Source organism: Vicia villosa, unplaced genomic scaffold (assembly GCF_029867415.1).
Source record: "Vicia villosa cultivar HV-30 ecotype Madison, WI unplaced genomic scaffold, Vvil1.0 ctg.004269F_1_1, whole genome shotgun sequence".
In the NCBI taxonomy this organism is placed as follows: Eukaryota; Viridiplantae; Streptophyta; class Magnoliopsida; order Fabales; family Fabaceae; genus Vicia; species Vicia villosa.
The window spans coordinates 40,320-107,387 of record NW_026706402.1 but is presented as its reverse complement, the minus strand read 5'-3'; the positions used below and the strand labels follow the sequence as shown (position 1 = coordinate 107,387).

The 67,068-nt window shown below is 35.8% G+C and overlaps 1 protein-coding gene across 2 annotated transcripts; it reads left to right on the top strand.

The window, feature by feature from the left end:
- The first annotated feature begins 6,405 nt into the window (after window positions 1-6,405).
- Window positions 6,406-24,235, top strand: LOC131641923 (probable 2-isopropylmalate synthase). Of its 2 annotated transcripts, XM_058912223.1 has the most exons (9): window positions 6,406-6,959; window positions 7,036-7,249; window positions 9,817-9,897; window positions 14,251-14,343; window positions 14,430-14,516; window positions 14,627-14,727; window positions 23,187-23,220; window positions 23,305-23,378; window positions 24,023-24,235. In XM_058912223.1, the coding sequence occupies exons 1-8, from the start codon at window positions 6,454-6,456 to the stop codon at window positions 23,317-23,319; spliced, it is 1,131 nt and encodes a 376-aa protein (XP_058768206.1). In that variant the 5' UTR covers window positions 6,406-6,453; the 3' UTR covers window positions 23,320-23,378; window positions 24,023-24,235. The 2 variants fall into 2 exon arrangements, with proteins under 2 accessions (XP_058768206.1, XP_058768207.1); XM_058912224.1 differs by lacking the exons at window positions 23,187-23,220; window positions 23,305-23,378; window positions 24,023-24,235 and adding an exon at window positions 17,379-17,622.
- The last annotated feature ends 42,833 nt before the right edge of the window (window positions 24,236-67,068 follow it).

Genomic DNA, 67,068 nt, shown 5'->3' with positions numbered 1-67,068 from the left:
CCAAAATTGGGAGGCTTTGACTATGCTCTGATTATGGTTGACTTTTAGGTCAAACCAGTTGATTGTGGATCTTGGGGATTGTTTGAGCAAAGCTTTGGCATTGAATCTTGAACCTTGAATCATTGTGAATGGAACATGAAGGGCAAATTTTGGGGTATGACAAGAAGTTAGAGGATTGAATCCTAACTAAGCCAAAAACTCATCATTGCAAAAATAGAATATTCTCCATAACTTACTCACTAAGTTATTCAATCTACAAATTCATTTGCATTCAAGAATATCTCATGAGCTTGGCCTATAAATAGAGAGCTCTCCATTATTCAGAATCACACCAAAACAACTTCAATACTTGTTTTCTCAAAATTCTCTCTTTTCTCAAAGTTTCAAAAGCTTCATGGAGTGAAGAAGTGAATTTTTCAAACATGAGCTTCTTCTTCCAAACCAGGCATCCAAACACTTCACATACAACATGTAGAAGTGGTCCAAGTCCTCTTTGTAGCTTTGTAACATCAAAATCATCATTTCCACATTTAACTTGGAGCTTATACAGTTGGGATCAGACAGAGGAATCCAGGAGGTTTCAATCCAAATTGAGCATTCAAACACCTTCTAATATCACCATAGGAGATTCCCAGATCATCATCTTGCAATTGGAACATCCATATCAAGATTTCGATTTTCAACTTTGAAGGTTAGTGTCCCTTTTTGAACTCTATGATTCATGCCCCATAACTGTTCAAACAAGTTTCCATCATCTTTCTGCATGTATATAGATCATTAATCCTTAATCAATTGAACAAAATCATGCATATCTAGAATTTCATGTTGAATTTTTGTTTTAGGGTTCTTGATAGTTCATACGATAAATTTTGAATTACACTTAAAATAAATGAAATTAAAGATCACCATCAGATTCTTTGTTGAAAAACGAGCAAGATTCATGTTTGGATCACCTCATTTGGTTGAGAAACGAAGAAGTTGGAAATTCAAATTTGGGAAAGCTTGAGGTTGAAGATGGACATGGTGGCGGAGACATTTTTAAAACTTAAAACGTGTTTTAATATATTATGATTTGTTTGCGTGTTATTACTTGAAATCATCATTTGCCCTAGTGGCCAAAGCGAGCGTCCAAACTCCCCTCTTGCCCCCAAGGTCTGGGGTTCGATTCCCCCCTCAAACCTTTTGTTCATTTTATTTTTTTAAAACACACATAACACTTGTTTTAAAATATATTGAATTGAAGTCATTTGTTTAACAAGACTGGCGCGTTGGCCCAATGATAAGAGTTTTGAGTGGTGACCATAAGGGCGTGGGTTCAACTCCTTTGAGGGCCAAATCTATTTTTTTAGCACTATTTTCTTCTTTTTTCTTTTACAACTTCACTCAATTAATTAACATAGCAAAATTAATTATTTTCAAATGATTTTTCGCACACTCTTCATTTATCACACATATCTCATGATTATACAAAAAATCACAAAAAATAATATTTATTTGATATATTTTTATTAGGTTTAAAGTAATGTTTTTTATAGTATTTTTAATACTTTAAAAATGAATTTTACTTTTGATTTTCTTAACCTAATCAACTTCAAATATTCATGTGAATAAAACACCATCTTTTAAGTCTTTATTAATGTACATAACATGTTTTATATTGACTTAATTGTTTTTGTTAATTAATTTGGTTTTGTCAAACTATCAATTAACCAAACGATTAGGGTTTTATTTCTTTAAAAACCTTCCCAAACTCAATAAAATCAAACCTTTTTAAAAACACGTTTTGGGCCTGTGTTAGAGTGTAAGTCCCAACCCCTTTTGTACATAAATAAAATCATCTTCAATCTTTTGTTCAAATAAATTTCATGGGTTTCTCCTTGAGTTGTAAGTCCCAACATTTTCATTTGTTATTCATAAATAAATACCTTTTGGGTCTCTCCTTGAGTTATAAGACCCATCCCTTTCTTGTCTCTTTCAATTCAATTCATTGGGCCTATATCAGAGTGTAAGTCCCAACACCTTTTCTTTTTAAATACCTTTTGAACTTCTCCCTGAGTTGTAAGTCCCAACATTTTCATCAGTTTTAAATAAATTTCATGGGCCTCTATCAGAGTGTAAGACCCAACACATTTTCTTTTCAAATACCTTTTGGACTTTTTTGTGAATGCAAGGTGTGTTTTAAGTGATGACAAAACTTTCTATTAAAGGTTGGATGAGTCTCAAGTCAACCATGCAAGATGGGAAACTTCAAATAGACTCAAAGCAAGCAAATTTGAAATTTCCAGGTTCACAGGTCGACCTAAACAAGGTGTGAGTCGACTCACACAGTGAAAGAGTCAGTTTCCTAACATTTTGAGGTCCTCAGGTCGACCTCCAAAATTCACAGGTCGACGCATGAAGTTTTGGGTGAACCTCAGATTTGATCAGGTCGACCCTCAGGTCGACGCATTCTGGGTTGCATGTTGGGACAACATACTTCGACGCATAGCCCTGTTTGGGTCGACGCATGGAGAATTGAGGAAACCTCGGGTTTGAATAGGTCGACCCTTAGGTCGACGCATGCAAGTAATAGGTCGATGCATCACAAGCACAGGTCGACGCATGCATACGTTTTTGACAAACTGAAGGAACCACGTGTTTGAACAGGTCGAGTCCCCCCATTCCTCAGGTCGACCTGTCGCCCCAAAACTCAGAATTTTTGCTGTCTGTTTTGTTGTTGCTTCTCTTTGTATAAAACAAAATCATTTTGGTTTGGTAAGATTTCAAGAAAAGTGAAAGATAGACACAAGGCTCTTATCATCTTCAACCTCTCTCTCATCAAATTGACAACTACACATAACAATTTTTATGAATCATGGTGAGGAGTGTGGGTTGATAACGTTCGACGGTAGATTTAGTTCTTGTTCGAGTTAAGAGATTATGGGTTTTTCTTGAATAAAACCTTAGGGTTTTGTCCTCCAAGATCAAGTGCGATTTGGGGTTTTTTGACGATCGCTTTGCTTCACAAGTATCTGATTGTGCTTAAGGGTTTGAGGGATTCGCAATTTGCTCTAAAAGCTAGCATCAACTGGAGAATAAAGAAGAAAGGATCGGGGTCGAGATTCATCAGGATCGTCGATAATCACTTGGTTCTACTTGAATCAAGGGAAGAGAAATGTTTAGATTCAATTTTACTGTTCTATTAAAATTGGTAATCGGTAAACCTTCTCTTGTTAAGACCATTTGCATTTAATACATACTATCCTAATTCCAATTGGAGTTAGGGGCAGACGTACCCTACGCGAGGACGACAAAGGGAACTGCCTAAACAAATATCGTGTTCTCTATTGTCTTTTGCTTTATCTTTTCGTATTTGTCTGCGGTAAAATCCATATTTGATCAATAGTTGAAACTTGGTGAAAAGCGCTCACCAAGTGTTTGATAAAATTTCACATTCAACTTTTGCTTAATTTTTTGTGAAACAGTTCATTGTGAGAAATCTCTTATAGTTTGTAGATTAACAAATTGGTAATCCAGTTGAAATACGTAATTTCATTTCATTATTTTCATCCGGTTTTGTTCACACATATCTGGCATTCAATAACTAGATCGTTCTAGACGATAAGTTTGATTCTGAGGCATTACGTTTTTCAAACACTAATATTTCATAAAAATTGAAAAAAGTGGTCTATTCACCCCCCTCTAGACCATTCATATCGTCTAACATTTTCCTTGAGTTGTAAGTCCCAACATTTTCATCTATTTTAAATAAATTTCTTGGGCCTCTATCAGAGTGTAAGGTCCAACACCTTTTCATCGTCAATATTCTTGAGTTTCTCCCTGAGTTATAAATCTCAACATCTTTTCTCCTTTCACTCACAGACTTATTCAAAATCACAATTAAACATCAAAACTCATTTCTTTTCACTTATTCATATTTAAATTACTGTTCACCTGAGTTTACTGTATACTTGTTATAATCATCATATGCATGTTATATCTTTTATACTTGTTATACACCTGTCAAATATAAACTATATATATATATATATATATATATATATATATATATATATATATATATATATATATATATATATATATATATATATATACACACTGATTAGATCTTCTCCCTGAGATAATCCTAAGACAAACACACACACACACACACACACACACACATATATATTATAGGAATATAACCAAATTACATTCCCGTGAAGTCTCTCCTACTTAGACAATCATAGCATTTCTTCTCTAAAAGATGAATTATTCTCGATGAAACCTCTTAAACCCCTTAGATCAACCAATGGGGCATATCCACTTAAAGATGATTATTTTCCGGTGAAACCTCTTACCATTTTGCTTAGAGCCAAATAAAAAAAAATCACATAGCTTTCTCTTGTGGTAAGAAAAGACCCTCATTGATCATCGATTAACCTTCTCTTAAACTCAGAATGTAAAGACACACTGGCTTCTAATACTGAATCAATTCCCAAAAAATCAGAGACATGAAAATTCTCAAACAATCTATAATTGATTGAAATAATATATTATAACTATTATTATTTTAGTTTGAAAAACAAGTGGTGAAAGAAACTTAAAGTTTCATTGTTAGTAGGTTTATGAAAAATATTGAAGATAAAATTTTTCAAACATTACTTCTATATTTTAATATGTATTTGATATTTAAAAATTCAATGATATACATATTTTTTAAAATTTTTTAAAATATCAAATGTTTATTAAAATATAAACATAATCCCTCAAAATCTTTCCCTTTGGAGTGGTGGGTAATTGGGCATGCAATGCATGTGGTTTTTGTTGGAAGAAATAATTGAATGCATGTGGTTTTTGTTGGAAGAAATAATTGAATTTGATAAAGTATAGTTAGTACGAAGGAGTAAAGATCCACTTCATTTTTTATACTTTATTTTTTTTCATTACTATAATTTTTGTGTATATTACACGTATTTCTAAGACATGTGACACATATTTATTATTTATTTAACTTTATACACATAAAACTATAGTAATGAAAAAGAAATAGAATGTAAGAAATGAAGTGGATCCTTATTCGAAAAGATGTGAGTCATTGAGATGAAAAGATGTGATTGGTGTAAGGCAATGGATGAATCGAGCACAGTAATAGTTCTTATAATAATTGTCTAGTGGTCTGGCAAAACCGTGGGTGGGTTTTGTGTTAGTAAGTGGTTTTAAGGGAACTTATGTGGTTTGCATAGATCTAGAATTGTACAGTTTACTACTGTCTTTCAAAATAGAATTCTTATCTCTTTCAAAATAACATTTTTAGTTGAAAGAGGCTCGTACACTGTGATTTCTGTCCAAACTAGATGCTAGAATACACGAAAATTTTGTCCCCAAAAAGTAAACATGTGAGTTATCTCTTCTTATAGACTTGACATAATCAATCGCTATCAAAATTACTATTTCATCCTTTTTCTTTTCCCACTTGATATGACACATATTATCTATGAAGGTTAATTTTGAATTGTCTCACTATTACATTATATTATATTAAATTATCAATAGAATATATTTCACTATGTCAAATTAATTAAATATATTATGGATCTTGTTAATCAATGTCCTCGGGGCAATAAGTTAAGCATTCAAAAAATAATAATTTTATAAAAAAAATTAATATTTCAATTTTCGATATATTAAATACGTAGATTATCGAGATTATTTACTATTTTTAAAATCTTAACCATTATCATGAGAACACTGGTTAATATTTCATATATATATATATATATATGACATAATGTTTTTTTTATATAAGAATATGAGAATGAATTTGAACTATTGAATTTTAAAATAAATGGTGAAGATTATGTGTGATTCTTTTTTTCTCTCTCCTTCATTATTAAAATAAATGAGGTAGGAGAGGAAAAAAAATCCCACATAATCTCCACCATTTATTTTAAAATCTAATGATTTAGATTCGTTTTCACATTCTCATATAAATATAGCATTCTCATATGATATATGATATATATATATATATATATATATATATATATATATATATATATATATATATATATATATATATATATATATATATATATATATATATATATATATATATATATATATATATATATATATATATATATATATATATATGAACATGTGTGGGAATAGGAAGAATACTTATTCTGTGTATATTTTAAATATTTTATCTAAAAATTATTAAAACTAATAATAATAATAAAAAAAATGTACTGACAGTATAAAGTATTTTTACATTGTCAACTAATGAGAGACATGTATCAGAATAAATCTTATTTTTAATTTTAAAAACTGAAATTACATGATAAATTAAAGTATTTTGATTGGTCGTATGTATAAATCATTTCTATTTGCAAGTAGAAATGATTTGATTCATTCATTTAAACTTATCCATTTCATTGAGTATACTTTTTGATAACTCAAAAATCTCCTATGGCAACAATCGGTAATCTTTTATACATTCCAAACCAAATTCCCAGACCAACCTATGTTCGCATATTGGACACCACCCTCCGCGACGGTGAACAATCCCCTGGTGCCGCAATGTCTTGTAAGGAGAAACTAGATATCGCGCGCCTACTAGTAAAGTTACGGGTTGACATCATTGAAGCAGGGTTTCCTTCTGCTTCCAATGATGACTTCACCGCGGTTAAAATGATAGCGGAAGATGTTGGCAATGATGTTGATAGTGATGGTTATGTTCCGGTTATAGGTGGTGTGTGTAGATGCAATGAGAAGGAAGTTGCCATTACATGGGAGGCTGTAAAACATGCTAAAAGACCAAGAATTTGTACTTTTCTAGTAACTAGTCCCATTCACATGGAATACAAACTTAGAAAGACCAAAGATCAGGTACTCAAGATTGCTCGTGATACGGTGAAGTTTGCACGGAGTTTAGGTTGTTGTGATATCTCATTTGCCGCTGAAGATGCTGCCAGGTTACAACTTACACGACATAACTTAATTATTTTCTTATGAATTTTGTGTTTAAGCTTATATGCAATGTGAAACTAGATCGGAGAAGGAATTCCTTTATCAAATATTGGGAGAAGTTATCAAAGCTGGGGCAACAACAGTAGTCATACCTGACACTGTGGGCATAGCAATGCCATTTGAATATGGAAATCTCATAGCTGATATAAAAAAGAATACTCCTGGAATTGAGAATGTTATCATTGCAACTCATTGCCATAATGATCTTGGACTTGCTACTGCCAACACCATTGAGGTAATTACCATAAAACCATAATTCTACCATTCAATTTGTTCTTAATAAACATAAAATATCAGACATTAAAATAGAGACTTTATCTATTCTATTTTTTTTCTCCGTCCTCCCCCACTCTACACTCCGAAGCCTTTGAGTTTTTATTACAAGATAACAGAAACAAATTGTGGTGGATGTTATTATGTTGTATAGGGAGCTTGCTAGTATTGGTATTTTAAGTTTTTTAAGTTGCTTTGGGGCTGCTTTGTTAGAAGGTGAGTTCTGTAAGTTTTGTTTAGGTGACTTTTTTCAATAAGTGCCTCTAGTTTGGGTGAATGAGTAGCAGTTTTTTTTTTTCTGCTATGTACTTTCTATTTAGCTAGCATTTCCTGTTTTAGTTTTTTTTTCAATTTAATGCATTGTGCTTTGCTTTGTCAAAAACAAAAAAAAAAAACCATAAATCATCAAAAAAATTAAAAAAACAACGAAAAGTTGAATTGCTTTTAATGTCTTTGGATCTTCATGAAAACCACTCAAATTGGATCGGATTTAGAAGTGATTTTTCAAAACCAATATAAAATTAAAGAACCGCATTTATATATTTTAACATTTATCTATTAATTATTTGTTATATTTAATTTATTTTAGTATTATTTATTTATTTTAATATTTTATTTATTTAAATATTACTGATAGTTTTTAATTTGTAATTTTATTTGTTTAAATATAATTGGTAGTTTTTATTTTTTAATTTAAGTTTTCAATCTATTATTTCATTTATAATATTAATATTAATAAAAAATTATAATTTATATTTTGAATATTCAAAATTTTATCAAAATTAAATTGTGTGAAATTGGATCGAAATAGAATAAATTTTTCTATCTAATTATCCAAAACTAACTAATAATTTAATTTTTATATCACATAAATTTTTCAGTCAAAACCAACCTAATCTGTCCAACAAATTATGGGTGGAAGTGGATAAAAAAAAAAGAACAAATTAAAGAGATAATTAAAACCAAACCAAATTGAAAAAAAAATTGATTGTTTTTTATTTGGTTCCAAAACTGAACCCAACAAATGAAAATTGAAGTAGTTTCGTTCGGTAATCGGTTTAAGTGTTAGAATCACCAACTGATGAATTATATTTTAAATTTTTTTATTTTATTATATCATTAAGTCTATATTGGTCCAACTATTTTCCACTTTTGTTTATGCTTCTTTTATTTTAGCTAAACACATAGTTAAAATCAAACTCCAAACATTGAAAGTAGAAATAATAAGTCAAAAAAACTTGCTCTTGCTGAACTACTGTTCTCTTTGCTTGTCACTGTTGTTGATCGCTTTACCGTTATTCTAATATGTTATGGTTGTTTTCTTCGTTCTCAAGTTCTCTTAGTTAATTTTCATCTTCTTCTTCAACAAAATTCCTTATAGTCTTGTTACAAAACATTCTTGACATGTGTTTGATAGGGTTATTAAAAAAAATCCAAGAACTGAATCGAACCGCCAAACTGAACCGAACTGAAGTTAAAATAACTGAATTGTTATGTTTGGATTGTGAACCAAACCATTATGCTCAAACAGTTCGAGAACTGAACCGTAACTGAAATCGAACCGGACTGAAACTAAATTCGAACCAAATCTAAACTGAAAAATGCTTAAAACAAGTTAAAAAAAATTTTAAAAAATTGAAAAATAGGTACACTTCGGAAAAAAAATTGTCCCTAATGATTCGGTTTGAAATTTCAAAACGGTATACTAAACCAATAATTTTGGTTCCGTTCGGTTCTTAGTAAATTGAAATGGTTAGGTTCAGTTTGAGTGAATTTTTACTATAGTTTGATTCGGTTCGATTCAAATTTTCTCACGAATTGTACCATGAACATCCCTAATGTTTGAGATGTGAAACATGTTAATTTATGGAGATTAAAACATTTTGTTTTTATAGTTGTGTTTTATTTGTTATGCTTTCAAATTCCTTCTCAACCTTGTAATGTCAACTGTCAACTTTTATATTTGATAATAAGCTTTATTTTAGGATGCGAATAAAAATCATGTAACTATTTTGTATGAATTAAGAACAACTTGTAACTTGTTTGAAAAAATAAAACATTAAATATAACATATAAAATAAATTATTTGAGAAAACAATAGTATAAAATACACCAAACACACAATAGTATATAAATATAAATTATATAATTTTTAAATAAAAGCATTACAAAACATTCAACCAAATCAAACCAAATCGAATCAACTAAACTAAATTAAACCGAATCAAACGATTTAGTTTGATTCAGTTTCATTTTTAAAAAATATTAAAAATCAAACCAAATCAAATCGATAGAAATATCATCGATTTGAAATTTTTTTAACCAAAAATTAATTCAAAACAATCCGACTACACCCCTATCTCAAACAGTTCTACTCCTTCTATTAGATGCTAATAATTAATTGTGCTAGATAATCACTTTGCTAAATAATTACTATATAACCATAACTCTGCCTTCAATTTGTTCTTAGTAAACATAAAATATCAGAAACTATAATACATATTTTCTCTATTCATTTTCTTCTTTCAGGGTGCACGTGCAGGTGCTCGACAATTAGAAGTAACAATCAACGGGATTGGTGAAAGGGCCGGTAACGCTTCATTAGAAGAGGTGAGTTACGACCTTAGGTTTTGGGTTATTTTTCTTTTAAAAATTATTTTTAGACTGTTATCGATTTTTAAAATAAAACATTAATTTAAATAGTTATTCTTAAAATTGTATTTTAAATGAGCAATTCTTGCATGGACACGACCCTAAATCCACATTTTTAAGCACAGCCAATAAGAAAGAGTTTTTTTTTTAATTTATGTTAATTTTAATTTTGTTTTTAATTGGATTCATGGGATGGTTGAGATTATGAAGGACAGAGAAAAATCAGTATTTATTTTTTAGTTAATTAAAATTATGTGATTGGTTGTGTGTAAAACAATTTCTTAGGTATGTGTCCACCTAAGAATTTTCCATTTTAAATATGTTATCCTTTGACAATAACTTTTCATAAATTATTTTGAGATAAGTTTAAGGAAATAATTGTGATTTTGATTGTAATTTAATTTTAATAATATATATTTAAATTATAAAATGTTAAAATTAGTCTTTTAATTGTTATAAAATTAAATTAAAATTTTTTAATGTTTCAAAAACTATTTTTATAAAATTCATTTTTGTTAATATAAAAAAATTTATTTTTTTAAATATAAAACATACCGACCCTCTTCTTCTTTGATGATGATGATGATCATCATCATTATCATCTCGACAGAAGTTATAACAAATTTATTTTTATTTTTAAAAAATTAATTTAAAAAGACAGTATTTTGATTAACATACTATAAAAATTTGTATCATGTGTTTAATACAATTTATTATAAGAGATGTTTTTGGATATTTGTTTGGCCATATTAATTTATATAAAAAGGTAACAATTCTTAAATATATTTATTTTTAGAACACCTTTTTACTCTTATTTAAAACATTTTAATTTTTAATATTAGTGCTTCTATTTAATGTCTCACAATTTTATGTGAGTAAGAGCCTAATAACAGAGTCCAATATCAGAATTTTTTTTGCCACCCGTTGCATCTTGTGTGATTGGATAATTCAATCCAAACATCCCTACTTTGAAAATAAGAATAAGAGTAAAATGTTATTGGTGTTTATCTAGTAAGGATAAAATGAGGGAACAAAGTTGAAGTATTTTATAAAAATTGAGAGCTAGAGTATTAATTTATAGAGAGTTATAATTAATTTTATAAAAATAAAGAAATAAGTTAAATAAGTAACTAAATAAAATAGATTTGTTATTCATTGAATATCTTTAAATTGACATTCTACTAATATAGTAATATTAAAAGCCTAACCAAATAATAATAAAAAATGTCAACTAATAATATTATTTAAAATTAAACTTGAATATTTGAATAGTTTTTTTTATTTCTTTATCATAAATATGCATTGTGTACACACCAAAAATACTTAGGGTGATATAGGAGCTCAGAAGACTGAGATAAGTGGTTGTAACAAGGAAGTAGGCTTGTAGTATTCATCCGAGTAAGTCTGAGCATCTTCCTTACTCGGTGCATTAACCAAGTCGGAGGGAGCATCAAATCACCACCTCGGTCGTCAACTATCCCTAATCGAATGCGACAGTTACGAATACGAAGGGATGTCTGAACCGTTACACAGAGCGTTATGCTTCTTAAAGAGGACGTCATAAGTTACAATTGTTGCCATTGTTGAGGGACTTCAAGAGTCGCTTCATGAAGGCTTCAATTCAATAGTACAGAGGTATAAATAAGGGCTCCCACTTGAGGGATAAGAAAAACATTCATTCTTGAGTTCACACATATCATTCTCGTGCAACTCAAATCCCTTAATTCATTCAATCATCCTCTCAGTTTTACTCAATACAGTTGCAACCTCATTGGATTAGCTTCTGAGAGGTGATCCATATGTGTTTTAGAGGAATACATTGTTATGAAAAGTTCAATTAAGTTCTCCATTTAAGTGTAACTAAAATAGTTATAACACCTCGGGTAAATTATTATAAAATTCTATTACAAAGAAAAATGGAGGCCTGGGGCTTTAAAACCTCATCAAAATGAATGAGACGTGTATTGCGAAGATGGCTTGGAAGATAGAAAGAGGTGTTACGGTTTTGTCGTGCGAGGTGTTAAGGAAGAAGTATAGCAGACTAACTAGACGCATGAATAGTATGGAAGCCAAAAAAACTGACTTTAGCTTATGGAAACAAATAGTTAAAACTTGGCCTATGCTGGATATTTTTTCCAGATGGGAGATTGGTGATGGCAGAAGAATTGACTTTTGGGAAGATTGTTGAATGGAAAATGGCTTAAAGCTCATAAAGGTTTATTAATTTACTTCTAGAAATTCAGAGCACTCACTTAATTAACCTTGTTGAAACTAATGAAGATTGGAAGTGGAGCTTCATCTAGGAGATGTGCCAGCAGAAGTAGTGGATCGTATTTGAGCTTTAGATCCGCATGTGAAGGATTGCACAAGGGAATATATGTGTATTTGGAGAGGAAGCACAACAGGGGAATTCACCATTGCTAGTACTTATAGCAACATTACAGAAGAAAGAAATGAGTTGATGGAGAAAGAATGGAGAATGATTTTGAAGATTAGAAGTCCATAAAGGATTTGTGTCCTGGTGTGGATGATGCATCAAAACGACATTAAAAAAAATCACTAATTAAGCAAGCTTAAGCTTAGGAATCCTTTTTGTGAAGATTGTACAAGTAAGGAGGAAACTATTCTCCATGTTATGTGAGATTGCAAGACTGCAAATCAAACTTGGATTGGGGTGTTGCATCAAGAAAAGAGAGCCCTCTTTTTTAATGCTACTTTTAAAGACTGGCTGGATATTAAATGAACAAGAACTTGGGGTAGGATAACACTAACTAGAAGGTAGTATGGGCAACAGGGTGCTATCTCCTTTGGCAATGGCGTAATTTAAGAAATCACAACCAAGAGTTCGTGATACGTGATCACTTGGCTCGGGAAGTTCATACAAAAGCTAAGAGTTATAATCATGCCATGTTACTGCGAAATCCTGTGGTGCATCAACCTATACGCAAAGTAAGAATATGATGGAAACCCAATTAAGAAGGATGAATTACGTTAAATACAAATGGAGCCGTGCAAAAGAATGAGACAACTGGGTGTGAAGGAATTGTTCATAATGAGAAAGGTGGTTGGCTAGAAGAGTATGCCAATAATATAGGCATCTGTAATGTTTACAATGCTGAGATGTGGGGTGTTTTGGAAGGTGTCTGTATGGTCCAACAGTGTAGATATGATAAAGTAGAGATCAGAATAAGAACAATAGAAAATGGAAAGGCATAAGCATGTCGAATAAAGTGAAAGAGTGCTTGAGGAACATCTCTGAATGGCGCGTTAAATTCAACGCGAAGCTAACATGTGTGCAGACCATGTTAGGTACTTGGTTTGTGCCTAAGCCCAAAAAATGTGTCAAATAAAGGAATGAATTATATTTTTTGATGTGACAAGTTGGTTAGAGGGGAATGATAGTTATATAAAGGATAGGGATAGTAAGGAAGAGGACATTGAGAGTTATCCAGTTAGGAACCGTAATGGTGTGGGAAGGGAGATAATTGTCTCTTCTTTGAGGAGCTTTGCTCTGAGATTGCAGGAGTCTATCTTCTGTAATAGTTACTGTTTTTCCATTAATAATATAATTTATTTTCCTCTCCCTTTCTATCTCTATCCTTTATATAACTATCATTCTCCTTTAACCAACTAGCCACATCAACAAATATAATTCATTTATCTCTTTGACACGTTTGTTAGGCTGAGGCCCAAACCAAGTACCTAACAGACCGTCTGGAAAAATTCGATGCAACCATGTCAAGTAACATAAGTTTGTTTGTAGAATGCCCAGATTTCATGAATGATGTTATTAGGAGTGACTGTAATGTTGATCAATTGCCTCCTGTAGGCTAGTTTGTTACTTATAATATAAGATCATCATAAGTCTTACTAATGACATAAGTAAGCTATACTTTTATTTTTTTTAGTTAAGTAGTCTAGTGACTAGAATTCACCTTTTAAAGGTGAAAAAGTGGAATGTCATGGATTTAAATGTGCGCCCCTGTATCTGATATTTCTGTACAACTAACAACTAAGCTGACTTAAAAAGACATTCGACTATAATTACTATCAGATGATCTATTAGTGTATTATAGCTTTATGATTAATAAATTTATAAATTATAGACCACTCTTTATTTTTTGTTGTGGTATCCTCTATAAATTATAGTTTATAGATCACAAATAATAAATGTCTCACAAATAAAAGTTGATTAGCCCAACACCACATTAAAATAAATGAATATCAATATTTAATTACCTATCATTTTTAAGTTATTAATCAATTTACTACTTTATCACAATTTTCTTTGTTTTTCTTTGTACATTCAAGGTTGTTATGGCCCTAAAGTGCAGAGGTAATGATATCTTATATGGTCTACATACAGGAATTAATACAAGACAAATATTAAGCGCAAGCAAAAAGGTTACATATTTAAAATTCTTGCGGTTTTTTTATTTTAAATTTTCTCTCATTGAATTTCATTTAAATTTCATAATAAATGTAATTAGGTGGAAGAGTACTCCGGAATGTTTTTACAGCCCCACAAGGCTCTTGTTGGTGCTAATGCTTTTCTTCATGAGAGTGGCATTCATCAGGTTTGTGATATCAATACTTATAATACTTGTGAAAAAGAACACAAAGTTACTTTTCATATTATGTTTTCAATTAACACCTAAAGACACATATGAAATTTTATGATTTATAGGATGGGATGTTAAAACATAAAGGCACATATCAAATAATATCTCCTGAAGATATTGGTCTTGAAAGATCAACTGAAACTAGTATTGTACTAGGGAAACTTAGGTATGTCATTTGCTTTTATTTTAATTAAACATTATTTATGTTTATGTGAACTTTGTAAGAATTTAAAATAGTTTAATAGGTTTTAATCTCACAAAAATCAAGACAAAAATGTGATTAATAAAATCCAACAAAATATATATCTGAAAAATCAAACAAAATACACGAGCTTATAATATATTATTTTTTTCAAGTCTAAATGTAAAATCTATTATCTAACAGAATACTTGAGCTTTATATATATATATATATATATATATATATATATATATATATATATATATATATATATATATATATATATATATATATATATATATATATATATATATATATATATATATATATATATATGGACACACACGTGTGTGTGAGAGAGAGAGATAGAGATGAAGATTTTGCTCAAGTGTGTTATCGCGAGAGGGTATTTAAGCTAATTATACGAAAATAGTGAATTTTCTCTCCAAATCTAGGTTGGATATATTTATAGGTGCTTCGGGCCGTTTCGAGAGTAAAGGAAGGAGTTTGTTCCTATTCTAAGGATTCAGCCATAATTTAAGGATTTTGACCGGATTATGTGAGTGAGTCGAACTGGCCTCCCTTCATTACAAGAGAAGTTGGTGGCGACCTCATATAAAGGTTGACTTGTTCTACATAATCAATATAAAAAGTATTGTACCTCGCAGTCATAAAGCACTACGTCAGTCAGTTTGGATATGTTGAGCAAGTGACTCTAAGCACAAGAAGGGAGGGATGTTGAACTGTGATATTGAAACTTTGTGATTAATTTACAAGTTTTTACTTAAAACAACATCTTGTGTCAGTAGAGTTAAAAAAATGAGATAAAAGCAGCAAAAATGGAAGGATAAAATTTAAAGGAAAGTAAATAAAATAAAGTAGAGAGACAAAGAGAGAGTTTATAGAGATTGCACTAGGATTTATAGATGTTTATATAATCTCTTGGCACACTCCTTGATGGGCTAATTTATATACGTGCAAGTTTACACGATCAAATTAGTAGCAAGTGATAAGAAAGAGTATCGATCCCATCGAGATTGTATTAAACATAATGATTTTCATACAAGAAGTTGTAAAGTAATTATGAGCAATAAGATAAATAATAATGGTGTTGTCAAAGTCAGTGTTCAAGTAAAACAGATCTTAGAATAACGCAAAATTGAGAGTGGAAATATATCAAGAGTGATTGAGTTGAACTATGATCCATTATTATTTTAGAAGTGAATATGTGTGATGATGAGCAGTGTCGTGACATGTGAGGTGAGAGTGATCAAGTGGTGTATCTCTACAACATCAAAAAATGCATATAGAGGGAAAGGGAACAAATCTCGAAGCCTCGCTTGTAACGCTAGTATGCGTCTATTTGTATTATAAAATCCTCAATGGTAGCAGCTCCTTATATCTAAGCAAGCTAGGCAAGTGAATATCTCTATCCTAATCATTCAACCATTTTTATTAAGGAAACCGCTTGTTGTAGGACCTCTATTCAAAAACAAGCTGTAATCTACTCCTAAGTTGGCCAGACAAAGAAATAGACTTATAAAAGGTTAACATATAATAAAACAAGTTACTTAACGACACACCATATCACTTAAAACAAATTAAAATTAATTTCACATTGCTCAACTATAAAAGTTTTAGCTTATAATGAGCAAAATAAGAACAATACAGAGAGATCTTAAGCTAAACATTCCTAAGCAAGAAGATAGAAATGATAAACCTAAGTGTGACACTTTAATCACTTGCATTTTGTTAATCAGCAAGTGACGTCTTCCATCACGTCTCTCCTCGACTGGAACGTTGGCTCCTCCTTAATTTCAGTTATGCAAAACTTTCTAAGTTTCAGAACCTCCTTCTTCATTGCATTGCAACTCTAATTATAAAGGATTTCCATCTGCATAATGTCTCTCTTTTTTCTTGGGTATTTACAATGATTCATTAACTTAAGCCCAAAGAATAAAGCATATTCCTTTGTGTTATTGATTTTCCCATTTCTCTAAGTCCTTCTTTTTCCTTCAGCTTGTGCTCCTCGTTACAAACGACAGCAGTCTTGTGTCAGCTCACCCGAGTTAACCTTAAAACCAGCAAAAACACATTAAAATACCAAAAGGGAGTACCTATTGTGCTCCAACCTAATTGATATAAAAACATCTTAAATGCAATAAAACAATAAATAAAAAGGCTATTACTACTAAATACTTCAAATGTAAAAGCATGTATTAACTCATAAAATGTAGGTTAACGCACCCCCAAACTTGAATCATTATGTGTCCTCAGGTGATGCGACAGGAAATGACATAGAGAACTTCTTTTTTACAACAACCCTTTTTCTTCAGAACCAACCTTTTCAAATTCAAAAATCTTCTCAAAGGAATTGTTTAAAAAATAGGCATAACTCAGTCCTGAGGCTCAATCTTAATTGTGTGTGCTCTTTGGATCACCAACACGCCCTGTCATGAAAGTTATCCAGCCTAAATTCAACTTTGATTATCTCATCCTATGTTCTAAGAGTTCGATTTTCCTGTTTCAGCAAGGGGTGTTTGACTATATGTTTTTGTTACTTTATACTTAGGAGTCACACATGCATTTATTGATAATTAGATTAATTGTAGTTGTTCCACCTTTTCACGTGACAGGATCTCACTTGTAATGAGTCCAATCTGTTACTAATGGTGAAGACAACTATTGTTCCTCCAGTTTCAGGCACAGGAAATGTTCCTCAAGACATGGGCACAAGAACTTATTATTTATTGATGAAGTGAACTTTAGCTTTATTTTATTTACACGCATTGGTGTGTTTATTAATTAGGCATATACAATGTGTCCATTGTACTAAGTCTTAAAACATCAGCGCTAACCTCCCCTCATTAAACCTTTCAATTTGATCTCTTTTTTCATACTAAAAAATAATTCAAACTTGTTAAGAGGCTGCCTACTTTCCAGACTACTAGAGCTATGACAGGGGTTAACAGTAACAAAAGATTAGTGCAATAGATCCTCCTCAAGACTTTGTTTCCAGAAACTGTTAAAGTCCCAACATAATTTCTTCTAAATCTTCTAAGGTTGTTTGTCCTAAGGGGATGTTAAATCAAGTTATTCATATATTTTATTCTTTTTTTCCCATAAAAACAACTACCAAAACATAATTAAATTTAAAAGAAACATGCATGAATTTCATTTATCCAGGGCTCTAGGAAGCCAACAAAAACAAAAGCAAACAAGTTGTAAACAACCAACAGAACAACAAACAATAAACTAACAACTAAAAGCAAACTAGAAACAAGACAGTTAACCTGACGAGTTATGGCACGACAGAACAAGATAATAACTATGAATATAAAATTAAAATTAATCATGAAATGGTTTGTAGGTCAAGTGTGAAATACCTGTCAGGCTACAAGCTGCTGGTTTTCCTCATTACATATTTTTTGGACTTTTTTCTATTCTTCAACACTTTCTCTACTTTCTTCATCCAACTTTGTTCAACCTCAGGAGGCATGAAAAAGGTCACCTCATGGACACCAGCATCCTTTGATTTCAATTTCTTTTTCTTTAGTTTTGGGGAAGACACAAAGGCCTTTCCATAATTATTCCTCAAAACACAGTATACTGAAATCTTTAGAAGTGACAAAAGTGGAATCTTTTGTGTAGGTGTCATGTCAGGGGTTATCTCCAGTGTTTCATACTTTTTCAACCAAATTTCATCAGGTGGTTTTTGGTGGAGGCCTTCTTATGTCACCATCCTCCTTGAGTTCTTCTTTTTTTATGAACATAATCTTCCCAAACAGTTGACCTTCCTTGGTTTTCCTTATCCTTTGAGAGAATGGTGTAGATGGTATTTCTCGAACAAAAATTCTTGATGCCCCATATTCTGGAACGTTAGATGTTGTCTGTACAGCTGCAGGTGATGTGACAAAATACTTCACCTTCTGCATATTTGGATTTGACAAATCAGCAATTTGTGTGACAATATGGGTTGACTATTTTAGCTTCTAGAGTGTCCTCATCTGATATATCAGAGGGCTTTGGATCTTCATACTCCCATGAGCTTAGATTAGTAGAAATTCGAACAATTTGAATCTCTAAATTTTTTATACTCTCACTTTGAGCTTGAAATTGTAACTTTGTTTCTTGCATGAAAGTTATTAAAATAGATTCTAGCTGGTAGGTTCCATTAATTACCACAATTGCATTATGAGCAGAACTAGGGTGATTTATCCATCCTCCACAAGCAAAATCAGAGCCATATGTCATGACATTCAGTGGTGCAAGAACTGTCACGACAGGCGGCATCATAAAGGACTTTAACATGTTGTGTATTTCATCCAGTTGAACAGCCAGAACAGTGGTTTGACTGACCTTCATTATGGAGAAATTAACCTGTATATAGCACTGTTGCACACTTGTCGTGTCACTAAAAGACATAAAATGTCAAATACTCAAACGTAAATTTAACAAACTTCAATGAAAAATCAAAATCTTAATGAAACAATCCCTGGCAACTCTAATAAAATTTAAGGGGTTAGTTTATGTACGTGCAAGTATACACGGTCAAATTAGTAGCAAGTGATAAGAAAGAGTATTGATCCCACAGAGATTGTATTAAGCATGATGATTTTCATACAAGAAGTTGTAAATTAAACATGAGCAAAGAGATAAATACTAATGTTGTTGTCAAGCTCAGTGTTCAAGTAATCTACTCCTACGTAGGACCTCTCTTCAACAACAAGATGTAATCTACTCCTACGTTGGCCAAAAAAAAAATAGACTTATAACAGGTTAACATATAATAAAACAAGTCACTTAACGACACACCATATCACTTAAAATAACTTAATATTAATTTCACGTTCCTCAACTATAAAAGGTTTAGCTCATAATGAGCAAAATAAGAACAACACAGAGAGATCTTAAGCTAAACATTGCTAAGCAAACAGATAGAAATGATAAATCAAAGTGTGATGCTTTAATCCCTTGCAAGTTGTTAATCATCAAGTGACGTCTTCCATCACGCCTCTCCTCGACTGGAACGCTGGCTTCTCATTAATTACAATTCTGCAGAAATTTCCTAGTTTCAGAACCTCCTTCTTTATTGCATTGTAGCTTTATTTATAAAGGATTTCCAGTTGCATAATGTCTCTCTTTTTTATTAGGCATTTACAATAATCCATTAACTTAAGCCTAGAGAATAAAGCATATTCCTTTGTGTTGTACTATGATAGTACAATGCACATAGGATACATCATGACACCGTGGCATAATTGCAGCAGCAATAGCAGTGTGTTAGCAACAACAATAGTGTGACAACTTCTCATAATTTTGTCTTGTAGTGCTTCCTTCTTATGCTTTGAATATGAATGGTTTTCTCCCTCTTTTTCAGCACAACAAAATTTCTCCTTTTCTCTAAGTCTTTCCTTTTCCTTTAGCTTGTGCTCCTCGTTACAGAAGACAAAAGTCTTGTCTCAGCTCGACCGAATTAACCTTGAAACAAGCAAAAACACATTAAAACACCAAAAGTGAGCACCTATTGTGCTCCAACCTAACTCATCTAAAAACATTTAAAATTCAATAAAAAATACATAAAAAGGCTATTCCTACTAAATACTACAAATGTAAAAGCATGTATTAACTCTCAAAATGTGGGTTAACACTCCTCTCCTCAAGAAATTCTTCTTGAGAATTCTTATAAAAATAATATATTTGATCTTTTACCAGGTTATGTCTAAAAACCTTTGTACAATCAGGTGTTACATTTTAACATGGTGATCCCTTAAACCATGAGTATCACACTCTTGATAAAATAGTTGAACACCAGTACAACAAAAACCTCATAAGTATATTTCACTCACACACGCATTAAGGAAACTTTTAGTGAAAGAGAATAAAATAGAGATAGGTAAGAATAAGAAATTGATGATTAGAATCCGATATCCGGTGTTACTTGAAATGATGGGAAACCCCCTATTTGTTAAAGAAAGTGTGGCTCAAAAATGGAAACAATTCATGGGCTTTAAAATGTTCATAATCGATAATACATATCATATAACCGATTATGCAATTCAAATATGGAAGGTTTTTAAATAGCGCCATAATTAATCAATTATAAGCCATAATAATCGATTATGAGTCATTAAAAAAGAAATTATCGACTAACCTAAATATGATAATCAATAATCTAGTGTAAACTACACTCATAAAGGATTCTTTAAGCTAGTAACCAACTAGATAATTGCGTAAAACATTATCTGGTGATTTTAACAAAATAAGAGGGTACTCAAAAACATTTGGTAAATGTGTGACATTTGTCTTAGTATCTTATGAGTTACTCTAACACATTTATAATACTCTGGTCACTTAGACAATTTGCTAAGTGCACAATCGAACATGCAGGCTTTCACACTTCCACTCTTTCTCAACTTTGAAGCTTCAAGTTTCTTGGTACATTATGTTTGACTTCAGCACTTCCGTGGGACCCTAAATCTTCTCTCTAATGAGGTTTGATATAACTTCAGGATGGGCGTTATCATCAGAGATAGTTGGAAAAGCAACATGATTCCACCAAACATGAGAGCCATCATATAAACCACCATGACCAAAATATAAGATTTTCATTTGGTATTCGTGAAGGGACCACATTCATCAAGCAACATGATTCCACTAAACATCAAGGTCATCATCAAAACCACCATGATCAAAACATCATATGCAGTCTATTGAAGATGCAAACACATATTTTAGTGAAGGTATAACAATAATATGCCTGATAAGGGCAAGAATCCTTGAATGAAGGTCTAACCATAATATACCTTATAAGGTGGCAAGGATCCTTCTGTAAAGGTTTACCAGTAATATGTCTGATAAGGAGGCAATGTTACTTTTGTGAAGGTCCAACAATAATATGCTTGATGAGGCGAAAAGGATCATTTAGTGAAGGTCCAACAATAATATGTTTGATAAGGGAACAAGGATCCTTCAATGAAGGTCCAACAATAATATGCTTGATAATATGACAAGGATCCTTTAGTGAAGATTCAACAATAATATTTCTATAAGGTATTAAAGATCTTTCAGTGAAGGTCCAACATTAATATTCAAATAAGATGGCAAGGTTTCCTTTGTAAGGGTCCAACAATGTTACCCCCTAGGAAATGATGATGTTTCCAAATATTTAGGCTTGATTCTTAATGAGTTAATTTGACATCTTTCGTTCTTTGTTGGTGATCCGACAAAGCTACATATAATTTTAATAATAACTCCTCACTAATATCTTTGATGAGACATATGGTGCTACAATTTGAATGTGGTTCACATAGAATCTAGATTTCCAATGGTAAAAAATTATTATACAGTTGGATTCAAAACTTTTCTATCAAAATCATCAGCTATAAAATCTATTATGGTGTGAAATACAATATTTATTTGCAAAGTGACGAGTGACGAGCATGCATTAGCTATTCTTCTTTATAAAATAAAAAACATACACATGAAAAAGACTTTTTTTAATCCTTTAATATGAGAAAGAAGCAACAATAACAATAATAAAGTGGGTCATGCAGACAGCCAACCCCCAAAATATTATTATGGTGAGGCGGTGGTAGCTTAGCTGCTTTGTTGAATTTTAGTGAAACAATATAGGAATTTATTGCCCTACACTTATTAGAGGATAAAAACATAAGAATACAAAAGATAAAACACATTTTCATACAATCGATCAAAGTTTATTGTTAGATAGTAATATTTATTTTTAGAAAAACCCTTGTTAACTTTAAATATCAATAAAACATTGCTAAAATAAGTTGCACAATAATTCTCTTCCAATAAAAGTAGAAATGCATTGAAGTGTGACAAATTAGAAACATAAAGTACAACCGAACATGTGTAATTAACTAATAGTTATTATGAAATAAAATATAGAAACATTAAAAAAAAAAAAATCACTTCCAATAAGGGTGAAATTTTGAGAGGAGCAACAATCTTTTCCTGGGGGGTTCCTCCTCATCATCTTCTTCAACCTCATTGCCAATCACAATTAGGAGTAGAAATATTGTTGTAGTAATCAGTAATCGAGTCTAATTAATTGAAATTAAAGTTAGGTCAGTTTTACCAGATCCTAGAGTGAATGCCAATTGTATTTGCAAAGTTTATAATAGAGATGATGACACTACTCACATGTTTGATTGCGAGAGAATTCCCTCTCCAACCCTACAGGTAGAGTTATTTATAGGCGCATTGGATCGTTGCTAGTGTTAAGCAAGAGTGAGTTCCTATATTATGAGGCTTTGGGTTGGATGAGTTAGAGCATGTACTCTTATAGTCCGATATTATTTTTTATATTTTGCTTATAGTTAAAAAATTAAAAAATAGTTTATTTAATTAGTAATTTCTCGCTTAATTTATGACTTATTTTCTCTATTTCATTAACTATTTTACCCTAATTATAACAGTGGACGCCAAGCTTTTAAAAAAAGACTTGAAGAGGTAATCATCATTTCATTGATAAGAAATAAAGACATATTACATGTTTGTTGTCTATGTTTCATGACTTATTATGTGTTATTTCAGCAAGTTATATACTAAAGGATGATGAATCTGAGATCATGTTCGCGAAATTCAAATTATTTGCTGGGACAAAAAAGGTAAAGAACTAATTATGTTTTTATTATAAATATAATATAAATATAGTTATAAGAATAAATAGTTTTGTAGGAGTTTAGAAATAATAAATAATAATTCATTTTAATGAGTTATTTTTTACATTGAAAGATTCTTCCAATGTATAAATATCTAGTTAATTAAATTTCAATGTAACTTACATATAACATACAAGAGTTTAATTAAACTTACCTAAATAATTAATTTGGAAACAAACTTAATATGATGCTAGTTGTGTTTATATATGAGTGTAATAAAAATATGGGTCATGCTAACGAGTGCCCCAGGGGCACTCTTTAAGCATTCTAAATAAAGAAAATATTCTTTCAAAAGTTCACCATTTCAATTTTCGATGCATTAGTTACGCATATTTTCAAGAAAAACTTACTTTTTAAAGCTATTAAAGAGTACCCCTGGGGCACTTGTTAGCATTTCCCTAAAAATATATTGCATTCACTGTGATTAGAGTTTAATTAAACTTACCTAAATAATTGATTCGGCAACAAATTTAATATAATGCTAGTTGTGTTTATATATGAGTGTAACAAAAATATATTGCATTCACTATGATTATTCAAGATGGCTTTGTCTCCACTATCTGACTTTATTATTTTATGTTCTTATATAGAGAGTAACAAATGCAGACCTCAAGGTCTTGATGTCAAATGAAGTATACCAAGATGAACTTGTCGACAAAGTTGTGTGATTTCTAGGTAAATTATAATATTATTTAATTAAAACTAAATGTTTGGTGCAATAACTCAAGTAAAAATTCAAAACCAATTGTTCACTATATCTAAATGTAGGTTACTTGGTACTTTTGAATCCTTCAATGTAAAAATGGAGCAAATATTACTTCGAAAAGAAATAATTCATATTAGTAAATACTACATAAAAAAACTAATGTGTTGTACGAGTTTGATTAGAATGTATTTGATTAATTTTTCTGAGAGATGAATAATTAATTTTTGTTTGTTTAGTTTTACTCAATTTATTTATTTTTAAATAATTTTATATTGTTTGAATATGATTTTTTTTTGAGTTAAATAAGAGTTTCGACATATCTTATCTTAAAAGTTTATTCTATTATTTATTTGAGAAGTGGAAAAATAAATATTGTCTTTTAAGCAAAATGTACATAATTTTTTAAAGATTAAATATTCTTTTGGTTTCTATAAAAGAAATTGTTGCATACGATATCAAAAGAGAAAGTACATATGGTGCCAAAAGTGATCTAAAACGCATGCAAACTAAAATATTTTGAAAATTGATTGAATTTTTTGTGGAAAAACAATAATGATTAAAATATTCCTTGTCGTTGAAATTAAATAAACCAAACATTTAAAATGAACTTTCTGTTAAAAACAATATAGAGATGAAGGAGAGATAAACGAGAGAAGAGAAGAGAGAAAATAATCTTGTATTATCATATTCAAGTTCACTTAGCATTGCAACATTGACCATATTTATAATACATGACCAATAAATAACCATTAACTTAAGGAATACATAAAGGTTCGAAAATTAACTTATATGAGTTAAAGAATATAGAAAGTTGGATAAATAAACATCTACATATATTTATTATTATTCATAACACTCGCCCTTGGATGTTCATTGAGGATATGCCTCATTAAAACCTTACTAGAAAAAATCCAATGGGAAAAATTCTAGTGAAGAGAAAAAAGTACAATATCCTTTGAATGTGAGTTGCCTTGTCAAAAATCTTGAAAATTTCTTTGCCAACCTCCCAACTCTCTAGCCCACCTCTGGTGAAAAACCCAAACTACCCCTGACTTCGGAAATGCATTTCCGAAATGTAAGAAAAAGGTGTTTTCGGAGATGCATCTCCGAAAGTGCCGTTTTTTTTGAAAAATTTAACTTATTTCGGAAATGCATTTCCGAAAACACATTTTCGGAAGTTCATTTCTGAAATACTGCGCGTTTTGCAGATTAAGCAAAACAGCCCCCTCCCCCAAATCATTTACCCTAATCTTCTTCAAACTCAACCCCAAAGAGATTTTTGTGCAAACCAGTTCCAAGCTACCTCAAAGGCTCCATCTACTTGCTCTATTACATTCTAAAGTCCTCCAATCTATTCAATAGGTAAGCATTTTGATTTTAAGATCTATGATTAAAATGTATATTAGGGTGTTTACAAATAGCAAAAAATATATTAGGTTAGGTTTATAGTGATATTTAGGATGTTTAGAATGTGTATACATAGGTTTGAATTTTGATTTTGGGGTCTGCCATTGAAGGTTGCAGAAAAGCTATGCGTAGGGGTGTTTCGGAAGTTCATTTCCGAAAACACCTCCATCCCAGTATGGAAATGAACTTTCGAACTGTATCAGAAGTGCATTTTTTTTGTTTTTTCATTTGTCTCGCATATTAATCGATTTCGATTGTTTACAGGAACATGTCAGGCAACCAGCCAGCACGCATCAGACAGGGCAGGGAGTCCCAGACTGCGTCGGCTGGACGCGAGCGGGCGGCGGTGCAGCTGGCGTCGACCCAGGGACGGGGCCGGGGACGCCGTGTGCGCGTTCCACAGGACTTGGTGGAGAGTTCATCTGCTTCAGGCTCTAGGAGTAGGATGACTCGGGTATCTTCTTCCCGCCAGCGAGAGGAGGAGGATGAGGATGAGGAGGAGGTGATACCGGATGTTGACCCTCCAGTCGGGGAGGAGGAGGAGCAGGAGGAGCAGGAGGTGGATAGCTATCCGGGAGGGCCTTTTGACACTTCCCTGCTGATTCACTACCAGGATCACGTCGCTCGGCGGATCTGGGAGGGAGAGGTATTTTTTTTAACTTAGCCGTTTATTTGTCACCATTTTTTATAATTTTACCGTTTATTTCTCGCTTATTTGTTTTTTTTGTAATAGGAGAGAGAGCCATTGAAAATGGTGAACCACTCCAGGAAGATTTTCGGTCTGTTTAAACCATCAGTTCAGTGGTTTAACGACCATGTGCGAGGTTCAGGGCTTAGCGGGCTCTGCATGACCAGGTACACCACCATCAGCACCGACATGCAGGGGGCATTTGTGGAGCGCTGGCACAAGGAGACGTCTTCTTTCCACTTGCCGGTGGGGGAGTTGACGATCACCTTGCATGACGTCCAGTGTCTTCTCCACCTGCCCATCAGGGGGTGGCTGTTGGACCACTCCAGGATCCAGAGGGTCGAGGACATTGAGTGGATGATGCACTATTTGGGCATGCCGCACGAGGTTGCTCACCTGGAGTGCGTCTCGACTTCTAGGTGTCATGTCCGGTTCAACACACTGAGCCTCTATTTTGAGTTCCACCTGGACGCGGCGGCCGAGGCCGAGCAGGAGGGTAACGACCTATTCAGGGAGTACCACCGCGGCTGCGCTCTCCGGTGCTGGTACATGCATGTGGTAGGCGCTGCATGCTTTGTGGACAAGAATGCCAAGTACGTCGACGTGGCCTACCTCCGCTATTTCATGGACCTGGATACCGTTCACCAGTGGAACTGGGGGTCAGCTACTCTGGCATATCTCTACTAGAAGCTGAATGAGGCCTCCAACTGGAGGACGAGGCAGTTGGTTGGATCCTGCACACTGCTTACGGTACGTTTTATTTTAATACATTATCGTATTTATTTATTTATATATGTTTCGTATTTAATTTTAATACATTATCTTGTTTCTGTTTCAGAGCTGGATCATCTCCTACTTCTCCCGCATCCACGGCTACCACCTCGATCCTGCGTACGTGGACGCCTTGCCTAGGGCCGCCAGATATGATCTCCAGAGGGGGAACGATGCGGTGGGACCATACCGTGGATACCTGGACCGCACTCTGCACGACGACGTCACCTGGAGGCCGTTCATCGACTACGCTCAGATTGTCCCCTTTGACGGCATTGCACTTTATTCTGGCTGGTTGGCTTGCGGGACCGGCATCATGGTTTGATATCTCCCTGAGCGGTGCATGCGTCAGTTCGGATTCGTGCAGCGGATACCCAGGTCACCCTTTGAGGCTGCTCCCGGCACTGTGACCCGAGTGCAGCTCACTGCCATATGGGAGCATTGGGAGGATCATGTGGTACCGCTGGAGTACCGTCTCACTCGGGTCACCCAGGACTAGCACAGTGAGGAGGGATACGTCACATGGTTCTACCGGGTGTCACATCCTCTTCTGAGACCCGACATTCCCGGCGCTCCTAGGCCAGCACACGAGGAGATCCTGAAGAACCAGCAGGCCGAGGATGATCACGCCATTGATCTCATGCCGATCTGCCAGCGGATATCGATGCTTGGGCGGGACGCGTTGGGTCGAGGTATCGTGGAGCGGGGCGATCCAGAGGCAGTTGCCGTGATGGAGATGATCGTCACTGATGCAGACCGTGCGGCGACATACAGGCGGCAGAGGAGGTCTCAGGGGTAGAGGTTTAGGCACACCCAGTAGTGGTCGGGTTTATATATTTTTTGTTATCGGATTGTATCTTTAGCACACTATTTTTATTTTTTTCGGTTTGTATATATTATTTTCATCGGATTAGTATTTTTTTTTTGTTTATTTATCATATTAGTATTTTCAGTTTATCTATTGCTTATTTTATTTGGCGTTTACGTTTAATTAAAATGCGAGACTGTTTTAGAAAAAACATAAAAAAAAAACACAGTTTCTGCATAATTCGGAAATGAACTTCCGAAACCCCCCAAAATCTGAACAAAGGTGTTTTCGGAAGTTCATCTCCGCAGACACCCCCCATGAGGTGTTTTCGGAGATGCACTTCCGAATTAAGGAAATTTTTTAAAAAAAAAAGCGCTTCGGAAGTTCATTTCCGAAGCAGGGGTATTTTGGGATTTTCGCTGGGGGTGACCCCCATAGGGAGGTGGCCAAAGAAAAATTCAAAATCTTACCAAGAAAATCCAGTGGGACAAACTCACGGTGAACGAAAAAGGAGTGCAAAACAAGTTTATTTCCCCCCCTCATGCTTAAAAGTTCTTCGTGGAAGTGACTTCATGTAGCGCATGATTTGATGAATTTGTTGCTATGAGTTGTTTCATAGATCCCATGAAATGGTTGTACCTCCACAAGTAAACAAGTGACACATTTGTGATCTAACATTATAAAGATATGATAAGTAACTTACAACTCGGTAATAAAGTATTTATCTGAATTTATTTCAATTTGTTTGTGTAGGTGAAGAAATATATCTTGCTAATAGATTAACAGAAATTGATATATCATGGAAAGTATATTAAGCAGGGTATGTCGGTGCTTGAATTACACTGAGATATGGTACTTCTGGATCAAGTAGGTCTAAAATAATCTTATCCAAATCCACTAATCTAACATCATCGGGTTAGACAAAAATTGAGACTTGCCCATATAGAAATACATTATCACCTAAAATGGAGTTATTTTGTATATCTCTCCCTTAAAAATATTCACTGAGAAGATTATAACACTTGCGTCTAGATTGTTTCAGTCCATAGATAGACTCGCTCAATTTGATGGAGTAGCTTTCTTGAAATTCATAATTAAGTGCATATGGTATATTGAACCCTTTTGGAAGTTTCAAGTAAATTTCACTATCTAGTGAGCCATAGAAATAAATAAGTTTTTACAACATCCACCATGTGAAAATTCAGTCTTTCATGTGCTACAAGATTTATTAAATGTCAAAAAGTGTTTTTATCTATTACAGGTGAATATGTATCATCAAAATTAATCTCAGGTCTTTGCGAAAATCATTGAGCGACAAGTCAAGCTTTGAATCTCACAATTTCATTATTTTCATTTTGTTTTTGCGAGAAAACTCATTTGTATTCAACTGGTTTCACACCTTGAGGTGTTTGAGTTACAGGTCCAAACACTTGTCTCTTGTGAAGTGAGATTAATTATGCTTCAATTGCATATTTCCATTTAGGTCAATCCTCACTTAGTGTAAAAACTTTAATACACGTTTTTTCATGATTCTTTTTGTCATTTATCACATAATATCATTAATGCCTACTTCATGTGGTTTCATTGTATTCTGTTATGGACATAATTTATCGAGATCTCTTTATTTTTATAAGTTTCAAGTACCTGATCAATCTCTTCTGGAGATAAAATGCTTATTATGCCTGGAGATTATTTTAGATTTTTTATGTCCTCAGTTGGGGCATCTTTACTCTTAGCTCCCTTTCTTGTTCAATGGTTTTTTATCTTTGGAACCGATTAATCTGCCACGCTTTTGGATTAGTGAAGAATTTGGTCAACAATATAGAGATGAAGGAGAGATAAATGAGAGAAAGAATAATTAGTATGCTAATATGAGATTAAATATTAATGAATTATCTTAATTCTTACTAATTAGTAAGAGAGAACAATTTGATAATTTTAATGACTAGTATTTTGGAGAATATGAGGATTTGGCGAGGGTAGAATGGTAAAGCACAAGTAAGCCACTAAATGACAAATAACTTTTATACATATCATTCCAACTCCTCTTTTCTTCATGAAATTTTTATTTGTTAGTAAGAAAAGAGAAGAGAGGAATAAGATAAAGAGGAAGAAGATGAGAAGTGTTTAGAGCAAAGAAAGTGGAAGAATCATTATCAAAATCTTCATATCATCTCAAATTAACATATTCTTCTTGATTAAGGTGGGTTCTAGTTTTGTTGTAGCTTTGAGAGAATTTTGCATGAAATTGAGAATTAGGTTTTTTGTGAATCTTTTTTATATTTATGAAATTGATAATTGAAACATGATTCTTGCTATGTCTTGTGTTATTGTTGCTAATCTATGTTGTTATGTTTTATTAATGTTGTATGTTGAATTTATGAGGTTGTGTTGTTGTAGTTAGAAGTTGTGTTTGTGGAATCATTAGAGTTTCATTACAGTGAGGTTGCTATGTATGTTAACTTAGCACTTTCTAATCTTATTTGTACCAATTCCTTAAAGTTTATCTATTCTTGATGCCCTGATACCATGTGTGATTGTATTGTTGTGTGCTTTGATATGATATGTATGTTATATCAATTTCTCATGTTATATTGTGTGAATGTGGATACTGCATTATATTACTTTATGTACTTTTCTTTTGTGTATGTAATCTCTATAATGTAATTTTATAATTTAGTTTTTATTATGTGTATTAAATATGGGTATTGTGTTGCTATCATACAATGTGTGTTATATTATAGTAATTGTATTATGTTATGCATATCTATACTGTCAATTATGCTTAGTAGTATGCGATTTTGTACTATCGTTGTTGTGTTTGTTATTGTGCATGTGTTTGCATTATATTTATGTGATGTGTAATTGTGATAATTGCTCCGAACTCTAGTAAGTCGAAGAGTAGCTTCCTATTTTGACAGAGGATGTGTTAAAGACCTATATACTGTAGTCGAAGTTTTTTCTAGTATATGGGTGTCGAAATGATAGGGTTGTTATTATTTCAAATTGGACCTGTTTGTTATGTCCAATTGTTTAAGTTAGCTTGTACCCTAAGTTGACTTGTAATGGGTATTTGTGAAAAAGCCCATTAGTTTAGTATGTTAGGTTTATTATAAATAGCATACTAGTCTCTCATCATTGTATACGGTAAATCCTAATTTAGGGTGGGAGGGTTATTTGGTATTCTTATAACACTTGTAATCTTGATTTAAAGAGAAAGTAAAGAATAACAGTTATAGCCAATTTCTTGTTTTTCTTCTTGCTTCCTATTTTGTTCCCTATTATACTCTGTTCTTGGCATCGTTTTGACAATAAATTGGTGCGGTGAGTATGGAGAAGATGCCTTCAACAAAGTATGAGATTGAAAAGTTTACTAGAGTGAAAGATTTCGGTCGGTGGCGCTTGAAGATGAAATCCTTACCGGTTTAGCAGGGTTGTTTGGAAGCGTTTGTGCGTGTCATTTTTTTACCTCCCCGTTTCTCTTGGGAGGACGACACGCTAGACCCTTCACGCAAAATTTGGAAGGAGAATGCGCTCGTGGCGGGATGAATTTTGTTTCAGTTCTTCCTACGATATCACACGAAATTTTTAATTATCCTACGAGTAGGAGAGGGGAAAAAGATCTCAAATAAACCCTAGGAGTTTGCTAAGTGTGGGGATTCACCTAGACTAGAAATTCTGGAGTCCGGGAGGTCAGTTATACATAGGGAAGAGTTTAAGCACCCTACATATCCGTAGTACTCTACGGGAACCTTCTCTGTGTCTATGTGTTTGTGTTTGTTGCTGATTAATTGGTAAAGTTTCTCCTTTGTGTTAGGAGAGAGAATTGAATTGAATTAAAAAGAAAGACATACAGATTGACTATTTTTGGTATTTTATTAGCTCGCTGAGATTCCTTGTGAACCTCATGCCTACATATCCCTAATGGAAGTCAGAGCTTATTGTAGTTCGGAGAACTAATTAAGGAAATTAATGATTTTTGGTGCCTTGCTTGAAGCTCAACGTTGAAGCTTGAATTAAATATCTGTTTACAGTAAAGAGACATGAAATCATCTTTACATTGAGGTATTTCTACTATTCCACCACAAACATTAAAAGAATGACAGAATAAGTGAATTCATTTCATTCAAGAGGGGGACCTTACTTGTGTATGTGCAAGTATACCAGTCAACTGCGTCTTGAATGAAAGAAAGATGCTCATCCAAATTAGGGAAAGTTACCACATGCCTGGGTTTTACTGCCAGAGCATGCCTTTCAAAATCCTAAATGGGAGACTGATTAAAATTAAAATGTAATGTAATGTTTGTTTGTTTGAATGTGGTGAGATAGGAGAAAGATCTCTCTATGGAGATAAGCTATGTCCATCTACTGTATAAAAGATTTGATTTTAGCTGGCTTGTATGAGGCCCAAGCTTGAGGCTTTTGATTGATTTATTATTTTATTGACTCTGGGAGATAACTCTACTGGGGATTGAGTTAAACTAAGAAGTCTTTGTGTTCTGTACAAAGCCCAGAATTGAGGCTGACTCTAGCTGGAGAGCATTTATTTGATGGATTTTATTTGGTGTTCTGTACAAAGCCCAGAATTGTGGCTGACTCTTAATTGAAAAAAATGTCTTTTACTGACTGAGACTGGTGAGATTATCTTTTTAAAGAATGAATGGAGGCTGACCCTTTCCAGGGGTTTTATTCTGCTGAAGAATTTATCTTTTGAAAGTTCAATTTTTGGAAGCTAACCCTTTCCAGGGATTTTTGACTCAGCTGGTGAAAGTATCTATTTAAAAGACTGATTTTTTTTAAGCTAACCCTTTCCAGGGATTTTGACTGATAGCAGAAATATTATCTAATTGAGACTTCTTGTTTAAAGTCCAAGATTAAGGCTGACTCTGATTGAGGATAGATAACTATGGATCCTAGACTCTGCTAATGAAGATTAATGAAGATAAGGGTGACAGAGACTGTCCATGTCTCTCATTCCAAAAGGTGTACTCAATGTGAGATTGAGACATTCTTAGCTTGTTTAAAAGTCTGTTTTGAACAATGGAAGAAACTCACCAGGATAGGCTAAGAGGTGACTAAAGACCTGTTCCTATGTTTATAAGAAACCTGATGGGTCCTTGTATACAAGCTTAAGAGAAAGCTGGGAATGCTTTTAAGAAACCTGTGGGTCCTTGTACAAATCCCATGAGGAGGCTAATCGGGGGTCATCGAGGGTCCTTGTTATAGCACAAGAGAAAGCTATGTGGTTTTGAACTTAATTTGGCTCTAAGCAAATGGGTAAGAGGTTTCACCAGGAATAATTCCTCTTGGGTGGATGTATCCTATTTTGGGTTCAAAGGATTTTTCAAGATGTTTCACCGGGAATAATTCATCTTGAGGGTTTGAACTAAAGATCCCTAATTAGGAAAGAGCCTTCACCGGGAAGACATTCTCAATCCTAGGCCATATTCCTATAATATATATATAGTTTAACTGTCCTAAGGTTTACACTCAGACGTAGTTCTAAACAATATATAAACAGTTTATATTTGACAGTAATTTAAATAAAGACTGTAAATTGAAAGCTATAAAGCCTAACCTGGATGGAGTGGAGGCCTTTGAAGATGTATGTACAAAGCCTTACCAGCAATTTTGTTGTTTATTGATAACAGTTGAATATTTATTATAAACAGTTAAAGGTTTTTTGAAAACAGAAGAAGTGAAGATGGACAAAGGTCACATAGGTATCTGAAGAGTTTCACCGGGAATAATGCCCTTCAAATACTAGAAGAATGTTTTGAAAACAGAAAGAAGATTTTGTAAATACAGTTTTTAAAAAAAAACTATAAAAAGAAAAAGGTGTTGGGACTTACACTCTATTAGAGGCCCATTGAAATGATCAGAGATTGAAAACAGTTTAAATTCTTGACAACAGTCAACTTAATTAGGGTAATGACAAAGTTTATACCCTACTAAGACCTATATGAATAGGGTTTTAACTCAAAAAATATTCACAAGAGATTAGGTTTTGAAAAATCAAATGAAATTTATATTTTTTAAAGCATTAAAACATACTTAAAAATATGTGATTTTTAACCTAATTAAAACATACTAAAATAATATATTTTTATGATTTTTTTGATATATCCTCAAAATAGATATATTAAATGAGAAGTGTGTGAAAAATGAAGCAAAAATGATTTAATTTGATAGGTGAAATAATTATGTGAAGTTGTAAATAAAATGGAAGAAAAATAGTGGTAAAAAATATGGTTTGGTCTTGCCAAGGGTTGAACTCACGCCCTCTTGGTTACCAAACAAAACAAATACCAACTGGGCCACGCGTGTGGCCTGTTTAGAAAAGGAGCCCATGTGATTATATGTGAAGGCAAAGCATTAAAATGAATTGGAAAATAAAATGAACAAAAGGTCTGAGGGGGGGATCGAACCCCAGACCTATGGCATGGCAAGAGTTTGGACGCGCGCTGTAACCATTGGAACACTACGATGAATTCGTAGGTTAAACACAAACCATTCAAAATATAATAAACTAAAACCTGGGAAATTTGAAAAATGGCGCCACCATCTTCATCTTCAACCTCAAGCTTTCAAATTTCTGGAAATCCTATCTCTCTCAATTCTCAACCAAATCCAAAGAAGTAAAGATGGATTTTGCTCGTTTTTGGACGAGGATTATGATAGTATCCTTTAAATTCATTTATTCTGAGTGTAACTTAAAATTCGCAAGCATGAACACTAAGAACCCTAAAACTGAAATTTAAAATGAAATACTCTATATGCAAGATATGATGCAATTGACTGAGGGTTAATGATCCTCTCAGGTGCAGAAACTTGTTGGTATAACAAGTTTTGATTTATGAAATAGGAATCATAGAGTTTGAAGTTGATGAAACTTACCTCTGAAATGAAGATCGAGCTCTGATCAAAGGGTGCTACAGAGTTGTTGTAACGATCCCAAAAGCTTCAGTGATCCCCTAGGAAGGTGTTGAGATGCTTAGTTTGGGTTAGAACTCCCCAGAACTTCTTGCTCGACCCCAACTGATATGGCTCCAAGTGAGAGGTGAAGATGATGATCCTCTACGTACAGAGCTGTTCCAGATGCTTGGATCACCTCTAAATACCTCCTTTGATATGTATGAATACTTACTTTCAAAGGAAGGGCTTTGGTTTGAAGAATCCGAGTCTTCTTGCCAAAGAACCTTTGAAAAACCTAAGTATGAAGGGAGAAGAGAGAAAGCAAGAATTCTTATGATTTGGTGTGTCTAATTACTGAGGTATGCTCTTCTATTTATAGGCAAAGAGTTCAGTGTGTTTGCAGAGAGTGAGCTTTGCTTAATGAGGTTAACTTGGTTTATTGGTTATGAAGAAATGTGAGAAAGATCCATATGCAATGATGAGTTCTTTGATACCACTCCCTAGCCATCGGTTTTGCTTGATCTTAGGGGACAAATTTGATGCAGAAACGAGCTCTAATTGGTTGGGAGAAAATTCCTTTGATGAATCACCACGTGGCAATAAATTCTCAAAATGCAATCATTACATAATCACATGTTTTGGTTTTGGAATATTCCCTTCAAATATTTGTGCAATGATGCAAACGATTCTCTCCTATCCTTGCAATGTTTCTGAAGTTTAGAGACACCATTTAGTGCAAGCACTTGCATAAAATTGCAAATTTCAAACTTAGGCATGACCTATAATTTCACTTCAAATGCCTAACTTTGATCAATCATATCTCTTAGCTCAAAATGAATTTGGAGAAGGTTGAGCACAATTTGGAAAGCCCTTAACATGTACTTCAATTCATTAGTTTGAAGTTTCTTCAAAATCAATTGGGAAATTTGTGAAAAAGGAGCTTGAAATTTGAAGAAAACTAGGTTTTTTGCTTGTTTTTATGAAGGCAACAACTTTGGAGCTCCATATCTCTTCAATGGTTGATTTCTAGCCAAAAAATCATAGGTGACAAAGTTGTTCATTGGATCAAAATCTACAACTTTGATATTGGAAGTTTTTTCAGTTTGTACTTGAAATTTTGAGATATTCCCTTCCAAAGTTTTGAAAAAAAAGACTCTTAAACACTTGGAAAAATTTCTAAGTATGAAAAGTCAATCTTTGACTTTTTGATTCTTGATTGATTTTCTTGATTTTCTTTGGTAAAATGACTTCAATAATCATATATTGATGATATTGATCCTTAAAAGTCATGTTTTGACTCAAAACCTTAAAAGTCAAAGGTGACCCTGTATAGTTGACTTTTTCCTAATGAAGTGAAATCTTGGACTTTTGTGATGAATCAAACTCTCCTCCTCAAATGAATGATGTGAAGGGATTATATTGAGGTAAAAGAAGTTCTTGAGTCATGTTTTGAGTTTTGGATCCATGTCCTGATTAAAAGTCAACTATCTTGGTGAATTAGGTCAAAACCCCTAATTGTCGACCAGATGAAATTGATGACTGTAGATCTTGAATTGAAGTGTAATGCCTTATGGATATTGTCATATGGATCATTTGAAGATGATTGAACCATTTGATAGGTGTCCTGGAGCTTTTTAGGGTTTCCTAAATGTGGTCCCTGATTTCAGTCCTTGATGGGTTAAAAACCTTAGCTGAGCAAACCTGAGTTCTGATAACTGTTGTCTAATCAACATAGGTGAATAAATGAATCATTTGAATCCTATGATTGCATTAGAGGTTATTCTCGTATTGATTGATCCTTTTCCTGAACTCTTTTGTCCTTGAGCACCCTCGACTGGGTATCAGACAAACAAGTGACTGCTCTGAGTACCTGTCTTGAGTTTGATGAGGTACTTGGAGGTATGACATCTCAGGGGGGGTCAAAATTAGGGTATGACAGATGCCCCTATTTAAGTTTCTTTCGTCCGAAGGGAGAAAGATTGACATCTTGATCTCTTCCTGTGCGAAAGAGACTTAAATATCAAAGAATGCCCGAATTTTGGGCGTCCTTGAGATGTCGCAGTGATAATAAAATCCTTGTGCATGACTTGATCCCGTTGTCGCACTCGGCAGGGGATAGGGAGACAAACTCCGGTAGAAATGTGTTATGCGGATTCTGGTGAATGGATGGCAATGTAGAATGCGCGCAATCCATCTTCTTCAACTAAGCGTTTACTACTTAGAAAAAGGTAAAAAACCTCCTCTAGCTTCGGATGTTTAAATCGTGAAACTGTTCTCAGTTGTGATTTTGGACAATATCTCAGATGAAGAGAGATTCTCCAAAGGTTTGTTTCCTCATCAAACTTCTCACCAGCACTTAGAGGTGAGATACCATTTGATGGCAACTAAGAAACTTCATCATCTTTTGGAAGATATCTCTGATGAAGAGAAAATCTCCATGGTTTGTTTCCTCATCAAACTTCTTTCCAGCACTTGGAGGTGAGATACCATTTGATGGCAACTAAGAAACTTCATCATCTTTTGGAAGATATCTCTGATGAAGAGAAAATCTCCAAGGGTTGTTTCCTCATCAAACTTCTCACCAGCACTTGGAGGTGAGATACCATTTGATGGCAACTAAGAAACTTCATCATCTTTTGGAAGATATCTCTGATGAAGAGAAAATCTCCAAGGGTTGTTTCCTCATCAAACTTCTCATCAGCACTTGGAGGTGAGATACCATTTGAAGGCAACTAAGAAACTTCATCATCTTTTGGAAGATATCTCTGATGAAGAGAAAATCTCCAAGGGTTGTTTCCTCATCAAACTTCTCACCAGCACTTGGAGGTGAGATATCATTTGATGGCAACTAAGAAACTTCATCATCTTTTGGAAGATATCTCTGATGAAGATAAAATCTCCAAGGGTTGTTTCCTCATCAAACTTCTCACCAGCACTTGGAGGTGAGATACCATTTGATGGCAACTAAGAAACTTCATCATCTTTTGGAAGATATCTCTGATGAAGAGAAAATCTCCAAGGGTTTTTTTCCTCATCAAACATCTCACCAGCACTTGGAGGTGAGATACCATTTGATGGCAACTAAGAAACTTCATCATCTTTTGGAAGATATCTCTAATGAAGAGAAAATCTCCAAGGGTTGTTTCCTCATCAAACTTCTCACCAGCACTTGGAGGTGAGATACCATTTGATGGCAATTAAGAAACTTCATCATCTTTTGGAAGATATCTCTGACGAAGAGAAAATCTCCAAGGGTTTGTTTCCTCATCAAACTTCTCACCAGCACTTGGAGGTGAGATACCATTTGATGGCAACTAAGAAACTTCATCATCTTTTGGAAGATATCTCTGATGAAGAGAAAATCTCCAAGGGTTTTTTTCCTCATCAAACATCTCACCAGCACTTGGAGGTGAGATACCATTTGATGGCAACTAAGAAACTTCACCATGATTTCCTTCCAACTTGACATCTTTGAAGGAATATCCTATGATCATGCGCCCTTTTGAGGGGCTAATGACTTTGCTTGAAAGTGGACGAACTGTCTTCTGAAAGAAAACTACCATTCACCGACTTATGCTGAGAAAGCCTTGGAAGTGAACAAATTGTCTTCCGGAAGAAGACTACCATTTGTCGACCCGCTGGGGAGATTCCAAATTATTTTCTTTGACGAAAAGTGCCATCTATTGACCCTGCTGTGGAATTACCAAACTTTTTTCTAGGAGGAAAAACTATCACTCGTCAATTATGTCGGGGAATCTGAACTACTTGGAGACGAACTCCGCTCGCCGACTCTGTGGGAAATTCAAACGCGAGACAAACTATCTTATTTAAAGAAGATTGTCGAGTGTCGCTCTGCAGGGGAATCTCAGTTGGGGAATTCCAAAAGTGAACAAACTATCTTATTTGAAGAAGATATCTATTGTTGACTTTGCTTGGGAAACTCGAGTTAAGGAATGCACTTTGTTGACGTGTCGGGGAAACTCGAGTTGAGGTCCACGTGTCTTGGGTAATTGCAGGATCCAAACCTAGCTAGATAATCTTAACTATGCAAACGTATGATATGATGTGTGAAGTTTGCATGAATATTATGATGCTTATAAAATGTAAAGTGAATGTGAATAGAATTGTCGCGGATGTGAAATCCGGTGACTCGAATTTTTGTTGATCAGAATATGTCTTCTTCTTGCAGTTTACACTCTGTTGGGGATACCCGGTTACTGGTTGCCCGCTGACTAATATGATTTGAAGTGAAAATTCGTCATCGGGAGATGTTCGCAAAGCGACCTCATGGGGAAACCTGTTCCCGGAGTCTCAACCGTTCTCGGAACAATTGTTTGCATTCTTCCTATTGTTTGTAAACCTTAGAAAGAAATTTCACCTTTATTTTGTAAGTAAATTCATTTTATTTTATGAAAACATTTTGTTTCAAGAAAATGACTGTTTAAACTTAAAATGCATTTTAAGAAACTGAATAAGACTTGATTTGCAAATAAAATGCACAAGGCTCAAATTATTATATATGGAATGGTAATCAGCCAAATGCTTGATTCCATGGAGTATTTACAAAGTTGGAAATTGGTAATTTTTTGGGAAAAGGGCTACGACGAAACGTGACGACCGTTATCTTTCCCTTCCACTCTGAATTGTGCTGTATTCGTGCTTCGTAGAAGATGGCCTACTGATGATGAATACTCCGCTATGGATTTTTCTGGATGATCAAGTTTGTCCTGAACACAGTTACTTGCCATATATCCCTAACTTTTGAGTAAACTACCCCTTTCGGGTTTTAACTCTACCGGGATTGATTATTATATTTTTTATGTCTCTAACTTTTGCCTAAATCGCCCTTTCGGGTTTTCGATTCACCGAGACGCTCTTTTTTGCCTAAGCCGTGAAGGATAGAAAAACACTTAGAAAGGGGGGGGGGGGTTTGAATAAGTGTAGTCTAAAAACTTGAACGATAAAAATAAATTTGCACAGTTATTTTTATCCTGGTTCGTTGTTAACTAAACTACTCCAGTCCACCCCCACGGAGTGATTTACCTCACCTGAGGATTTAATCCACTAATCGCAACAGATTACAATGGTTTTCCACTTAGCCCACGACTAAGTCTTCTGGAGTATCCTGATCACAACCTGATCACTCTAGGAACAAATGCTTAGACACAAGCTAAGACTTTCTTAGAGTATCCTGACCACCACGTGATCACTCTAATTACAACTGCTTAGACACAAGCTAAGACTTCCTAGAGTATCCTGATCAACACTTCATCACTCTAGTTACTTACAAATTAATGTAATCAATTCTAAGAGTATTACAATTGCTTCTGAAAAGCTATAATCACAACAGTGATATTTCTCTTAACGTTTAAGCTTAATCTCACTAATATATTACAACAGCAATGTAGTGAGCTTTGATGAAGATGAAGTTTCTGAGCTTTGAGTTGAACAGCGTTTCAGCAAGTTTTTCAGAATACGTTCTTTCAAAAATCGTTAACCTTGCTTCTCATCAGAACTTCATATTTATAGGCACTTGAGAAGATGACCGTTGGGAGCATTTAATGCTTTGCGTATTCCGTACAGCATTGCATTTAATGTTTCACGCTTTTGTCAACTACCTCGAGCCTTGTTCACGCTGTATCTACTGACGTTTCCTTTAATAGCTTTCAACGTTCCTTTTGTCAGTCAGCGTAGCCTGCCACCTGGTACTTGATTCTGATTTGTTCTTTGTAAATACTACGTTGAAAATCATCAGAGTACAAACAGCTTGGTGCAGAGCATCTTCTGATCTTCTGATCTTGATATGCTTCTGAGCGTGATTCCATGACTTCAGTGCTTCTGCTTCTGAACTCAAGTTCTTCTGATGCTTCTAATAGACCATGTTCTGATTCTGCTTGACCATCTTCTGATGTCTTGCCAGACCATGTGCTGAAGTTGCATACTGAACCTTCTGAGTCAAATCTTCTTAGCGCTGATTTGTGCATACTCTTTATATATTTCCTGAAAAGGAAATTGCATAGGATTAGAGTACCACATTATCTTGAGCAAAATTCATATACATTGTTATCATCAAAACTAAGATTATTGATCAGAACAATTCTTGTTCTAACAATCTCCCCCTTTTTGATGATGACAAAAACATATATAAATGATATGAATTTGCAATCAGAATAACAGACGGCAAAAGACAATTACACAGTTATAGCATAAGCATATAAACATAATGTGAATGTGTCTCCCCCTGAGATTAACAATCTCCCCCTGAGATGAATAATCTCCCCCTGAAATTAATACTAGAAGAATTTTATAAATAAAAGACTTCCCTGAGTATTTCAGTAGAGACGCTCACATATGCTTGAACTTCAGAACATTCACTGCTTCTGATTTCTACTTCCATAGGACAGCTTCAGAACTTGAATTTCTTTAGATCCTCAGAACATTCACAGCTTCTGATTCCTGCTTCCATCGGACAGCTTCAGAACTTGAATTTCTTTAGATCCTCAGAACATTCACAGCTTCTGATTCCTGCTTCTATCGGACAGCTTCAGAGCTTGAATTTCTTCTTACATCACTTCATGCTAGATTGTATCAGAACATTGTTGAATGTACCAGAGCATCATCAGAGCATCTCTACATCCTAAAATGTTACAGAACAAAACTAAACGACAAAAGTCAGCATGAATGAATCAGAACATAAAATATGTTTCAGAACACATAATATGTATCAGAGCCATATAAGCCATATAGAATGTATCAGAACATATTCTATCATCAGAATATCTGAACATTCTTCCTTCTTGCTTCTGATTCTGAAGCTTCATAGCACTAAGCTTGCTTCAATTTCCATAAGCATATTCCTTTTACAGAATTTGCGATTCCTCATGATTTTGCTTCTAATGTTGAGCTTTCAATCCTGCAAAACAACTTAGAAACATATGAAGCTTGCAGCTTCTGTTAGAAATGTGGGGGCTTTCTTCCCGGCAACTGCTAATATAAATCAAATCATTTATCACTATTTCTCCCCCTTTTTGTCATAACATCAAAAAGAATATAAAAGATTCATATGTAGAAAACGACAAAGGAAAGAAACTGAATCAAACTTTTCATTGATTTAAACAAGCAGGATTACAAAAGATGTATGCAGAATAAGCAGATGCAATCAAGGAAAGAAAACTACAAAGACTTAAGGACTACAACCCTAGCCTAGTCATAATCTTAGCTAGCATATCATGAATCCCTGCGGCGTTCTCTGCATGCCTGTCCAGACTAGAACCTCCACTGTAGGAGAGATGCATGAATTCAAGGAGGAAGTGAGAGACAGTTCACAGGAAGAAAGTTAATGTCTCAAACGGGGCTTTCCCTTAACATAGAAGTCAAGAACATGATCCTTAACTTCATCCAATATCTCAAGAAAGTCTTCTTCCTTTGGATAAATGTTGATAACAGCATCATAGAAGAGATCTGACTTGAGACTTCTTGGAATCTTGAGAGATCCGTCTTGAAATCAATGTCAGCGATCCCCGAGATTTGTTTCTCAACCTGGAACCAGACAACCCTTCTAACCGTTCTATTCAAATAGATCGACCATCCTTGAGCCTTCGTCTTCGTTTTTGGTTTGAAACCATAAGCACCCAAGTCATTAGAGTCCACAGAAGATTTACACAAAACTTCCATTTCTGATGGAGGAATGTAGCGAGTTTTCAGTGGAGAAACCTCTTGAGAGGAACTTGAAGACGGATTCATGGTGAATGCTAGGTTGAAGATGAATAAACTAGGGTTTATGCAAAATGCAGATAAAAAGAGAGAGAGAGAGAGAGAGAGAGAGAGAGAGAGAAATAAATAGAGGGAAAAGAGACGTTTGAAGAGTATAAAAAGAAACTGAAATGATGAATGGCATTTAATGTTACATGACGTGAGGAGAGATAATAATGACAAAAGAAGTGATTAGCACAGTTACCTAAGTAGGCGTCCCCTCAACTGCACGCACGCTTGTCCAGAAATAGTGAACACGTGTTTACCATCTGGATAGCCAGTTACAGCTGTTTTACTTTTAAAGAGATTCTGAATCAACTTAGACAATGAAACGTTAGTAATAACATAATCACTACTTCTAATTGATTACAATCAGAACTTCTTATAAAAAAAATCTAATCACATTTCAGAAGAGACTCATACATAAGATCTTCTCATCTTCTCATTCTGGGCATAAATCCATACTGATATTCTTCAGAATGAACTTAAACCTATCTTCAGCAAGGGGTTTTGTAAAGATATCAGCCCATTGATGGTCTGTATCCACAAAGTTTAAAGATATAACACCCTTCTGAACATAGTCCCTTATGAAATGATGTTTAATCTCAATATGTTTAGCTTTTGAATGTGAGATAGGATTCTTAGATAAACATATAGCAGAAGTATTATCACAGAAAATAGGAATGTTACTCTCATATCTGATAATCTTCTAGCTGACTTCTCATCCAGAGCATTTGTGTGCTACAACCAGCAGCAGCAACATATTCTGCTTCTGTTGTTGAGAGGGCAATTGTAGCTTGCTTCTTGTTGTACCATGAGATCAGATGACTTCCAAGAAATTGACAACTTCCAGAAGTGCTCTTCCTTTCTATTCTATCTCCAGCATAGTCAGCATCACAGAATCCTACTAAGTTGTAATCTTTGGATCTTCTGTAAACTAAACCAACATTAGTAGTACCTTTCAGATACCTCAGAATTCTCTTAACTGCCGTTAAATGAGATTCTCTCGGATCTGATTGGAATCTAGCACACAAACAAACACTGAAGAGAATGCCAGGTCTAGAAGCAGTTAGGTATAGAAGAGATCCAATCATACCTCTGTACAACTTCTGATCTACCTTCTTACTTACCTCATCCTTACCTAGGACACATGTTGGATGCATAGGAGTTTTGGCTTCTTTACTTTCAGAAAGATTAAACTTCTTCAAAAGTTCTTTCACATACTTCGTTTGATGAACATATGTTCCATCAGAAGTTTGGTTGATTTGAATCCCAAGGAAATAATTGAGTTCTCCCATCATGCTCATTTCAAATTCAGCCTGCATAGACTCAGCAAACTCCTTTCCAAGTGTAGCATTAGATGTTCCAAAGATAATATCATCAACATATATTTGACAAATTAAAATATCCTTTTTAAATGTTTTACAGAAGAGAGTAGTGTCCACTTTTCCTCTAGTGAAACCATTTTCCAGAAGGAAAGAACTTAAACGTTCATACCAAGCTCTCGGAGCTTGTTTCAATCCGTATAATGATTTCTTTAATTTAAAAACATGATTTGGAGACTTGGAGTCTTCAAAACTAGGAGGTTGATGGACATAAACTTCTTCATCTATATAACCATTTAAGAAGGCACTCTTGACATCCATCTGATAAAGAGTGATGTTATGTTGAGTGGCAAAAAAAATTAATAGACGAATAGATTCTAACCTGGCCACTGGTGCAAAGGTTTCTGTGTAGTCAATCCCTTCTTGCTGACTATAACCTTGAGCAACCAGTCTGGCTTTGTTTCTTACCACTTCTCCCTTCTCGCTTAGCTTGTTTCTGAACACCCACTTAGTGCCGATGATGTTAAATCCTTTTGGTCTAGGAACCAAGTCCCATACATCATTCCTTGTAAACTGATTTAGTTCTTCTTGCATGGCAATTATCCAGTCTGGATCTTCTAGAGCTTGATCAACAGAAGTTGGCTCGATCAAAGAAACAAGACCTAATTGACATTCTGCATTGTTCTTAAGGAATGCCCTTGTTCTGATGGGATCATCTTTCTTTCCAAGGATCACTTCTTCTGAATGAGCTGAAGCAAGTCTAGGTGATCTTCTGATTGTTGGCTCTTCAGAAATCCTGAGATTCTCTAAAGATGGAGCAACTTGATCTTCTGATCCATTGCTTCTGAGATTATCAGCTTCTGCAGCTTTGCTTCTTGGTTCTACTGCTTCTGATATATCAATATCAAAATCTGCAAAATTCTCAAACTGCTTTGGTTTTTCAAGACCAAGCTTATCATCAAACCTGATATTGATTGATTCTTTTACAATCAATGTTTCAGTATTGTATACTCTGTAGCCTTTAGAGAATTCAGAATATCCAAGAAGGAAACACTTTTGTGCTTTAGAATCAAACTTACCAAGATGATCTTTAGTGTTCAGGATAAAACAAACACATCCAAAAGGATGAAAATATGAAATGTTGGGCTTTCTGTTCTTCCACAATTCATAAGGAGTCTTATTTATAATAGGTCTTATAGAGATTCTATTCTGAATATAACATGCAATGTTTATTGCTTCTGCCCAGAAGTGCTTAGCCATATTGGTTTCGTTGATCATGGTTCTGGCCATTTCTTGTAGAGTCCTATTCTTTCGTTCTACAACTCCATTTTGTTGTGGAGTTCTAGGACAAGAGAAATCATGGGCAATACCATTTTCTTTGAAGAACTCCTCAAAGAATTTGTTCTCAAATTCACCACCATGATCACTTCTGACCTTTAAGATTTTACACTCCTTCTCAGTTTGGATCTGAGTGCAGAATTCAAAGAACACTGAATGAGACTCATCCTTGTGTTTCAAGAACTTTACCCATGTCCAGCAGCTATAATCATCTACGATGACTAATCCATATTTCTTCCCTCTGACAGATGCGGTTTTGACTGGGCCAAACAGATCAATGTGCAAGAGTTCTAACGGCCTTGAGGAAGAAACAACATTCTTAGACTTGAATGCAGGTCTGGAGAACTTGCCCTTCTGACATGCTTCACAAAGAGCATCTGATTTGTATTTCAGATTTGGGAGTCCTCTGACCAGATTTAGTTTGTTAATCTGAGAAATCTTTCTCAAACTAGCATGCCCTAATCTTCTGTGCCAGACCCATTGCTCCTCAGAAACAGACATAAGACAAGTCACCTTCTGATTCTCAAGATCAGAAAGATCAATCTTATAAATTTTGTTCTTTCTCTTGCCTGTAAATAGGATTGAGCCATCCTTCTGACTTACAGCTTTGCAAGACTTTTGATTGAAGATTATATCATAACCATTGTCACTTAATTGACTTATGGACAATAAGTTATGCGTTAATCCTTCTACAAGAAGTACATTAGTTATGGAAGGAGAGTTACCAAGACTTATGGTTCCAGAGCCAATGATTTTGCCCTTCTGATCTCCTCCAAACTTGACTTCTCCACCTGGTTTAAGCACCAGGTCTTGGAATATAGACCTTCTTCTCGTCATGTGTCGCGAGCACCCAGAGTCCAGGTACCATGACATTTTGCTTTTTGTCCTCTTTGCCGCCAAGGATATCTCTTCAGAATCTGATTCTGATGTAGATTCTGATCCATCATCTTCTGTAGCCATCAGCGCGAAGTTGGCCTGCTCTCCTTCAGAGTCTGATTCTGATTCTGATTCAGAATCATCCCATGTTGCCATAAGACCTTTCTTCTTATGAAACTTCTTCTTGGGATTCTCCTTCTGAAGTTTTGGACACTCGTTCTTGTAATGTCCAGGCTCATTGCACTCATAGCAGACAACCTTCTTCTTGTCAGATCTTCTGTCACCAGAAGATTCTCCTCGTTCAAATCTCTTTGAACTTCTGAAGCCTCTGAACTTCCTTTGCTTGCTCTTCCAGAGTTGGTTTACCCTTCTGGAGATCATGGACAGTTCATCTTCTTCTTCAGAATCTGATTCTTCAAGATCTTCTTCTCTAGCCTGAAAAGCGTTAGTGCATTTTTTAACATTAGATTTTAATGCAATAGACTTACCTTTCTTTTGAGGCTCGTTTGCGTCCAGCTCTATTTCATGGCTTCTCAGGGCACTGATCAGCTCTTCCAAAGAAACTTTATTCAGATTCTTCGAAATCTTGAATGCAGTCACTATTGGGCCCCATCTTCTGGGCAAGCTTCTGATGATCTTCTTTACATGATCAGCCTTGGTGTAGCCTTTGTCCAGAACTCTTAATCCAGCAGTCAGAGTTTGAAATCTTGAAAACATCTTCTCAATGTCTTCATCATCCTCCATCTTGAAGGCTTCATATTTCTGGATTAGAGCAAGGGCTTTAGTCTCCTTGACTTGAGCATTTCCCTCATGGGTCATTTTCAATGACTCATATATATCATGGGCAGTTTCCCTGTTAGATATCTTATCATACTCAGCATGAGAGATAGCATTCAGCAAAACAGTCCTGCATTTGTGATGATTTTTGAATTCTTTCTTTTGATCATCAGTCATTTCGCTTCTTGTGAGCCTTACACCAGTAGTTTTAACAGGATGTTTGTAACCATCCAACAGAAGATCCCATAGATCAGCATCCAGACCAAGAAAGTAACTTTCCAGTTTATCTTTCTAATTTTCAAAGTTTTCACCATCGAATACTGGTGGTCTAGTGTAACCATTGTTACCATTGTATTGCTCAGCAGAGCCAGATGTAGATGCAGATGTATTTGTTGGAATTTCACCAGCCATCTTTTACTGAAGCGTTTTTCTCTTCCTGAATCTTTTCTAAACACGGTTAAGTGCTTGCACCTTAGAACCGGCGCTCTAATACCAATTGATGGATAGAAAAACACTTAGAAAGGGGGGGTTTGAATAAGTGTAGTCTAAAAACTTGAACGATAAAAATAAATTTGCACAGTTATTTTTATCCTGGTTCGTTGTTAACTAAACTACTCCAGTCCACCCCCACGGAGTGATTTACCTCACCTGAGGATTTAATCCACTAATCGCAACAAATTACAATGGTTTTCCACTTAGCCCACGACTAAGTCTTCTAGAGTATCCTGATCACAACCTGATCACTCTAGGAACAAATGCTTAGACACAAGCTAAGACTTTCTTAGAGTATCCTGACCACCACGTGATCACTCTAATTACAACTGCTCAGACACAAGCTAAGACTTCCTAGAGTATCCTGATCAACACTTGATCACTCTAGTTACTTACAAATTAATGTAATCAATTCTAAGAGTATTACAATTGCTTCTGAAAAGCTATAATCACAACAGTGATATTTCTCTTAACGTTTAAGCTTAATCTCACTAATATATTACAACAGCAATGTAATGAGCTTTGATGAAGATGAAGTTTCTGAGCTTTGAGTTGAACAGCGTTTCAGCAAGTTTTTCAGAATAAGTTCTTTCAAAAATCATTAACCTTGCTTCTCATCAGAACTTCATATTTATAGGCACTTGAGAAGATGACCGTTGGGAGCATTTAATGCTTTGCGTATTTCGTACAGCATTGCATTTAATGTTTCACGCTTTTGTCAACTACTTCGAGCCTTGTTCACGCTGTGTCTACTGACGTTGCCTTTAATAGCTTTCAACGTTCCTTTTGTCAGTCAGCGTAGCCTGCCACCTGGTACTGCTCTTTGCGAGTTTTCAACTTAGCGATCTGTAGGCGAAGTATTTCTTGACTGCGTCGACGTTCACAAGACGGGTGAATTCTTCTCCATCCATAGTCGTTAGTATTAAGGCTCCTCCCGAGAAAGCTCTCTTGACCACGTATGGGCCATCATAATTGGGAGTCCATTTGCCTCTCGAATCTGTGAGAAAAGATTGAATCTTTTTGAGTACAAGGTCGCCTTCTTTGATTGTGCAAGGTCGAACCTTTTTGTCGAAACTTTCTTCATTCTTTGTTGATATAGCTGTCCGTGGCATAAAGCTGTCATGTGCTTTTCTTCTATTAAGTTCAATTCATCGAATCTGCTTTGACACCACTCGGCTTCTGTTAATTTTGCCTCCATCAAGACTCTCATTAATGGGATCTCAACCTCTATGGGTAGGACTGCCTCCATGCCATATACAAGGGAGAAAGGAGCTGCTCTAGTCGAAGTACGTACAGATGTACGGTAACCATGAAGAGCAAACGGGAGCATTTCATGCCAATCTTTGTAAGTGATGACCATTTTCTGAATAATTTTCTTGATGTTTTTATTAGCTGCTTCTACAGCTCCATTCATCTTTGGTCTGTAAGGAGATGAGTTGTAATGTTCAATCTTGAATTCTTTAGAAAGTTCCTTCATCATTTTGTTATTCAAATTTGACCCATTGTCAGTGATTATCTTGCTAGGAATGTCGTAGCGACAAATGATGTGATTCTTGATAAACCTGACACAACTTTTCTTGTGACGTTTGCGTACGAAGCTGCTTCGACCCACTTCGTGAAATAGTCTATGGCTACCAAGATGAAGCGATGTCCGTTGGACACTTTTGGCTCGATCATTCCAATCATGTCGATTCCCCACACGGAGAAAGGCCAAAGGGAAGAGAGTATATTGAGAAGAGATGGTGGCACATGAATCCTATCAGCGTAGATCTGACATTTGTGACACCTCTTTGCATACTGGTAGCGATCTGACTCCATCGTCAGCCAATAATACCTGCTCTCAGTATTTTCCTTGTCATGGTGTGTCCATTGGTGTGAGTACCAAAGGAACCTTCATGTATTTCTCTCATGAGTATTTCTGCTTCTTTTCTATCAACGCATCTGAGCAGGACCATGTCGAAATTTCTCTTGTACAAAACATCTTCATTCAGGAAGAATCTGCCAGCTAACTTTCTCAAAGTCTTTCTATCTTTCTTTGACGTCCCAAGAGGGTACTCTTGCCTTTGAAGAAAGTTTTTGATGTCGTTGTCATACCCCAATTTTTGACCTAAGATACCACCTCATATCATTTGCATATGCATCATTTGCATCTCTAACAAATTGCATAGCTTGTGTTTGCTACTTGTGACTCAGCAGGGTTTAATCAAGAAACCACTCATCAGTACAAGTAACAATCAACTAGGGTTTTGTTCTCCCTTCATTTCAAATGAATCATCTTCATCAACAATCAACATTTGGTCCTCAGAAATCCATCTCAACAGGCTCAGAGGCTCTGAACCAACCAGATTAGGGTTTTGACTGAAGATAGCATACTCCTGACTTTTGCTCAGAGATTGACATAATGACTTGGGACATGACCTCAAGACCCCAAGTGCATCATTTTGACTTAATCCATTGGCTCAGAACATCTCCTACACAAAGATTGATCAGACAAATCCTCAGATCAGGATTTTTGAACTATCAGGGACTGAAATCAGGGATCACATTTGGGAAACCCTAAAAACCCCCAGGAAGTCAATCAAAGGTTTCAATCATCCTCAAATAATCCCTATGACAATATACAATGGAAATTACATCTCAATTCAAGACCTACAGGCATCAATTTCATCAGGTCGACAATTAGGGTTTTTGACCTAATTCACTGAGCAACTGACTTTTTAATCAGGACATGGTGCCACAACTCAAACCATGGCTCAATATCCTCTAATACCTCAATATGATCCATTCACACTATTCATTTGATGAGGATAGCTTGTTTCACTTGAAATCTCCAGAAACGCGATTCGTCTGAAAAAGTCAACTGTACAAGATCACCATTGACTTTTGGGGAATTTTGGTCAACCATGACTTTTGAAGTTTTGAATCATCAATATATGATATGAGAAGTCATTTGATCAAGGAAAATCAAGAAAATCAATCAAGAATCAAAAAGTCAAAAGTTTGACTTTCATACTTAGAAAATTTTCTAAGTGTTTTTCAATGGTTTTTTCCAAACTTTGGAAGGGAATTTCTCAAAATTTCACCTACAAACTGAAAAAAACTCCCAACATGAAAGTTGTAGATTTTGATCCAATAAACAACTTTGACACATATAAATTTTTTCCATAAGATCAACCATTTAAGAGATATGGTGCTTCAAAGTTGGTACTTTTTGAAAATTTCACTTAAAACTTCATTTTCTTCAAAGTTCATGGATCTTTTTCACCCATTTCCTTAAAGGTCTTGAAGAAACTTTCAACTAGGGTTTTGAAGTGTGTAACATGAGCTTTCCAAAATGTCCAAGAGCATGAAAAAATATGGAGCATAGCTATGGTTTTGAATTATGCATTTAGTGATCATTTTCACTTGAATTTTCACCATTTTTCACTAAGTTTCAAGACTACATGACCTATAATTCAAGTGATGACACACCAAAGCAATGATTGAGAGATATTTTCTGGTTTAAGATCAGATAGGAAAGAGATAAGAAGCTTGGCCAAAATAACCATGGTTTAGTTACTTTAACCATTTGCATTTAATGTGAAAGATTCCATTTTATCTCTTAAGCCAAATCATCATTCTTGAAGCAACTTGCAAGAGCTCTTCATTCAGAATCCTTGGCCTATAAATAGAGGTTCAAATCATCTTCAAACTCACACCAAAACCTCATAAACATAGGTTTTCTCTTCCTTTCTTAGAATGCAAGTTTCATGGTTTTCAAAGAGGTAGAAAACTCAACCTCTAAACCTTGCAAGTTCTGAGCCAAGTAATGCTTCCCACAAGCCACAAACATCATATGGGATGTGTTTGATCCATCCATACACCCCAAAAACACCTAAAACTCAGAATCACTACCTCACTTCCCAAATATGCATAACACTAGCCTTATCATGCCAAAATCAAATCCAGGCCATTTCTGTTCAAACTATCACTTCTAACACCTTCCATATACTTCATATGAATGATCCAAACACTCACATATGATCTGTAACATCAAAATCATCAGATTCGATTCTCACACCATAGCTTTGCAGATCGGGTGCCACAAACTGATCAAGAGGTTCTCAGTTCATTCCAAGACTTCAAACATGTTCCATAAGGTCCACTGAAGGTGTTCAGATCAAGAAACAACATCTGGAATCCCTCATTTGCAGAATTCGATTTCCAGTTTTGACATTTTTAAGGTAAGCTCTCTTGAACTTCAAACTCTATCATACATGCATCATAAATGAAAAACTGCCATACTATCTTGTTTCTGCACATGCATAGATCATTAACCCTCAATCAATTGCCAATTATCTTGCACAAACACGATTTCAGATTGAATTAGGGAATTAGGGTTCTTTGTGTTCATCAGAAAATTAATGATCTTAGAGTGAAAATAAATGGAATTAAATGGTACCATCATGTTCCTCGTCCAAAATCGAGCAAGATAGGCTATTCACTTGATCAAAACAATCCAGTTTTCAGAATTTTCAAATTCAAATTAGGGTTGTGTTCTTGGCGCCATATTTTTGAAACTGAAATTTGGAAATCATCTCAAAATATATTTTAATTCGTTGCAAGTATTAACAGACCACGCGCGTGGTCCAGTTGGCTAAGTTTTTGGATAATAACTTCAAGGTCACGAGTTCAACACTCCAAGGGACCAAACCTTCTTTTTTAGCACTATTTTTCTTTCAATTTTTTACAAACTTCACCAAATAATTTAACCAATCAAATCAACTTATTTTTTCTTCATTTTTTAAACACTTCTTATTTAATATACATATTTTAAGAATATCAAAAAAAATCATCAAAAAATATTTATTTGATACATTTTTTAATAGTTTTAAAATGACTTGTTTTAAGAAATTTTAATACTTTTAAATATTATTTTTCATTTGATTTTCAAAGTTAATCACTTGTAAATATTTTTTGAAGCAAACCCTAATCATTTAAGTGTTAATTGAGGATAATCTTTTGTTTATCTTGATTAAATTGACTTCTTTCAAAATTCAAATCGCTTTAAAACAAGCGATCGCATTTCTTCTCAAAAACGATAAACCATTTCTTTTTGAAACTTTTGATTAAACTTTTTTAATTGATCAAATGATTTCCAAAACGAAGTGGGGCCTCTCGAATATTAGAGAGTGTAAGTCCCATTTCTTTTCCTTTTGTACAGTTTTTTAAACAGAAAACTTTTTCCAAATTACTTCCAAACAGTTTTTAAAACAATAAATCTCACCATCTTTTTTTCAAAACCATCCACCCTGTTTTATGAAAATAAAACAGGGGCCTCTCGAATATTAGAGAGTATAAGACCCACTCTTTTTCCTTTTTACAGTTTTTCTTTGTACAGAAAACTCTTTCAAAACAATACTTTTCAAAACAATCTTCAAACAGTTTTTCAAAAGCGAAACCTCGCGTCTGTAGATAAACAATCAACGATGTTTTGTAAATACCACGGGCCTCCACGTAGGTATAAGTCCCAAGCCCTTTTGTACATACCCATTCCTGTACATGAAATTAGGTATTTCATTGTACACACACATTTTTGTACATATCTTAATTTGTTTTTTAACTTTGAATAACAAACCAAAAATGAAGGTTTTCTTTAAATCTTCCCAAAAATACCATGGGCCTCCATGTAGGTATAAGTCCCAAGCCCTTTGTAAAAACCTGTTTACATAACTTTGAATAAACTCAAGCGGACCTCTCCCCGAGTGTAAGTCCCGAGCCCCTGTGTATACAAATGGATCATGCTTACAGGTATATTTCCTTCATAAACTCCATTATATACACACACTTTGTCATATATATATAATTGTTCATACCTGTTCATGTTTGTTAATAATTGTTCATGTTTGTTCATATATGTGATATGTGTGCTTGTTCAACTTAGTACAACACTAGGTTCCCCATAGCCTCCTATTGGGCTTCGTGCAAAGAATCTCCCTAGTTTAGGTTAGGACATAGAGTATGGTTTCCCGGTGAAATCGCTCTAAGAGCTCAGACCAACTATACCATGCCTCCCCTTGGGCTTTGTACAAACGAGTGACCCTCCCATAGCCTCCTCTTGGGCTTACAATGCAAGGACCCTGGATTGTCCCTCCCATAGCCTCCTCTTGGGCTTACAATGCAAGGACCCTCGGATAGCCTCCTCTTGGGCTTCGTACAAGGACCCACGGGCTTCTTATAAGCATCCCCAATATCCAAAACAAATACCCTAGGAGATTAGACATTTTTCATCTCTATGCTAGGAGTATCTCTTTTATATCATCACAAACAATCAATCAATCAATCAAACTTTTTTGCCACAAGGCTGGCTAATCAATTAAACTTTTTTGCCACAAGGCTGGCTAATCAATTAAACCTTTTTGCCACAAGGCTGGCTAATCAATCAAACTGTTTTACCACCGTACTGGATGATTAATCAAAGTTTTTGTCACAAGGCTGACTTCATTGAAACTTTTGCCACGAGGCTGGCTGATTAATCAAAACTTTTTGTCACAAGGCTGACTTCATTGAAAGTTTTTGCCACAAGGCTGGTTAAACAAACAAACAAAATTAAACAGATGTATGTGATGATATAGATTAGATACATCTAGCATTTAGACGACATTTGTCTATTTTCCTTTGCTTCCACTAGCATAAGTGGGAACTACGATTGCTCTGACTTTCTCAACATCCCTTTGAGAATACGTAGGCACAAGGTCGATCCTTGGCGAGCAAAAAAAAAACAAAAAAAAAAAAAACCATTCAAACCTTAGCACCCGTAGACCCCGAGCTACAGATGCTCTGATTCCCTCTAGGGGATATGTATGCAGAGGATCGCGACGATCTTTGCGAGCATAATCAAACAAACACCTTAGGTCCCACCTATTTCACAAGAACCTCCACCCTAACAAGAATGGAATAAATAAAACAAAGAAACCTATAGAGTACTATAGATACGTTGGGTGCTAATACCTTCCCTTCGTATAACCAACCCTCTTACCCAAGATCTCTCCCCCACTTTTAAGGTTATTGCAACTTTTTTCCTTTTCCTCTTTTGGAAACAATAAAAAGTTTGGTCCGTACAAAAGAAAAATCATTTTTTTGAGCACTCGAGCCCAAAGAAGGCATCAGGTGTCTCATCCCAAAAAAGACAACGATTTTTCCCCGCGACAGAAAAATGGCGACTTCACTGGGGACCATCTTTTTATTGTTTCCAAAGAAAGGGTTATTTCTATTTGTTTTATTTTTATTATGTTCTTGTTTGGTTTTTTGGTTCTGTTACTTGTGTGGATTCTGTTACAAGTGATACATTATGGACAAATCCTAACCCGGATTAAGTACACATAAGAAATTAGGTGGAGGGTATAGTCATGTGCAGGCGCACGTGAGAATCCTTCCGCTCAGTGGAGGTTCCTTGTTTGTAATATATGTTTAGCGAGTTAATTGCGAAGACATTATTGCTTTCATTGAACTGTAGAAGCTGAGAGACCGTAGAACCCCAACCCATCCTGGCCTTATTAGGTTGTGGTGCAGAAACTATTCAGGTGAAGACTTGGATTAGTTGTCATGCGGAGAACCACACTCAGACGAGTTTTTCTTGAGAATATTACTGGCTCATGAGTTTAATTGTGGAAAGCCGGTAATATCCGAAAGAAAAATGTAGACTCTGACGTATCAGTAGAACATGTTTTGCAGGTGATTAACTAGAACTATCCCATTTTTGGTTCTCTGACCTCATGCTCGTGACGCTGGACCTTTGAACCTGTGTGTACCATGTATTTGTGTTGCCATTACCATGTCTGTATTACCATGTATGTGCTACCATGTATGCGTTACCATGTTTGAATATGTGGCATCCATGCATCCACACATGCATACATTCATTTGAAAACCCATCTTTTTCCATAAAAACATGATTTTTCCAAACAATTAGAGAATTTTATTTGCAAACATTATAGGGTTAAGTTATGGAAAAAAGGTATACCAAGAGGTACGGTTTCAAAGAGCCTAATGTGGAAAGACTGAAAGAGTTAGCATCTTTTGTACAAGATCCTTATGATTTTAGGAAAAGCCATGGAAAGCTTTTGCCTATTTTGAACACTCATGTTGATGAAGGACTTCTCAAAACTCTGGTTCAGTTTTATGATCCCGTCTACCGGTGTTTTACCTTTCCAGACTAACAGTTGGTACCAACCTTGGAAGAATATGCCAATCTTTTGGGTATTCCTGTGTCTGACAAAATACCTTTCAATGGTTTGGAAGCCATTCCTAAGTCACCAGTCATTGCAACAGGAACTCACTTGAAGAAATCTGAAGTAGAGAGTAATTGGACTACCAAAGGAAACCTTCCAGGTTTGCCTTCACACTTCCTAGTAAAGAAAGCCTTTGATTTCATCGAGACTGGTAGCATGATAGCTTTTGAAGCTGTACTAGCCTTGCTCATCTATGGGTTGGTTCTGTTTCCCAATATCGACGACTTTGTTGATATCAATGCCATAAAAGGTCTTTTTGAATGGAAATCCCGTTCCGACTCTGCTTGGTGACATGTATTTCTCTGTCCCTCATAGGAATCACCAAGGTGGTGGAATTATTGTATGTTGTGCACCTCTGTTGTTTAAATGGATTGTTTCACACTTACCTAAGTCTCCCATTTTCACGGAAAACCGGGAAGGTTTACGTTGGTCTCAAAGACTTATGTCTCTTACTAATAATGATATTCAGTGGTATACCTTGGCTCGCTGCGGTACAGAAACCATTGAAAGTTGTGGAGAATTCGCCAACGTACCCCTCATTGGTACACAAGGAGGAATTAACTACAATCCGGTCCTAGCCCGACGACAACTCGGGTATGCAAATTCAACTAAACCCATTGGACCTACAGTGGAAAGTTACTTTTATCAGGAAGGAAATGATCCTCAGGGGTTGAAAACAAAAATGGTGAAAGCCTGGTACGACATCCGATGGAAAGAAAAAGGTGAGACAAAGAACTGTATCGCTACGAGCGCCTACACCTGTTGGGTAAAGAAAAGGGCAAGGGAGTTTCAAATGCCTTATGATTATGAAAAACCCATGTTCCCTGTGGTACTTCAACGACCCAACATTCCCACTATGGAGGAATACCAAGACACTTTGACCAAGATGAGGATAGAGAAAGACGCTTGGAAAGAAAAGTTTCGAAGAACTGATGTGGAAAATAGAAAGTTGAAGAAACAAGTGAAAGAACATGAAGAAACTCTCTATTATCAGGATGGATGGCTCATGAACAAAGATGAGAAGATCCGTCGGAAAGATGCCGCAATCAGAAGATACATCAAAGAAAGCAAGAAAAAGCTTGAAGGCTCAACAAGCAACGCTTCGATACCTGACAATTGGAAGAATGTGGTTGACAAGCTGAGAGCTGAAAAGGCCGAGTTGAAAGCTCGCTATGGGAAAGAAATCATGAAGCTCAAGTTGCACAATGCATTTGGTTCTTCGTCTGATGAAGATGCTTAGGATTTATTTAAATTTTCATGTATCATTTGATTCTGTAAGGAGCTACGCTCCAATGTTGTAACATTTCCCATTATTGTAATAAAAAATGATGAATAAAAGAATAGTTTGTGTTCAAATGTTTGCAAGGAAATAATCTTTAAAATGTTTGGAAAAATCATAAACTTCTTTTTGCATACATCATTCTGCATATCGAGTCTGTTGTCTAGAGTCTTATCTTTTGGATCTTTCTCCAATAGATCGTCAAGCTGTCGCGTCTCAAAGTTTCTCGACCGCGCTCGCAATCAGATCACAGATACAATACTCGTTCAAGCAGAAGAAGAGTAATGGAACACTCTGAACAAGAGAATATTGAGCTCCGTGGTACGGTGACCACCCTTCAGGAAAAGTTGGAAAGTCTCACTACTCTGGTTGACTCTTTAATGGCCGCACAGAATCAGCCGCCGCCACCTAACAGTCAAGCAACAGTAACATCTGAAGTCACTACTCCAGTTTCTACGGTTGCATTCGGCATTCCATCTTTCTCCATGCCAGAAGGTTGGGGCACGCCTTTCAGCTTTGGTACAGGATTTCGCCATAATTTCTCTGGGGTTCAAACAGCTACAACTGAAGCGCCTGCTGCACAAAGTTCACAGTTTACTCCAAATCAGGGGGTAACTTTTTCTCAAGTCACTATGGCACTTTCTCAGCCCACTATGACAGTTCCGACTCCTACGGTTCACACTGTTCCTTATGATGGCAATGAGATTTATCATGATCAAGGTGATAGCACAAATCAGCGTAACCTTGTAGGAGATCTCCAAGAGCAGTTCAACAAGATTCAGCTGGAAGTCAAAGCTATTCGTGGAAAAGATTTGTTTGGAAAGAATGCCCAGGAGCTATGTTTGGTTCCCAGTGTACAAATACCAGCCAAGTTCAAGGTCCCAGACTTTGAAAAATACAAAGGAAGTTCTTGCCCACAAAGTCATCTTGTGATGTATGCCAGGAAGATGTCTACTTATGCAGATAATCATCAGTTGCTTATCCATTACTTTCAAGACAGTTTGACTGGTGCCGCACTGAAGTGGTACACAGGTTTGGATAGCACCAATATTCGAACTTTCAATGACTTAGGCGAGGCCTTTGTCCGACAATACAAGTATAACTCAGATATGGCTCCAGACAGAGATCAGCTTCGATCCATGGCTCAGAAAGACCATGAAACTTTCAAAGAGTATGCCCAACGATGGAGAGAAACTGCTGCTCAGATTAATCCACCGTTAAAAGAAAAAGAGATGACAAAGATCTTCTTGAATACTCTCAGTCCGTTTTACTATGAACGCATGATTGCTAGTGCTCCAAGTGATTTCACCGAAATGGTAAACATGGGGATGCGTCTAGAAGAAGGAGTCCGAACCGGACGTCTAACTAAAGAAGGTGGATCTTCAAGCGGAACCAAAAAGTTTGGAAGTGGTTTCCCAAAGAAGAAAGAACAAAGTGTTGACATGGTGTCCCAAGGGAAGCCAAGAGGAAATGTTAATCGTCAACGACAGGTAGCTGCTATCGCACCAGCCGTTAATACAACACCGAATCCGGGTTTTACTCCGCAGTTTCAACAACAACAGCCTCGACAACAGGCTCAGCAGTTTAACAATAATCAGAATCGTGTACAAAGAGCTCCACAGTTTGATCCGATTCCAATGACTTACACAGAATTGTACCCTGCTTTGATTGAAAGAGGTCTTGTTCAAACTAAAGCACCACCACCAGTACCTGAGAAACTCCCATGGTGGTACAAAGCTGAGGTCTCATGCCCTTATCATCAAGGAGCGCCTGGCCATGATCTTGAGCATTGCATAGCTTTGAAACATGAAGTTCAGAGGTTGGTAAGATCTAATCTCCTCTCTTTCAGAAATTTGAATCCAAATGTGCAAGCAAATCCGCTGCCCAATCATGGAGGGCATGTTGTAAACATGGTGTATGGATGTCCTGGTCCGTACCGAGTCTATAATATCAATTTCTCAAGAGCCAATTTGGTACAAATGCACGCCACTCTCTGTCGAGGGCAGGATTTTCGCCAGCATCACTATGGTTCCTGTAGCATATGTTGTGTAGATCCTCACGGATGTTCGATTGTGAGAAGAGATCTTCAAGTTCTGTTGGATAATGGTACTATTCAGATCTACAGAAATAGGAATGAAAATGAAATTAACATGATAGGATGCTATCCGCATGAGCTTTTAGTCTCAGATATCAACTCGGAAATGCCTACAGTTAACGTCATCGTTCCTCATTTCAACATGCCTGAGCACATGGAAGTTACTTATAACAAGCCGAAGGTTCCTGTTGCTCCTTTGATCATTTGTCTACCTGGACCTGTTCCTTATGACTCTGACAAGGCAGTTCCATACAACTACAATGCTACCATGATAAAGAATGGACAAGAAGTTCCTTTACCTACTCTTTCATCTGTTGTGAATATCGCTGATGTGAGTCGAGTAACAAGAAGTGGACGTGTGTATACTCCACTACCTCCAAAGCAACCTGTTGCTCCTGCAACCGGACAAAATCCTGCCAATGTTCCAGTAGGAAATCCTGTGGAAACTCCTGTCAGTAATACAAACACTGATGTTGGTCAACCCAGTGGAACCAATGTTAATCCTGACTTTGATGAAATTTTGAAGCTTATCAAAAGAAGTGAATACAAGATTGTGGATCAGCTTATGCAGACTCCTTCAAAAATCTCAATACTTTCATTGCTGTTGAATTCTGAAGCCCACAGGGAAGCCCTTATGAGAGTTTTGGATCAAGCTTTTGTAGATCATGATGTGACTGTTGACCACTTTGATGGGATAATAGCCAACATAACAGCTTGCAACAATTTAAGCTTCTGTGATGAAGAACTCCCCGAGGAGGGTAGAAATCATAATCTTGCTCTGCACATTTCTATGAACTGTCAGTCAGACTCTTTGTCCAATGTGTTGGTAGACACCGGATCTTCCTTGAATGTGATGCCAAAGACGACTCTTGCTCGTTTGTCTTACCAAGGAATGCCTATGAAGTTCAGTGGTGTAGTTGTCAAAGCATTTGATGGATCGCGAAAATCTGTTATCGGCGAAGTCAACCTTCCCATGACAATTGGTCCACATACATTTCAAATCACCTTCCAGGTCATGGACATTCAAGCTGCTTATAGCTGTATGTTAGGACGACCATGGATCCATGAAGCAGGGGCAGTAACTTCTACGCTCCATCAAAAGTTAAAATTTGTAACAAATGGAAAATTGGTAACGATAAGTGGAGAACAAGCCTTGATGGTGAGTCATTTGTCCAATTTCTCTTTTATCAGTGCTGATGATGTGGAAGGAACACAGTTCCAAGGTCTCTCTTTAGAAGACGAATCTTCCAAAAAGAAAGCGTCAATCTCTTCTTACAAAGAGGCGGTAAAAGTAGTAAAAGATGGAACTACCACTGGCTGGGGGCAAGTTGTGATCCCTACCAAAAATGAAACTAGAGCAGGTCTCGGATGTTCACCAACATTCTCAAGCTGCACTAAGAAGGATGAAACCCTTCGTCCAATCAAAGAAACATTCATTAGTGGAGGATTCCTTAACCCAATTCCTCAAGAGGTAAATGTCCTTATTGAAGAATGTATCGAAGAAGGTCTACCTAATCCTGAAGAAGAATGGAAATGTTATCTCAATGACTCAGGATACATATCTCAGGAAGAACCACATCCTCCTTCAGAGAAATCCAAAGACGATGAAACTGAACCTGTTCCTACAGAAATCTGGGACCACCTTGGGACAACCAAGTGGAAAATTTGATTATATGGTGAAGTATACTGCACCTGAAAGTTACAAGATTGCGATTGAGGATATCCAACCAACTGGATGGGGAGATTCCTTTGAATATAATAGTCAACCAGAAGAGGCTTATCCGCCCTGTCAATTTTCTCAGCAGACTGATATTACTGAAAATTTCAACTTCAATGCATCTGCCAAGATTGATAATCCTGAAGATGGTTATTATCACATAAATGCCATTTTTGAAGATGAAGGGGAAGATGATCCCGCAATTGACTTGGAAAGTGTCGCTGACAACGAGTCTCTTCATCCTGAAGACTGGGAAATACATCCTGAAAATTCTGAAGATTGTGACTCATCATATGCTCTTCAAGAAGTAGAAGAAGACCGTTTCAACTCTACAAAGAACAAGGTTGACAAACCAGGGCCTTCAAATCCTGCTCGACCAGCGGTCAATGTCAATAATGGAGATAATTCTGAGGAGAATTTTCCTGAATACATAATACACAGAGGAGTTCGTTGCTACTGGAAGGCTGTCGACGTTCCGAATATTGTTCGCCGCTCAAAGTAATCACCTCGCTGTTATTTTGACCTCCTGCCTTGCCCAAAGCAGAGAGATGTTTTATAGGGCTTCGCTTTCAAATGTTCTGCCCAAATAACTTTGTGTATAGGGCTTTGTTTTAAAAGTTTCCCTCTTTGTCCTGCCCAAGACAAATGAGTTTGTGTTTAGGGCTTTGTTTCAAAAATGAATCATAAATAAAGTGTCATTTTGAATTCCCTACATTATATGTTTTATTTTTTTTGCTTTTTTTCTGGAAATGGTAATCCTAAAAAACCAAAATAAAAAAAAGCTTTTCAAAAAATCTGCATACACTCTTGCATTCATAAATTTTCTGAAATAAATATAAATCACATGTGCAGATTTACTATTGATAAACCCATTGAATGCAATAACCCTATGCCCTCTCCCAACTTTGAGTTTCCTGTGTTCGAAGCCGAAGAAGAGGAAGAAGAGGAGATCCCGAATGAGATTTCTCGATTACTTAAGCACGAGGAAAGAACCATTCTGCCTCACAAAGAGCCTTTAGAAAAGATCAACTTGGGTTCTGAAGAAGACAAAAAAGAAGTGACCATTGGATCGCTGCTTGATGCTGACGTCAAGAGTAAGTTGACAGACCTTCTCAAAGAATATGTCGACGTGTTTGCCTGGTCCTACCAAGACATGCCTGGGTTGGATACCAATATTGTTCAGCATTACTCGCCATTGAAGCCAGAATGTCCGCCGGTTAAGCAGAAATTGCGAAGGACACACCCTGATATGGCTAACAAAATCAAAGTGGAAGTTCAAAAGCAACTCGACGCAGGTTTTCTTGTCACCTCTGAGTATCCTCAATGGTTAGCCAACATAGTGCCAGTTCCAAAGAAAGATGGCAAAGTCAGAATGTGTGTTGACTACCGTGACTTGAACAAGGCCAGTCCAAAAGATGACTTTCCATTACCACATATCGACATGCTGGTTGATAACACCGCTAAGTTCAACATCTTTTCCTTCATGGACGGGTTCTCCGGTTATAATCAGATCAAGATGGCTCCTGAAGACATGGAGAAGACATCTTTCATCACCCCATGGGGTACCTTTTGCTACAAAGTAATGCCATTTGGATTAAAGAATGCAGGCGCAACTTACCAAAGAGCAATGACTACTCTCTTTCATGACATGATGCATAAAGAAATTGAAGTTTATGTGGACGACATGATAGCCAAGTCCAGCACAGAAGAAGAACACATTGAATACCTTTTGAAGTTGTTTCAACGATTAAGGAAATATCAGCTTCGCTTGAATCCTAACAAATGTACTTTTGGGGTTAGATCTGGAAAACTCTTGGGTTTCATTGTCAGCCAAAGAGGTATTGAAGTAGATCCCGACAAAGTCAGAGCTATTCAAGAGATGCCTGCACCAAAAACTGAAAAAGCAAGTAAGAGGATTTCTCGGACGATTGAACTATATCTCCAGGTTTATCTCTCAAATGACTGCTACTTGTGGGCCAATTTTCAAGCTTCTCCGCAAAGATCAAGGGGTTGTATGGACTGAAGATTGCCAGAAAGCGTTCGACAGTATCAAGGAGTACCTGTTAGAACCACCAATATTGATTCCTCCAGTTGAAGGAAGACCATTAATCATGTACCTTACCGTGTTGGAAGAATCCATGGGCTGTATGCTTGGGCAACAAGATGAAACTGGTAAGAAGGAGCATGCCATCTATTACTTGAGTAAGAAGTTCACAGACTGTGAGTCTCGTTACTCCATGCTCGAAAAAACATGTTGTGCTTTGGCTTGGGCTTCAAAACGTCTCCGCCAATACATGATCAACAATACTACTTGGTTAATCTCCAAAATGGATCCGATCAAGTATGTCTTTGAAAAGCCCGCCTTAACAGGAAGGATTGCCCGATGGCAAATGCTGTTATCCGAATATGACATTGAATACCGTGCTCAAAAAGCGGTCAAAGGAAGCATTCTCGCCGATCACTTGGCGCATCAACCAATTAATGAATATCAATCTCTCAAGCTTGACTTTCCTGATGAAGATGTCTTGTACTTGAAGATGAAAGATTGTGACGAACCGTTACCTGAAGAAGGTCCTGAACCCGGATCAAGATGGGGCCTAATTTTTGATGGAGCAGTAAACGCTTTTGGCAATGGAATTGGGGCAATCATCATCACTCCCAAGGGTACTCATATCCCGTTCTCCGCCAGATTGCTATTTGAGTGCACCAACAACATCGCAGAATATGAAGCTTGTATCATGGGTCTCGAAGAAGCCATTGACTTAAGGATCAAGATCCTCGACATATATGGAGATTCAGCCCTCGTGATCAACCAAATCAAAGACAAGTGGGAAACTTACCACCCTGGCTTGATTCCTTACAGAGATTATGCAAGACGTCTGTTGACTTTCTTCAACAAGGTTGAATTGCATCATATACCTCGAGATCAGAATCGAATGGCAGACGCCTTGGCCACTCTATCTTCCATGTTCAAAGTCAATCATTGGAACGATATGCCTACAGTTAGAATTACGCGCCTTGAAAGGCCCGCCTATGTGTTTGCAACTGAAGCAGTCATCGATGATAAACCGTGGTTTTACGACATCAAACGCTTCCTTCAAACTCAAGAGTACCCGCTTGGGGCATCAAACAAAGACAAGAAGACTCTAAGGAGACTTTCTGGCAGTTTCTTCCTGAACGGAGATGTGCTATACAAAAGAAACTTCGACATGGTTTTGCTCAGATGCGTGGATAGACACGAAGCAGACATGTTAATGCATGAAGTGCATGAAGGGTCCTTTGGAACTCATTCAAATGGGCATGCAATGTCCAAAAAGATCTTAAGAGCAGGATACTATTGGTTGACAATGGAATCTGACTGTTACAAACACGTGAAGAGATGTCACAAGTGCCAGATCTACGCAGATAAGATCCATGTACCGCCGACTCTACTCAACGTTCTCTCATCTCCGTGGCCTTTCTCCATGTGGGGTATCGACATGATTGGAATGATCGAACCAAAAGCTTCAAACGTTCATCGTTTCATCTTGGTAGCAATTGATTACTTCACTAAATGGGTCGAAGCAGCATCTTACGCCAATGTTACAAGACAAGTGGTTGTGAGGTTTATCAAGAATAACATCATTTGCCGATATGGTGTTCCCAGCAAGATCATTACTGACAATGGTTCAAACTTGAATAACAAAATGATGAAAGAACTGTGTGAGGAATTCAAGATTGAGCATCATAACTCTTCTCCTTACAGACCAAAAATGAACGGCGCCGTTGAAGCTGCTAACAAGAACATTAAGAAGATCGTCCAGAAAATGGTCGTCACTTACAAAGACTGGCATGAAATGTTGCCATTTGCTTTACATGGGTACCGTACTTCAGTACGTACTTCAACAGGGGCAACTCCCTTTTCTCTAGTATACGGCATGGAAGCTGTGCTCCCCGTAGAAGTTGAAATACCATCAATGAGAGTCCTCATGGAGACTAAGTTATCAGAGGCTGAATGGTGTCAAAACAGATACGATCAGTTGAACTTAATCGAAGAAAAACGTATGACTGCTCTATGCCATGGACAGTTATACCAAGCAAGGATGAAACAAGCCTTCAACAAAAAGGTTCGACCTCGTGAATTTCGAGAAGGCGACCTCGTGCTTAAAAAGATCTTGTCTTTTCAACCAGATTCTAGGGGCAAATGGTCTCCTAATTACGAAGGCCCGTATGTTGTCAAAAGAACATTTTCTGGCGGCGCCATGACTCTTGCAACCATGGATGGTGATGAACTCCCATATCCTGTGAATGCTGATGCAGTCAAGAAATACTTTGCCTAAAAAATACAAAAGAACAGCTCGGTAAGTTGAAAACCCGCAAAGGGCGACTTAGGCAAAAATGAGCGTCTCGGTGGACTGAAAACCTGAAAGGGCGGTCCAGGCAAAAATTAGAGACAATAAACAAAAAAATTCATCCTGGTAGATTGAAAACCTGAAAGGGCAATCTAGGCAAAAATTAGGGATTTATGACAAAGTAACTGCATCAGTCTGTACTTCGTCACCTGAGGAGTCTTTTTCCATCAAAGGATCTTCGATCAAATCATTATCAATCTGAAGCAACAAGCACAGTTGGAACTCAAAGTTGTTAAGGGGATAGTGGTTATTGCTTTCAATGTAGCCTTTTCCGCATAATTACCATTTCCAACTTTTGTAAATACTCTATGGAATCACGCCTTTAGCTGATTACCATCCTATTAAATAAATTTGAGCCTTGTGCCCCTTTGTTTGCAATCTCTAATTTCTTTTAGCTTGCAAAATGACGCTTTAATTGTGTTATTCACTTTTGAAAAAAAGAAAAAATAAGTTTTAAATGAATTTACTTCACTTTTCTTTTTCAAAATAAAAGCGAAATTTTCCTTTGAGTTGTGAACAACGGAAGGAACATCAACAGTCGTCTCCATAAGATGAACAAAAGGATTCTCCCTGAAAAATTGTTGAGACAACGGTATTCTTGTCCCATAAAAGAATTCTTGAAGCAATTACCCCTCGAGGTAAAGAAGCTCTTCTATCCCCAGTGAAGAAGCTCTTCTATCCCCAGTAAAGAAGGTCTTTTATCCCCAGTGACGAAGATTTTCCATCTCCAGTGAAGAGGTTCTTCCACCTCAATGAGAAAAGATGCTCATCTTCCCCAGAGAAGTTTAAAGCACACAGCATTGATCACCCGTGTTATCTACACCGTGTTGAAAAACATTTGCCAAGTATCTGGTTGTATTGCGACGTCGGTCCCTCTCCAGTATACTCTTTTGTCTGTCAGTATTGTTAGCATGCATGCGACATTCATGACATTCATCATTCATACATATTTGCATCATTTATGCATTCTTGCATTTTTCAATGTTTGCTTTAAAATCACTTGTTCAGGATATATCTATCCTCGAAAAAAAAAGAAAAAGGAAGAGAAAGAAAAAGAAGAAAAGAAAAAGAAACAAGTATGGGCGTGTTATCTCTCCAAGTAGGTTGTCACCCATAAGCAGAAAAGAACATCTTCTTTCTCCAGTTCCCCACTGAGATCATTCCTCGTGGAAGAAGGTTGCTTTAGTTTCTCCTTTCAAAACAAAGGAGGAAATCCCCAGTTGAGTTCATTCCTCATGGGTGCAAAGTCTTGTTTGACTATTTCTTTCCAATTCATTCTTGGATAGAATCCTGTCTTTACCAGAGATTCAAATTCCGATTCCTCAAACAGAGTCGTGAAAAACAGACAATAAGCAATAGCCTCATCATCTGAGTAGCTTATGTCTCTTCCAAAAGCTTTTTTCCTCTCAAGGAAATCAATCATGAAGACCACTTGACAATCAGGGCCTTATTACTATTCATAAGGCTGAATAACCAGTAATTTCCCTAGCAAAGTCTCCAGAATCATTTTATCACTTGGCTGATAATTGATCATGTCTTCAAAACCACTATCACGAAGCTGGTAGTCGGTAATCCTTTTGTTCTGGTTATATTATTAACATGTCTATCACAAGGCTGATAGTCGGTAATATTAACCGAACCTTTGAAATTCTCTTTACCTTGTCAAGTCTATCACCATGCTGATAGTCGGTAACACAATTTCATACCTTTCATCTTCGCATTATTAAACAAGTCTATCCCCATGCTGATAGTCGATAATGTCGATAGGTAAGCTTTTCTTACAAAGCTATCATTCTTCGGTGAAGCATACACTTGCTTTCCCGAAAAGAACAAAAATGGATTCTCTTCCTAAAAACGGATTGAGGCATCCTTCCCAATCTCTTTTCCCCCAGCGGAGTCAGTTTTGATATCCCTCGGTAGAGATATCCTTGCATCATTCGCAATTTTGGTATCTTAGGTCCAAAATTTGCGTCTTCTGATATTTAAGTCTCTTCCACCTTATCAAAATAAAGATTTTCAATCTTCATGT

Coding starts and splice junctions, on each gene's coding strand:
- LOC131641923 (XM_058912223.1), top strand. CDS start 6,454: ATGGCAACAATCGGTAATCTTTTATACATTCCAAACCAAATTCCCAGA. Junction 7,250..9,816: donor CTACTGCCAACACCATTGAG/GTAATTACCATA, acceptor TTCTTCTTTCAG/GGTGCACGTGCAGGTGCTCG. Junction 9,898..14,250: donor GTAACGCTTCATTAGAAGAG/GTGAGTTACGAC, acceptor TGTACATTCAAG/GTTGTTATGGCCCTAAAGTG.